The 71,219-nt window shown below is 38.6% G+C and overlaps 3 protein-coding genes and 1 long non-coding RNA gene across 8 annotated transcripts; all 4 read left to right on the top strand.

Annotated features, from left to right (window-relative positions):
• Positions 1-14,551: 14,551 nt before the first annotated feature.
• On the top strand, positions 14,552-15,547 carry LOC119617674. The gene is made up of 3 exons (XR_005234030.1): positions 14,552-14,761; positions 14,958-15,064; positions 15,452-15,547. It is a non-coding gene; the product is annotated as an uncharacterized LOC119617674 (long non-coding RNA).
• Positions 15,548-23,770: 8,223 nt separating this feature from the next.
• Positions 23,771-29,097, top strand: LOC119617851 (multiple epidermal growth factor-like domains protein 11). Its single transcript, XM_037980647.1, has 10 exons — positions 23,771-23,920; positions 24,177-24,311; positions 26,043-26,258; positions 26,961-27,139; positions 27,419-27,521; positions 27,648-27,806; positions 27,959-28,121; positions 28,379-28,482; positions 28,592-28,771; positions 28,865-29,097. Exons 1-10 carry the CDS (start codon positions 23,866-23,868, stop codon positions 29,095-29,097), a joined length of 1,527 nt encoding a protein of 508 aa, XP_037836575.1. The 5' UTR covers positions 23,771-23,865.
• A 427-nt stretch (positions 29,098-29,524) lies between these two features.
• Positions 29,525-51,746, top strand: LOC108243502. Its single transcript, XM_025008768.2, has 39 exons — positions 29,525-29,815; positions 30,263-30,454; positions 30,907-31,056; positions 31,165-31,268; positions 31,684-31,886; positions 33,096-33,316; positions 33,471-33,617; positions 33,744-33,908; positions 34,077-34,228; positions 34,393-34,561; positions 34,733-34,841; positions 35,187-35,323; positions 35,491-35,616; positions 36,095-36,274; positions 36,975-37,199; positions 37,310-37,436; positions 37,593-37,792; positions 37,907-38,119; positions 39,210-39,355; positions 39,764-39,891; positions 40,076-40,220; positions 41,281-41,413; positions 41,550-41,702; positions 41,810-41,936; positions 42,032-42,243; positions 42,361-42,523; positions 43,484-43,557; positions 44,378-44,538; positions 45,023-45,137; positions 45,233-45,429; positions 45,514-45,562; positions 45,661-45,822; positions 45,932-46,267; positions 46,430-46,527; positions 46,611-46,717; positions 46,823-46,902; positions 48,347-48,375; positions 48,461-48,589; positions 49,000-51,746. The coding sequence occupies exons 1-39, from the start codon at positions 29,566-29,568 to the stop codon at positions 49,516-49,518; spliced, it is 6,333 nt and encodes a 2,110-aa protein (XP_024864536.2). The 5' UTR covers positions 29,525-29,565; the 3' UTR covers positions 49,519-51,746.
• A 3,406-nt stretch (positions 51,747-55,152) lies between these two features.
• On the top strand, positions 55,153-68,205 carry scn3b (sodium channel, voltage-gated, type III, beta). 5 transcript variants are annotated; one of them, XM_017429020.3, is made up of 7 exons: positions 55,153-55,386; positions 55,742-55,972; positions 58,016-58,185; positions 58,279-58,507; positions 63,220-63,358; positions 65,957-66,040; positions 66,559-68,205. In XM_017429020.3, exons 2-6 carry the CDS (start codon positions 55,918-55,920, stop codon positions 66,018-66,020), a joined length of 657 nt encoding a protein of 218 aa, XP_017284509.1. In that variant the 5' UTR covers positions 55,153-55,386; positions 55,742-55,917; the 3' UTR covers positions 66,021-66,040; positions 66,559-68,205. The 5 variants fall into 5 exon arrangements, with proteins under 5 accessions (XP_017284509.1, XP_017284511.1, XP_017284508.1 ...); XM_017429022.3 differs by lacking the exon at positions 66,559-68,205 and having other exon boundaries at positions 55,154-55,382; positions 55,745-55,972; positions 65,957-66,551; XM_017429019.3 differs by lacking the exon at positions 66,559-68,205 and having other exon boundaries at positions 55,154-55,382; positions 65,957-66,551.
• The last annotated feature ends 3,014 nt before the right edge of the window (positions 68,206-71,219 follow it).

The raw sequence follows: 71,219 nt of genomic DNA, 5'->3' as shown, positions 1-71,219 counted from the left end.
AATCTTCTTCGTCCTGTCTTTTTCAGCTCCACATTTAACCACCTGAAAGGCGGTCAAAAGCTGGATGACTGCTTTCCCTGCCCTGCTGGCTATTTTTGTCCCCATTCAGCCACTATCAACCCCAGAGTCTGTGGAGCTGGCAGCTACTCTGTAAGGCCCCATTAAACACAATCCAACAGTGTAACTGGACAACTGACAGAACCAGTGGAAACCAAATGCTGGTGTATTCTTATCATTCCATAAACCATTCTGATTGTCCTATTTTTAGATCAAATTTCCCACCCACATGCAGTCATCTTATATTACTCACCTGGAGTAGATGTCTGTAAATGTCAGCAAGAGAAAAAAGCATAGAGCCTTTTTATCAGAGATAATCTTTTTTATATTATCTCAGATTGAGACAATATTAGAGTTCCAGCATTTTCCAGGTTTCTTTCTCTTGAGTTGTCAGTATGGATTTTGCTGTATCCCTCCCCCATACCAGTTGATATCTTTAACTTCAAATCCCTAGAGCTTTCTTCACATTCTCTTGTGTGTAGGACGAGGGCTCCGTGGAGTGCTCTCCGTGCCTCCAGGGCCATTATTGCAGTGATGAGACCACCACTGAGGAAGCCATGTTAAGTGTCATGGTGTGCCCCCCTGGTTTCCTCTGCTCCCAGGGCTTGGCCAGAGAGCCCCAGCGCTCAGCCACGCTCTGCCCTCGAGGTTTCTACTGCCCCGGAGGAGGCATTGTGAGTCAAGGGATGATGCACATGAATGAAATGAATTTATAAATATGAACGTATAAATGTGCATGAGAGGGTGCCTCACAGCAAGAAGGTCGCAGGTTCACCTTCCAGCCTTTCTGTGTGGATTTGCACGTTCTGTGGTTAGGTGTGAGTGAGAGCGTGAACGGTTTGGCACAATTGTCTCTATGTAACCCTGTGATGGAGCTGATACCTGTCCAGGGTGAACCCCACCCTCTTGCACAATGATTGCTGGAGATAGGTACCAGCTGCCCAAAAACCTCGAAAGGAAAAAAGCTAGTTAACTGGTTTACCCACTTTTTTGTTTTTTTATTTTACTAATAACCTAACTTGGAAATCTCGTTCCATTTAAAGAACCCCAACCCTATTCCTTGCCCCAATGGCACATATGGGAAATCTCCTGGTCTACGTGACGAATCAGAGTGTATCCGGTGTCCTGAGGGGAAGTATTGTTTTTCACAGCAGCCTCAAGAGCAGCCAATTACTAGACCTGTAAGAATAAGCAGTAATAGTAATAAAAAAAAACAATCACATAAATTCTAAATTATTTTATTAAATATATAATTATTTACATGAAAAATGAATACACTTTTTTTATGTTTTGATACTGATTGTGTCTTTAAAATGTTGGATATATTCATTTTGTTTGTCCTCATTTTTAAGACAGGCGAGTGTCCCGATGGGCACTATTGCCCCCCAGGTACTGGCCACCCTTACTCCTATCCCTGTCAGGTTGGCAGATACAGGAACAGTACACTTGGTCACAGTGGAGAGGTGTGTACTTTATGTCCATCCAGGCATTACTGCAACAAACTGGGAACTCACATGCCATTACTCTGCCCTCAGGTATAAAAACAAACTTCTTTTTTTTACAGATAACACAATGTATGTAACATGTGCTTGCTCCAATACACATATATATGTGAAAGAATCTGTGCCATTGTCCCACTCTGTTATGCTATTCAGGGCTTTTTCTGTCCAGAGGGCACTTCTACTCCCAAACCTTGTCCTGAGGGAACCTTCAGCTCACGCTCTGCTCTCGGTGACGTCTCAGAGTGCACCTCCTGTGGCGGAGGCCAGTACTGCAGTGGTTTTGGACTTGCAGAGCCTTCTGGAAGCTGCCAAGAGCGTTTCTATTGTCGAATGGGAGCCAAGTCTGCAGTATGATAAAACTATTTCTGTTTAAAAAAATCTATAGATGTTAAAATTATGTAACTTGGAATTTGCTTTTTGAACCCCAGTAGCTTCTGTTTGCTTGTTTAAGGCCAATAAATACCTGCAGTAAGAAATCGTGAGAAGCATATTTTTGACACAAGTTATTTGTGCAAAACCACACACATCAAGCAAGACGGCATTTTCTAATTTTTTAGTGTAGATAGAATACATCTACTTAGAAAAATGAAGCTTTTAAAAATTTGCTTCTCTTTACATCTGTGTCTTTTTAATTTGCTTAGACTCCAGCTGACGGACCTACTGGAGGTCTGTGCCCACCTGGGGGTTACTGTCCTGAGGCTTCAACCTCCCCCCTCCCTTGCCCCCCTGGCACTTTCAGCAACAGCTCTGGCCTCGCCATCCCGGATGAGTGTATTAGCTGTCCACCGGGGTAATCTCACTCCTTCCTGCTTTGCAAAGTGATTACTCAGATATCAACTGACTGGACAATGTTAAAGTTACGCCTTCAGTCTGTGAGTCATTATGCATCTCTCTCTCCCTCTAGTTTTTATTGCTTAGGTTCAAACAACACCTCACCTTCAGGACCTTGTTTTCCTGGTTTCTACTGTACTGGAGGCTCAGCTTCACCTGTTCAGAATGAAGCAGGAGAAGGGTTTTACTCTTTGGAGGGAGCAGCTCGGGCAGAGCCGTGTCCTCTTGGCACTTTTCAGCCGGTAGGAAGGAATCCACACAGACAATTAATCTCCTGCTTCGAAACTAAAAGTGTGTTGATGTAAAATGTAAAAGTTATGCGCTTACCTTGAAACTTCTACAGCGTCGAGGTGCAAGGTCGTGTGTGGAGTGTGAGGCAGGCAGATTATGCAATCGGACGGGTTTGTACCAACCATCGTTGTGCCCCGAAGGACACTACTGTCCTCCTGGCTCCTCTACTCCTCGCCCCTGTCCTCCAGTCAGTATCTCTGTGTTAGTATGTGCAAGCATGTGGTTGTTTATTGACCTGGCAGAGCTTCTTTAATAATATGTGCCTAGTTCTCTTTGTGTATCATGTTTGATGTTTTATTTTTTATTTTTCTTATTTAGCTTCAGTAGGTTATTTTGATAACAAGTTATTGTTTATAATAATTAATAATCTATATGCATATTTCTGGAAGTGAGAACCCTTAAAGAAATCATTTTGATCATTTAAAGTGGGTTTCTGTGCAAAGGTTATAAACAATAAATGTCTTATTTCCTATAGATTTTTCTTTAAATGATCTCAGTTTGGAGAAATAGAGTTTAATTCTGACTGGACTGACAAGATAATGGCTAGTCCAGGTGGGTCCAAGACCAAAGTGAATTGCTGCTGTCTTAAAGCAATCTTAAAGGTTTGATAGCAGTTCATATACACCTTTCCAACCTAGAAATCTTTTGTATTACTCTTTTATTCCAGTAGAAATAAGTGATAAGTGATATTCTTGCTGGAAATGCCCCAGGTTGCACCAGAAGTGTTAACAGTGGCTGCTGCTGGTTTGTGCTTGTAATAAAACATGTAATGTGATGGAGATGTAAAGGTTCAAAAATAATGTTTGAATCACTACAAAATAAATAAAATTGAGTTGTTTTAAGACACCAGCAATCCACTGTCATCCTAGACCTGCTCAGTCTAACCATTAGTTCATCAGTCTGTTCAGAATTAAACTCTGTGAACTGACAGAGCTATCTACAACAAGTAAGATTTTTATTGTTCATAACCTTTTCACAGAACCCCATTTTCAAAACTTGGAAGTATCCCTTTAAAACCTGCGTCTCCAGGCTGGAAAATAGTTTAATTTATAAATAAAATGTACTTCAGTGAACATTCCTAACTTCCTCTGCACCATCATAAGCTGCAACAACTGTCATTAATTTCACTCTCTGTGCCAAAAGATGAAGACATTTGTCCAAAATGTTTATGTTAAATTTGATATTTTAAATAGTATGCATTTATTGATGTTCTGAGTCTAACTGCATTACACATACATAATGCTAAAAGAAAATGTCTGATTTCTCAGGGCTCTTACTCTGACCAGCCGAGTGGCGAGGCTGTGCAACACTGTCGACCGTGTGAGGCAGGATGGTTCTGTAACAGAGCAGGCCTCACTAAACCTGAAGGTCTCTGTGACCCAGGTCACTACTGCTCCTCTGGAGCCTCCACTGGCTCTCCTGTAAGTCATACTCAAATAACTTAAGAGTAGCAGATGTTCGTTTAAAACAAAACTGTGAAGTTTAGGGAGAACTTTTTTTTTTTTTTTACATCTTTTCAATCACTTGGTTTGGAAAGGAAAGCTAAATCGTATTAGATATTGTGAGAAGAGTATAGAAGAATATATAGAAGAATATAATCTGTGCAATTTCTCATTTTTCAGCCACTGATTTGAATTTTAAAAGCTTTAGGTTTATGTTTTCAAACCATATCAACAAATAAATATATTTATTGGTCTCATGAATATATTCTCAGTTCTCTGATGTGCAAAGTTGTGTGATGCCTTTTTCTAAATGAAGGTGAAGCGTCTGATAATTTCTTTGCTATGTGCTTCTTAGCGGTTTATGCCTCTAATTTAGTTTTGCTCATGTGAGGCCGTTTATCAGCATGATGCTGTGTATGAGCGGGGGAGGGAACGCAAACAAGGAGTAACAGGGTAATTAACGAGGTAGAAATGTCCCGGTTTTTGAAGCAGAATGGTGTTGATTTGATGGCGGCTGTTGGTTTTTCCCTGTGTGTTGCCATTTATTTTCTGTCATTTGACATAAATATAAATTTAGAGCCATGTTTCGTTCCCGTTTGTATTAGTTTAAATAAATCACTGACGTTTTCTTTTTTTGGTGAGGCTTTTTTGATGGTGCGTGGGACTTGAATGACAGCTCAAACTGCCCACAGCTTCAACTTTTAAGTGTCTAGAACAATCAAAATGAAGCCAAAATGATCTAACTCCATCATATTTTGAAGTACAAGATGTTTTATTCAAGTTTGGGGGAAGTCTAAAGACTGAAAACTCCAAAGTCTATTCAGTTTCACTCAGTTTTGTTTTAGCAAATGACACGGCAGTCCTTATGGAAATACTTACTGAATGATTATCTGACCCCCTGCAGGTTGCTGTAGCCTCTGGTGATGTGTGCCCTGCAGGCTACATCTGTCCACGAGGGACCAGGTTCCCACAGCAGCACCCCTGTCCTGTAGGAACCTGGAGCAGCTCTATAGGAGCCCAAAATCTGTCCTCCTGTTGGCCCTGCCCACCTGGACTTTACTGCAACAGCACTGGACTCAGCCAGCCTTCAGGAAGATGTGACATGGGTATCATAAAAAATGAAATTTTGACACAAGGATGACAATTTTGTGCTTGTCCACTGACATTCCTAATGTATTTTATAAGAAGACAAATATATACATCGCCACAGTTCCTACTGATTGTATTGTTAATGAAAGGAAATTATATTCAAATAGATTTATTTATATAACATAATAATTTCCTATTTATAGGGTATTACTGTTTGGGAGGGGCAGAGTTTTCAAATCCCTCAGATGGTTTGACAGGAGACATATGTCCAATAGGATACTATTGTCCTTTGGGGTCAACTTTTCCTATACCCTGCCTTGATGGGACTTACTCAAACTCATCAGGTACGTAAACATACTTATTTAAATGAGATTGAATGTCAGAAAAAAAATAGGTTTAAAGTTAACATAATGCTTGAAGTTTGCTTCATTTTTTAATCTTTTTTAAAAAAATTTTTAAACAAACAAAGGAGCAGAAGTGTGCGATGACTGTCCATCAGGAACGTACTGTCTGTCAGGAGAAGGCGTCCAGCCCTGTCCAGCAGGCCATTACTGTCTCGGTGGCGGCGTTGAGGGCATTCTGCCCTGCCCGCCTGGCACCTACAGCCCTCAGCTCAGTCTCAGTCAGGTGGAGCAGTGCCTCATTTGTCCAGCAGGTGAGAGCATTGTTACATAGTTTTCCCTTCTCTGTCTCTCTCAAGGACATTAGTATTCTGCTCACGAAGTGTGTAGCTTAAATGAGTTTTCATTTATTAAACTGTAATTTATTTACAGTGTGGGTTGAAACTAATTGATATAAATTAGAGGCAATAATTTAAAGTTTCATTATATTTAATTAAGTAAATGAGGGCTATATTATGATGTGATGAGCATTTGTTATGAACACTAGAGCCACTCCAGCGATGTTTTCTGCAGGTGTCTACTGTGAGGACTGGGGGCTGTTTGAACCTAGTGGACCTTGTCAGGCTGGTTATTACTGCATAGCAGGTACGCTACGTAAAATATGCCCACACAGTTTGAAATAATATTTTGAAAAAAAAACATTATTTACTTTTTTGACCAAAAAAATGGATGAGGATGAGTAAACTTTAGTCAAATTTTCAACGTTTCAAGGTGTAAACTTCGAGAATCCCGATGGCAACTTCAGCACAGGAATAGGAGGCGTGTGCCCACAGGGGAGGTACTGTCCTGAGGGCACCGGACTCCCCCTGACTTGTCCGCCTGGGACTTACTCTGACAGGTTGCTCGGCCAAAACTGTAAACACTTTATTATAACAGGTAGCCTCAGATGTTTTTTCCGTGCATGTGCTCAACATTTTTATGCTTGCAGTCTATACCTGCTGGACGCCTCTGGCTGTACTCCATGCCCGGCGGGTCAGTTTTGTGACACGGCAGGTCTTACTCGTCCATCTGGTCAGTGTCAGGCAGGATCCTATTGTCCAGGTGGAGACACAACAAGCACAGGTAGAAAAATCAGACTGCTGATCATGCGTGCACTTCACCATTTCTACATGTAAAAACTATGATTTTATAAATTTTAATTCTAAATATGTCAATGATCATTAAATTTAATGAATTAAATTTATTGTATTAAATGAAATCAAAGGTGGCAGAATTTCTGTGTGAATAGAAGTCTTATGAAGCCTCATATGCAAGAGAACCAGAGGCTGATAAATGCAGGACACCCTGAATGTGGGGGTGTGTTTGATTGAATGAATGATTACTAAATTAATCATGCGCTTCTAACTAGATTCATCACATTAGGAGCCAGGCAGTGATAATTTCAGTGTTCTAACACATTTAATTGAATTTTCTTTCCAGGCTCAAAAGGAGGGCTTTGCCCACCGAGTCATTACTGCCCCGAGGCAAGTGCCAGGCCAGTGCCCTGCCCTGCTGGAACCTACACCAACCTGACAGGTCAGCCAGTGTGTTCCCGCTGCCCTGCAGGATATTACTGTCCAGAAAAGACTGGCAATTTTACCAAGTTCCCCTGTCCCCCTGGATTCTACTGTCTTGATGGTATTGTCATGCAAAACACAATCAGATATGTGGCTTTTTTTTCTTGTGCTTTAAAAATATTGACCAATTTATTTGTATCCAGTTAAATTTCTTGAACAAAGGAAGCTACTCATAGCTTGTTTTTGCTCTGATAAACAGTGTCTGCTTTAGTAAACTACTTTCCTCAGTTTGTACAACATATAGATGAAATGTCTTGTAAATCTTCACGTAGCAGTGGGCTCTTGTCTAAAACGCAATTGTATTATATGCACAGGAACCAAGCACGCTACCCAGTTTCCTTGTCCTCGAGGATACTACAACCCAGAGCCCATGACTCAGAGTCTGGACAGCTGCCTGCCTTGTCCTCCAGGACACTACTGTGAGAAAGAACGGCTGACCAACGTGTCTGGAAGATGCAAAGCTGGTGCGTAACGGTGTCTTTGTTCATTTCTTCCGACCGCACAGTCACAGTCACACAGCCTAGCTTCCCAATGTCAAGACTTTGTCCTCCGTGCCAGCCTGTTTGGCTTCAGGGAGGTGGAAAACCGGTCCAAAGCAGCCTGTAAGACTCTGTAGAGGAGAACAAAGAATGCACACAAAGCACGAAACATCACAACTCCACACCAACAGCATTTCAGCAACAACAACAGCTCTTAAATAATTCTCTGTATATATGTATTATTTATCTCTGTTGAAAGTTGCAAAAGAGCTTGGTCCTAAAAGGAAGTCATGTATTGTTCAGAAGTCTGGGGTAGAAACTTGAAGCACGTCTGTCTGGCTTAAGAAGCTATTTTATTCCTCTGCAGTGTCTCATCTTTCTCACCTTTCTCTGTTTTATTTTGTTGAGCTTTTATTTATTTTTTCTCCTGAATTTCCCATTTTACCCTGCACTGAGAGAATTATCATGCACTTTCTGTTTTGCAGGATGGTTCTGTGTGTCTGCAGCATGGAACTCTCAGCCTTTTGACCTTGACAATTACACAAATGCCAACTGTCTGTGTCCAGCTACCTCCACAGGGGGGCGCTGCCAAGTAGGCTTTTACTGTCCTTTGGGTAGCTCAGAGCCCATACCATGTCCACCCGGAGCCTTCTGTAACATATCAGGTATTTAGACAGATAATTGCATATCTACTGATATATAAAGTTTTTCAGCACAAAGTAAAAACATAATCAGATTAAGAAATCACTAAATTAAATAAAGAGAGGCATTAACAATATGGTCATGGAAAAAGACAAAATTGACTGTCTTTGTGATTTATCGACTTTTTCTGCTATGTGCAGAGTTATGCTGAAAAATATTTTATTTCACATCAGACATGTAGTTTAATGAACTGGAAAAACCTTTTCTTCTTCTGGCCTCTGCGGAATTTGATGTTGTGACAAATTTAGGCCAAACAGAGATTAGTGATACAACTGTCGTTAAAAAAGATGGGACCTGTGCAAAATATAAACTAACACGTTAACTTTAAAAATATGTTTATTTTAATGTCAGCAACATATTAAAAAGGTGAAGGTAATGTTTACTGTTGTATTTCATCACTTTTTCTTTTAACGGCACTCTGGAAACTGAGGAAACCAACTTCATTAGTTTTGTATAAAAGTTGTTTTCCTATTTGTAATGTAGGTTCCCAGTAGTGCAAGGTGTCCTGTGTTGTAATTTGTTAATATTTTAAAATGGTTTATCAAGTTTTTCTGTACTACAAGTAGACTCCATAAACTACCAAAATATGGTACTATAAACCTTTAAAGAATAGTCCATTTATTTTGAAGTGGGATTTTGTGGACAGGTTATGAACAGTTATTTTCTTACCTGTTGCAGATCGCTTTTTGAACAGCCTGAGTTTGGAGAAACACAGTGTAATTATAACCAGATCGAAGAGCTAATAACCATTCTGATCGGAGCCAAGACCAAAGCGATATATACAACAGATAAGTTAATAATTGTTCCTAATGTTTCCACAGAACCCTTTCCTTAAACAGTCTGAACTGTCATTTCATTGCTCAGACTCATAAGCCAGGTGTAACCTGTACGACAGAATGACGTCAGATTAGTGAGGCCAGAAGGGTCACAGTAACCTCACCTCAAACAGGGTTTAAATTCCTCCAGGCTAAGTTGGCCTGAACTGTTTGACTAACTTTCTATGCGATGTGATGCTTAGTTTCTCCTTTTGTCCCTTTATCTTTAGTTTCCAGTACAAATGTTCACACTTGTTTGCCCACGCAAGTCTGAATTATGCATTATTCTATTATTCCTTGGTTAAACACATTTCTTCAAAGAAATTTTACCTTAAAGAGGTCACGCTTTTACTTCTTAGTTTTGGTTCAGTTTGTTTAGGTCTGCTGCGTGGCATCCAGTGACGTCATGTTACTCTTTTAACTCAAGATAAAATGTTGTATAATACATACACAATGTGGAAATGTCTTCCTGACAACTCATTTTGACCTTTCATGACTCAGACATCGTCTAGATCAGAGGATCTGTTCCTCTAGAACCCACATAAATCATTCAGTATAAATAGTGCGGTCACAGTGTCCATGCCCCGTGCACAAATACACCGTCATACATCACAGATACAGGCTTTTGAACAGCGTGCTGATAAGAAATCGGATGAACCGCTTTTGTCTTTAGCCTGGAGAGTACAACTTCTGTGATTTTCAAGAAAGATTTTTAGGTTTTGCTTTGTCAAACTGCAGGTCAATTGATAACTCATCCTTATCTGTCTTTATTAAGCTCAGATAAATAAAAAATGACAGTAATTACGGATCTTCTTTACATTTGATTATTTCTTTACAGAGTGTTTATAGATTGTTGAAGTTTTGACACAGTAAACCCATTTCAAATTCTACTAAATACATCTTCTATGTTCAGCATGTTACAGACTTTTTATCCATTAACTTAATTATTTGTTAGGATATTTTATTATCTATCACAGCCTTTTTTCGGTTATTTTGTTGCCTCTTTTAAATGTGCTGCTGCCATCAAATTTTAAAAGAGGATATGATTTTAAATAGAAACATAAATCCTACACTTGCATCATTTTATGTACTATCGCTGCATTAGTGACAATAATTTAAAGGATTAAAATTAACTTAGTCTCTTTTTTTTTTACATTTTATTCACGATCCCAACATTTTTACACCTGGGTTTTTGTGCATAGTCTAAGAGTCTGGATAAAGTTAAAGTAACATTATGTTTGTGTTGCATAAAAAAAGGTTTAGCTCTGCCAATGGGTCCCTGCTCCCCTGGGTATTACTGTATTGGAGGAGCCACAAGGGCCAAACCGACAGATGGAAGAACAGGCAACATCTGCCCTCCTGGGATGTTTTGTGGTGAGTCGAGCTTTAAAGGTTGAATCACCATTTAGCCTTTTTAAGTCTTTTAAAGGCCTTTTTGAAGTAGAGTTTGATGAAATAAACAGTACACTGAATCAAAAATGTCTAGCATACATGGAGTGTAGTATATGCAATCATTGATTTGTACTACCATTGCTACATAACATATTAATGAACCACCCAGAATGAAAAGAAATGAGCCTTATTTCTTCTCTGTTTTGATCAAAATCTGTAAGATAATGCATTAATCATCAGCATACTAAAAAAATAACTTTTCCTAACACATGGCTGTTTCCTTCTCATTATGCTTAGCTTATCTTGTTATAAGTTATGTTGCCTTTTTTTCTGCCTTTTTTCTCCTGTTTCTCTGTGCAGCTGAGGGCTCAGGAGAGCCAGAGTTGTGCCCAGCTGGTACCTTCTCCCCAGTGTCTGGTCTGACTGATGAAGCAGGCTGTCAGCCCTGTACAGCAGGCTTCTACTGCAGAGAAGCAGGCCTCAGGACTCCAACCGGACCCTGCAGTCAAGGTCAGTCCGATTGCCATTTCATAACTCCTTCCGGGAGTAAATTTTCGATAACAGGATGTATGTTTGACACATTCGTTGATAAAGGTCTTATCTTTCTCCCCAAACCCTACTCTGTTTCCATTTATAGGCTACTGGTGTCCTCCCGGTCAGAGCGCGGCGACAGCTCTGCCATGTCCTTCTGGTCACTTCTGCTTAGCAGGTAGTTCAGCTCCAGAACCCTGTCCATCAGGAACATATCAAGACAGAGACAAACAGGCATCCTGCACTGTCTGTGAGCCAGGTAAGAGGGCTATAGATCTCTTTTTAACCTACACCTAAGAAGCAAATCATTCTCTAGTGTTTATTTGTGAAAGCTGGTGGCTTTTTATGCATTTGTTCTATTTATACTGATAAAATAAGTAACTTGCAGTAAAAAAATAACTTGAGTTCCGTATTTTCCTATTCTGGCAACATCAGTTTTAAAATATACAATTCTCCTTTCTCAAGGGTACTATTGTGATTTGCGATTGGGTCCAGCCAACAACTCCTTGCCGAGACCCTGCCCTAAAGGACATTACTGTCCTGCAGGTACAACCTTACCCAACCAACACCCCTGCCCCATAGGCACCTTCAACCCTGGAGAGCGCACAGACAGCCCAGCTGACTGCCTTCCATGTGCTGCTGGACATTACTGTCCTTCTGTTGGACTTTCAAAGCCAGCAGGTGAGAAGGACAGAGCTCCCTTCCAGTGGTTTGTTGCATTTCCAGCAAACAAGTGTCCACAGTCTTCTTACATATCCAACAGGCATAAACATGACAAATTTATGTTAAAGTTCAAAACAAACATTTCTTGTTTCTGTTTTCATTATTTAATTGGACTTTTCAAATGGTTACATTTTTGGTAAATTACTTTGACAACAAAAAGGCTTGGATTTACCGTAATTTCATAAAATTATGAGGTATTTCTATCAGAGAACAAAGTTACAGTATTTTGGACAATTCATTGACAAATATAATTTGGCTTATCTTGGAGGAATGCATACTCATACCTTGCATGCTAAAGTTTTGAACAACATTCACCTGCAATTTGTTAGCAAATTGAGTATGTATTCAATGTACATGTTGTAGATTACTTTCAACTACTACCACACTAAACTTTAGCTCAGTATGCATAAAATTGATTGAGTTATAGTCATTTTTGTATTTTCCAAGGTCAGTTGGCTGCAGGCATCTTGAATTTTGCTGGATTTCATAAAAAATAAAATAATATATATACAAGTATATAGTTACAAAAATAACAAACTGTCGTCTCTAGCATGGATAGCTTGGCTGCAGATGTGTCTAAAATAGACTGCTGTATGATGGAAATATGACATGATGTTATTTCACCCATAGGTCCATGCCATGCTGGTTATTTCTGCAAACTGGGTGCATCCTCTCCTAGCCCCCTAGAAGGACTTTCAGGCTCCCTGTGCCCTCCTGGTCATTACTGCCCCTCAGGTTATTTGCTTGTCTTTTCTCATTTAGTTGCCCTCTGTAGCTTTGATGGGTGCCACCATTCGGTTGATGCCTAAAATTGATAATCTTCCAAGAGTTTCACAATGTTAAATTTGTCTTATTTGCTACATAATACTGTTGGCACTATTACTTTATAGGTTAATGTAAGCTGAGTTATACCATGCCAGTCTATTAACATTTTAGGCCATTTTATTGCACGAATGCAATGTTTTATTCATGCTAATTACCATATAAAGGCCTACAGCAACTTCTGACAGCATATATCGTGTAACTTTTTTAACCCTTGTCTTTTAAATAATTTGCACACTTGCCCTTTTTTCCGTGGCTAGCTCATCTTTTAAAAATGTTGCTGTAGGGCAAACTGTGCCTCGTTGCAGGTCGCTTAGGGCTCCGACCCAACAATCACTGATTTATAGGAATGCCTCACTTGTTCATTTGCACTTATGTTCTGGTCGGTTTGTGTGAAACGTTGTCATGATGGTTAACTGTTGTACTGTAATTGTAATGCTTTTTATTCATGTGTTTATTTGAGTCTGGCTGAGTTTTGAATTGTGTCGACTGTGCAGGCACCACAGCTCCTGAAGTCTGCCCTAAAGGAAGCTGGTCAAGCAGTTCAGGCTTACGTAGCCAAACGGATTGCAAACCCTGTTCGGGGGGGTTTTACTGTGACTCTGCTGGCCTCACTAAACCCACTGGATACTGTAGTGAAGGGTACACCAAACTTATGAATCTGAGGATTAAAGGAATAGTTCAGATCTATTAAAGTGTTGTTTAATGGAAACATTATCAACAATTAAAGTCATACCTGTTGTAGATAGCAGCTATCTTTTTGGAGAAATATAGCTGAGTTCTGACCAGACCGATGAGACAACGGTTAGTTCAAGCAGGCCAAAGTGAAATGCTGATGCTCTTACTTAAATCTCAAAAATCTCATTGATTTCACATCACATGGTTATTTTGGCAGGTTTGAAATGATACTTCTGCAGGAAGTGTTACAGCTTGTGCTCTTGCTGTTGTTATTTATGGTTGCAAATAACCATAAAATTCTGTGTAAATGAACATGTCATATAAATTTAGTAGCAATGTGAATTGCATGTACTGAAATGACGATTTTGAGGCTGGAGTTTTTTTAAGAAGACAGCAGTCCACTTTTGTCTTGGCCTTTTTTAGGTCAGCCTTTAGCTCATAAATCCAGTTAAAATTTAACCCTATTTCTGCAAACTGAGGTAAATTCAAAAAGCTATCTAAAACAGGTAAGATAATAACTGCTCATAATCTTTCCACAAAAAACAAATCAGTAGATTTGAAGGTCGCTTTAAATATCACTGGTTTGCTTGTTATTTTTAGCCACCTTATTTCACGTTGTTGTGTTTCTCATGCAGATATTTCTGCACTGAGGGAGCTGTCACATCCACCCCCACTGATGGAATTACAGGGGGACCCTGCCCTGAGGGTCACTACTGCCCAGAGGGAACTGTTCAACCTGTGCCCTGTGATCCAGGGACTTATGTCGCTGTTACTCAAGCTTCGCAGTGTGAGCTGTGTGTGCCAGGCTGGCACTGTGTGTCTGGCTCTTTGTTCCTCTGTCCTGCAGGTTGGTGCATCTAGTGAAGTTTAGGACTATTTTTATGAAATTATCAAACTAAAGCATTGCATAAGAAACAGTTTTCCAAATCAATCCAACTTTTTTGTAGAGCACTTTCAAACACCACAGTGGACCAAAGTGATGTACAGAGTCTACAATAAAACCCAGCTCACGCAAGACAAAAATACAATTAACATCAAGGAATGGAAACATAAAAAGACACATAAAATCAGATCAATGATAAAATCAGATACAATTATAAAGCTTATAAAATTATATATAAGATTATAATTATTTTTCACTGTTTTCCCCAAGCAGAAGTACTTATTCTAGTATTTTTTTTATTTGTGTTTCAAATTTGTGTGTTTCCATGTGTTTATTTTTGGCCTGCAGGCTTTTACTGCCCCGAAGGAACTGGATTTGATTTGAAAAGTTGTCCAGCAGGAACTTATGGTCCCGATTCCGGCTATTGGTCTGTGTCCCAGTGCAGGCAATGCGACGGAGGCTATTACTGCTCTTCCAGAAATGGCACAGCTGTCACCGGACCATGCCAGGAGGGACATTACTGTTTACATGGAAACATATTCCCACAACCTCTCTCACAGGATACAGGTAAACAAATGTTTTCACAGGGCATATGCTCCAAAGCGACAGAGGATAAACTGTGAATAACTATTTTGGAAATGTCAACATTTTTAATTTGCTAATGCATATTTTTTTTGTTAATTGTGTTAATAAGGATGTGGGTTTTTACTTATTGTGATAACTGATAAAATGTCTGCCTGAGCTCCTTGTCCTGTTTTACCAGGAGAAGGAGGGCCTTGTCCCACTGGTCATTACTGTCCCCGTGCCACTGTCCTTCCTCTGCCCTGTCCACGAGGAACTTTCTCTAACATCAGCAAATTAGCCTCCAAGGTGACTTCCACTCAGCATTACACTCACCTGTCTTCTTTGACAGTGACAGACAGTGAAGTTTGTCCACTTGAAATCCCATCTGGATAGTGGTTTTGAGTCCAAATCTTTTACATCCCCCAGCATGTTCTAAACTGATAAATATAGGCTTAAAATGAAAAATGATAAATTTATCTTTATTGATTTAAAAGGAACAATGCTTATGAATCAACACAAGCTCTTCAGCCCATATTGTAATAATGTGAAATTGAGCTATATAGGCAAATTTTCATTTGTTTTTCCAGGCAGTTGATTGCACATTATTTAGTATCAGATCAATGCTTCAGCGTTTTCTACTTTTAAAAAAAGTTGTTGTTTTTTTCTTCATATTTCTCTTTGTCTTCCTCGTAGGAGGATTGTCAGCCGTGTCTCCCGGGCTACTACTGCAGCCCTGAGGGGCTTTCAGCACCTTCAGGACAATGCTGGGAAGGTTTCTTCTGTCTGGGGAGTGCAGATCGTCCTGACCCTCCTTTCACAGACAGACGTGGAGGACCATGCCCAAAAGGTGACCAGTGGCTTTTGAAAATGAGCTTTCTGTGTTTGATCAAGATAAAAAAGAAGTGAGAGTAAACCGCAGAGAGAAAAAAATTATGTAAAACCGCATTGAATATTAGAAAAACGTGGGAATAATTAGATCAAGCTGCTGTTGTTCGGGTAGCATGTCGTAGTATTAACTATACATTACAAAACAATACTAATGGGACATTTTAAAACACATAATTACATTTTTAATTTACATAAGCTCAAAGCAAGCTGAGCTTAGAGGCAAACAAAAGACTCTTTCAAGCTAATAGGGCTGAACATAAGCAGCTGCTCTGTAGAGAGTAGAAATCGAACCCTGTTTCTTGTGGATTGTGTGTTTTTGTGTGTTTGTGCCTCTCTTTCATGACTCTTGTCTTCACACAAGCAGGTTATTACTGTTCAGGAGGCTCTGCGGCTCCTCAGCACTGCCCCTTGGGAACCATCAGCACAGAAGAGGGCCGAGCCAGCTGCAGTACCTGTCCCCAGGGGTAACCTCTCTTTATCAGCCACACACACTGTCTCTATTCATTGTAAACAGCTACAGATTTTCACATATAAACATGAAAATACTTTCAAGAACTGTATTAGTAACAGCATATGTAGGGTTCATGACTATGATGTTTACATGCATAAGTGATTTCACTCTTGTTTTGTACATCTGCACACTGAAGCTTCAGTGCTAAACATGTTTTAAAACCAAGTTATTGCATTTTTATTTCGCCTGGACAGATTTTATTGCCCTAGCAGGAGTAACGGCTCTCTATCAGAGAGTTTTCAGTGTCCGGTGGGTCATTACTGCCCAGCCGGGACGTGGTCCAAACACCAGTTCCCGTGTCCAGCTGGATCCTTCAATCCTCACACTCAGATGACAAAACCCCAGGACTGCTTGCCATGCCTTCCAGGTCGCACACCATTTACTGTTAATGATTTCTAGTGTGCTCAAAGGTTTAGCATTTGACCCAGAGTTGACAAAAAAGACCATGATGGTAATTAGTCTGTTAAAATAGTCGACATTTCAATGAGTGGGTTGTTAAAATGTCATTAAAAGCAGCAAAGTTATCTAAATATATTGTCAAATGTATGCCAGTTTGGATACACACAGCATGCAGGGCTTGTTTTCACCAATTTACCTCTGGGTGAAGAATTTCTGTGTGATTTTTAATTCCTCTTGATTTCACATCTTAATTCCTGGCAAACCAGGCACATTCTGCATGTTTCCTGGCAAAGATGAGGCATCAGGCTTGTGTGGCGCAGGATACTACTGCCTCTCCGGGGCTCGGTCACCCACACCGGAGGATGGAGGGATGACAGGTGACAGATGTCCTGAAGGGCATTACTGCTCTCAGGGTTCCTCAGCACCAATTCCTTGTCCTGTAGGATATTACAGCAATACAACCAGAAACAGACATGTTTCTGACTGCCTGCCTTGTCCTCCAGGTTGGAACTAATTTATGTGTCTTTCATGACATAATGCAAGACATTCGCCAGAGATCCCATAGTCTCTCTGTTTGCTTAAAAATGTTCTTTGAATTTTAGGCTTCTTGTGCGTCAGCAGAGGGCTCTCTTTTCCTTCCCAACTCTGTCCAACTGGATTTTACTGCCCAGGCAAAGAAAATAACAGCCTGCAGGACTCAATAACTTGCTCACCTGGAAACAGGTGCCCGTCTGGCTCTGAGAGACAGGTACCCTGCTTACCTGGGACCTATCAAAATTTACCTGGACAGGTGAGAAAGATAAGGATACACAGCTGCTGACAGTATATTCTGATATGGTAAAACCCAAAGTGCTTGCCCCTCATAACAGTGCTACCGTCTTGAACAGAAGAAGGGTTGATAAATGCATGCAATTGTCTAAAGTAAGTAGTAATGTTATTTGGAGATTTTGAAAGTGATTATTTAGATCCTTTGAAGTGCGGTTCTGTGGAAAGGTTATAAGCAATGAATATCTTACCTGTTTTAGATAGCTCTTTCATCCAAGGACTCAGTAACTGGCCGTAGCACTAGCCTGGGGCACTTCCTGCTGGAATATCAATAGTTTTGCCCAAAAATTCATGCAATGTGAAACTAACGTTGATTTAAAGGTTTATGAAATACCGTTAGACTTTTTTTGAGACGGGAACTGATTGGCAAATGGCAGCAATCGTTTTCTGGTTTTCCTCCGCTCTGGTTAGCCATTACCTTGTTAGTCCAGTCAGAAATAAACTCTGTTTCTTCAAACTGAGGTCATTCAAAGAGCTCTCTACAACAAGTCTGATATTATTCAGAACATTTCCAGTGAACCCCACTTCCAAAGATCCGAACTGTGGCTCCAAGGTGACTCTTTGTAGAACAAAAAAGAAATGCTCAGTCTTTTTCATCATCTGCTTTTAGCTGTATTCTTTACTTTTATTGTCAATTTACACTTCCCGTATTAATGTCCACAGACTGTATTTGTTCTGGCTAAAAATGTATGTCTATAACTTTCCCTTCCGCAGGCAGATTGTATTGAATGTCTCGCAGGATTTTTCTGTGCTGGCTCTGTGGATGCTGACACCGGACAGGTGTCTGGAACTCACACTCCCATGCTGTGTCCTAAAGGACATTATTGCCCACCTGGTAGGCAACAGAAGACCAGCTATTATAACATATCCATGACAAATACGCAGTGTTATCACATCATGTTATCACATCATGTTATCACAAATAAACAAAAAATGTGACACCTGTGATTGTGCAGCCAAGCACAGAGAGAAAGTGTGACGAAATGCGTTGTTTTGAAAAAGTGCACTTGTTTTGTTTGTACTCTTAAATGAGCGACTGTGACACTTAATAGCTTTCTAATTATGCAGATGACCATTAGTGAGCATAATTAAGATAGCCATGGCTTCATAAATTGTTCTTTGATGCTTAGCCCTGGACCATCTGCAGACATAACATGTATTTATCTACAGGAACGCAAACTGGTGTAGCATTTCCATGCCCAGCTGGCACTTTCAGCAGCCAGATGGGATTGTCCAATAAATCGGACTGTGAGCTCTGCCCACCTGGGAGATTCTGCAGTTCATCTGGACTGGCTGCTCCCACTGGGGTCTGCTCTCCTGGGTACACACATGCAGACTGAATCCATTCTTTATCATGTTCACAGACAGATTATAGAAGAATTCTGTTTGTCTTGTTTGTAATTCGTCTCTTATAGTTATCTTTGTCACCGTATCCCCTCTTTCAATAGTTACCTCTGTATCCATGGTTCTGTTTCTGCCCAGCCAGAGGAGGGCCCAACTGGAGAACAGTGTTCTGCAGGGTCCTATTGCCCACAGGGTACAAGCTACATGGTCCCATGCCCAGCAGGCAGCTTCAGCTCCACAGATGGTGATGTAATACTTTCAGTAATTATACCAATGCACAATTATCCATGGGGTAGAGACAAGAATGTATACCAAGTAAACTGAAGTTATTTTTAAACAATTACCAAACTAATTTGGTAATGATTTTTATCACCCTCTGCCATGAAAGGTGGGCGGTCGTGTGTCTTGTGTCTGTACGTGTGCGCATATTTGTTTGTCTGTCTAAATGTTGGCAAAATATTTCATGAACCACTGTATGTATTTTAATGAAACTCTCAGAAAACAATCACTGGATGTGCACCTACAACTGATTAACTTTTGGAGTCAACCTCATTTAAGATGGCCGCCATAGCTAATTGACCATAGTAAACAATGAAATGACTATAACTCAGCCAGTTTTACAGATACTGAGCGAAAATTTGTAGCAGTACAAACTGACATTTGTCAAGGTAATGGCCAATATGCATTACTTCAAGGAATGCTAATTTTTTAAAATTTCATTTATCCTTTGCACATCAGTTGTTACAATTATTTGTCTTTGTATTTTTTTTTCCATCAGGGGCCGTGTCCATAGAGGCATGTCAGCCTTGCTTGCCTGGACACTACTGCGCTCAGGCTGGTGCCTTCACTCCGTCGGGGCCCTGTGATCCTGGCTTCTACTGCAGAGAGGGGTCCAGAACTGCCACACCTTTGAGAAATGTCACTGGTACCTCCTTCTTGCCCTTTACATAATGTTAAACAGATTCATGGCAGCATGTACAACTGGTTATTTTAGTTGTACATTTTTTAATATGAAAGAGCAAGATCATCTGACGCAGCCTTTAAAAGTACTTTGCAATGCTAATTTTTTCTCAGCACACTTGGTTTGATTTAACCTTCTCATGGCTTTTGACTCAGCAGTGCTCTGAATGCTTTAAATGAACTCTTGCCTTTCCTAAGTATTTTCTTTTAGTGTTTTTCTTTCCGACATTCTTCTTTTTATAATGAGTAATGACACACAGTAAAGGTTTGACTAACACAGTTATAGAAGATATGCCACTTCCAGTCTTATTTGTCGACGATCCACTTCTAGGTCAGTTTCATGGTGACGTGTGTCCTGCAGGCCACTACTGCCCTAAGGGCAGTGCAAAGCCAAGTCCCTGTCATCCAGGTAAAAACATAAACTTCAGACAAAGCTGTATAGGAAAAAGCAAAAGCTTAAGTATTCTCACTTGTTTAATAGAAAATGTTGGACAAACTTTTAAATCCTTTGCCATGTCCTTAAAAAAAGAGCTGTTTGTTTGACCTCTCACTTTTTAATAAACTGCTTCGAAAGGTAGAGTAAATTGCCATAAATTCCCCAGAGGGACAGTATGATGGCCTAATGTATCCAGAACTTTAGAAACGGTTGTAAAACCTAATAGGAGTCCAATAAAACTGTCAAAATGGTCAGATGGGTACTTAATTAAGTGAATAAATGGAGCTGTGGTGCACATGTGACAGTTATCTGCTATCTTTGCTGAGAGTGTATAGGTGTGTATGTGTGAAAGAGACCAAGAAACAGTAGAAGTTATGCAGCTTGCAGGATAATTTATCTCTTTTTATATAGGTACTTTCCTAGGGAGGTCTGGAGCAGATTCCAAGGACGACTGTGCAGCTTGTTACTCTGGTTTCTACTGCCCCCTTTGGGCTCAGACATCTGTGGACCTCCTCTGTCCCCCTGGGTGGTTTTGCCCAACAGGGTCCGTGTCTGGATTTCAGCCAGGTACAAAATACACCTCAGTGGTTCTTAAAAATGTATCGATTCTTTGTGTTAATATTGTTTGTGATTCTATCCTGTTTCTGAGCAAGTAGCCAAAAAATATTCCTCTGATGCAGTTTGTAGAGTGAGCTTACATGCTGTTCAAATCTGCATGAATGGTGGACAATGATGATGGATAATGGACAAAATATTAAGAAAATAGTTTTACTTTGAACTAAAGCAAAATAAAATATCAGCTTTCATGGCAAAAAATCTAAACATTTAAATGTGAGCTGATAATATTACAGTATGATAATCTCAAAGAGTTAAGACCATTTGAAGTGGGGTGCTGTGTGACAATTAGAAATAAACAATATCTTACCTGTTGTAGATAGCTTTTTGGATGGTCTTAGTTTGGAAAAATACTAATTCGTTTTGACTGAATTGACAAGCTAATGGCTAGTTTGATTCATGATAAGACCAAAGTAGGTTGTCACCATCCCAAAACAATCCAAACCTTAAAGATTTCATAGTGGTTTATGCAAACGCTTATTTATAAACTTTTAGATTAACATCAGTTTCAAATTACATGGTGATTTACTGAGAATTAACTGTATTTTTTTGCAAGTGCAAATAGTGGCAGCAGCAGCAAGCTATAGCGTTTCCAGCAGTGATATTGCAATATGTCTGCCAGAATAGATGCGTTACATGAATATACCACCATTTGAGCGGTGATGCTGGTCATTTGCAGGAGGCATTGCTGCATCCAACCTGAAGGATTCCTGCACTTTTGCATTTTTTAGAAGTCATAAAAACCATATTTTACCAGAGGAACAAAATGAATTAAAATTTAATGCTTTTGAAACAATGATATTTTAAAACATTCAGAAGAAGCACTAAGATTGCAAACATGAAGAAAGGAGCAGCCAAAACAACAACAACAACAACAACATGGTTGCATAGTTAGAACACAAGGTCATTTGTGACTTTGACATTTGACCCAGTCACCTTAAAATCAAAAGTGATCACCCTTGTCTTATGAAGTGTTCAGCTGTGGAGTTTAACATTGCTGTTATACAATTGCAGAGGTAGAGCACTGGCTGATCTGTAAACCTGACCTTTGACCTTAAATTTTGACTGGATCACCTCCAAAATCTAATCACTTCTTCCTATACCAAGTTTGACATTTCCTGAAAATTTCATGAAAATTCGTTCATAAAGTTTTTTAATAATCTTGTACACAGACAGACAAACAGACCCTACCGAAAACACAACCTCCTCGGCAGAGGTAACCAGTAACCACATGGTGCATACTGTTTAAAAACAAAATATATATATTTTCAATGGGTTTTATTTAAATTTTATTTCAATTGTTATAAATAAACATCATAGCAACATACTGTATTTAATCAGTTTATCTTTGCCAGTAGTACATTTATCTTCAGTATAGCTGATCTGAGATGTATAACTTTTACAGAAAAAAAAAACAAAAAAAAACATTTGACTCCATAAATTTAACTCTGCTGTAACTGATGCTGTAAATGTGGCCTGCAATCCTTACCTTACAAATCCTATTCCACGTGTGCTGTAAAGGTGATTTAATGAGCATTTCCTTCACCATTTAATTCACAAGCTTGAAAGATGACAAACCTTCTTTTCATCCTTGATTGAAAAGTGCTTTGCTAATTTGCCCATAAATTGGCCCAAAACCTATAAATAGTCTTGTGCTTCTGTCTGTCAGACTTAGAGGCACCTGCAGTGGAGCCTGCTTTCTCTTCTCCTTTTCTTCCTCTGGCTCTGAGCGATAATGCTGCTCAGACCCAGTGTTTTCTTCATTGCATTGTTCCATGGTGCTACATTTGGCATGATTAATTATACCAAATAACTGGGACATCAGTGCATTTAAAAGAACATATCTTATGGTTGCTTGTTATATATTCATTATGCTTGTTTTTTTATTCTTGTTTTAGTTGTAAATATTGCAGCAGAAACTTACCCTTCTGGAATTTTCATTATCTGATTATTTCATAGGATACCAGTGCTCACCTGGCCATGCGTGCCCTGCCGGTAGTGCAAAGCCGGTCATTTGCAGTCCAGGCACTTTTCAGTCTTTATCTGGACAGTCAGATTGTGAGAGCTGCCCTCCAGGTGGATTACCTTTGCTCACATATTTGCAAACTCTAACATGCATATCATTAAAATAAAATTAAATATGCTTCCTTTCCTCAGGTTTTTACTGTAAGGAGGGTTCAACTCTGCCCTCTCCTTGTCCAGAGGGTCATGTCAACCCATTAGCTGACAGGATGTCCCTGAATGACTGCTTCCCCTGCCCGTCTGGCTTCTTTTGTAACAGCAGTGCTTTGACAGAACCATCTGGACCCTGCAGCCCAGGTCTGTCTGCTCACAACCAGCTTGTCAGAAAACTAAGCAACTGAAACTTCTTCATTTACAAAAGCCACTGTTTTCTGGGCTCAAGTTAGAGTCATGATGATTCTGTCCAACCAGTTTGAAATATAACAACAAGGACACAACTTTTATTTGTAATTTGAGATTCAAGTACAAAGTAATTTGTAGATATTAATTTAAACATTTTAAATCTTAACCTCTTTAACTTAAACCCATATTGTCTCCTCTGTATACCACTTATCATAAATTGTAAATATTTCAACATTCCTGGTGGGATGTCTAACCACACTGTCCCCTACAGGGCATTTTTGTTCCTTAGGGTCCACTGAGCCTTCACCTGTCTCTCAGCCTTATGGGGATGTTTGTCCCATGGGACACTTCTGTCCCCTGGGTAGTGAGACACCCAAACCCTGTCCTGTTGGTAGTTTCCTTCCAGAGCCTGGAGCGTTCTCCCCGTTTCACTGTCGTCCTTGTCCCCCTGGGAAATACTGCGTGAGTCCTGGAGCCTCACAACCCTCAGGTGGGTGGACTACTACCTGTCTGATTACTGTTCACTGTAAATAGAGTGGAATAGTGATATTTTTCACTGGATACAGATAAAATAGGCAGAAAATCAAATAAAAGAAAGAACATCTATATGTCAGTGCATGAGTTTGATGCAAGTGTTTCTTGGTTTTCTGCACATTAGGTTTGTGTTATAAAGGTTTCTTCTGTTCTGGAGGTGCTGATAGCCCCACACCTCGGTCCACCTCATCGTCATTCAGCTGTCTTCTGAAAATATTGGAGATTTCTTCCATGAAGATAGACACCACCCTGTGGATGTACAATTTGTCCTGCTCCAATTATTCTGGTAAAATAGGAATTTATATAATTTAACCACACAACCAGAAATTTTTGGTACAGAAATTTAGTAACCTGAAAAAACTAATAAGTCTGGGAATAATTATTGCCATACAGTGCTGCCTTGTAAAATAGATTGTTTCCTTAAAACATTAATGAAATTAGTGTGTAAGAGAGAATGCACAGTTCTCTTTAGCGTCCTTTGTGTTAGACAAAGAGGTCAACTTTGCAACTTTTTGTGCTTTGACTGCCATCATCTCTTACAGGAAGAAACACTAGCTGGATCAAAGTGGCTGCAGTGCCACAGGCAGATTCATATCACAATGTGAATCACTCAGCAAAACGTCTCAAGAGTCCACATTATCCATGTTCCACCTACAGAGGAGATATATGTCCTAAGGGTGGGTAAATCCTGACAGTGAACTTGTGCAGTAATGTGATACTTTGTTCATTCCCCTCCCACACGTTATCATCTTTACTCATGAGTTGGGTAATACAATTGCTGTAACATATGACTAATTTCTCCTAATTGGCTAACTCTGAGTGATTTTATTTGAAGTGTCTTTAAAAAACACACATCAAATCAGGACAAGGTACTTTGGAAGGAGAACCACCTAGTTTTTATAATGGAGTTTTTCTTAAATAATTATATTTTTAATTACCTTAAAATTATACTCACTGACAAAAACAGCACCCAGTGGAACAAAATGAGTTAAAATGGGTCAGAGTTCATGTGTGAGCTGATCCCACATTTGTTTGACTCAAAGAGAATTGTGGACCTGGCTGATCACAAGAGGACCTCAACACAATGCAGGCAGTCCTTAGACGTACTGTATGTGTGGACGGGTCTTTACTTGTTGAAGGACTGTGCAAGGGTGCTGTCTTAGGAGGGGGAAAGACATGCAGACACTGGATGTCACTGACAAAGCTCTGTGGTGTTAGGATCCCTCGAATCACAACCAGAGCTGACCTGAAGTCATGCCTTATGGCTTCCCATACCATGATGCCAGAAGTATTGCATGCGTGTCTCTCCATAACAATGGTGGTCAGGCCAACTTGGTGGTTTACACATGGGATGGTGAACCTGTAGTCTTGATGCCGCCTTTTGTAAAGACATGGTGCAGGATCACACAGAGAGTCAGTACCTGTGTCTGGATGGTAGGTACAGATGTCATGGGGTTCTGTAATGCTTGGCATACAGTACATGACCCTTCCTTTTTGGGGTCTGTCTTAGGCAACTAGAACCTTTATGACCTATGCCCTCACACATGCTTCAGTTCCAACATCAGACCACTGGGACATTTGAATGTCCTACATTTCAGGCAACTGCATAATATGGCCACCCAGTCTCATGCAAACCCACAGTGTGACCCCTGTTAAACTCCATGAAGTGCTGATAATGCTATCTACATGGTAACATCTGTGTCTGTTGACTTTCACTAACTCTTTGGACTGGCGTCTGGATGTTCTGGCAACTACCTGAAAACAGTCTTTCTACTCATGATAACATCACTTATGCTTTCTGGTTCAAATTGTAGGCATACCAGGTCCTCACAAATAAGATCATTTACATAACAATCGTTGGTCTGCATGTGTACCAAATTAGACGTCCAAATCAGACCATTCATTCTGAGTGCTTAACTGTTTTTGTCAGTGAGTATAAATGCAAGAAAAAAGGTGCTGACAGACAAACTTCATGATAGAATTATCTTCATTGTACAGCAACTCAGTCAAGCCAGCAGAAGATGCTGATTTTTATGCAAATCAACTTTCTCCATTAGATGTACCTCACTCTTGAAGTCCCCTGTTTGAATACTTAAAAGGCCTGAATGCTAAAGCACTACCTCCCTTTTGAAAAGGAACAGTAGATGGTTGGGCAGTGATGCGCTTGAAAGCAGCATGAAGTAACTGCTGATATCAGAGCATAAAAGAGCAGATTTGAACTCATGCAGCATAATAATTAGCTCTTCTGAAATGTTAAAGGAACTCTGTTGGATTGAAAATAAAAGAGTAAATAGTTATTGCTGTGGGGGGTTGAATGTTTTAGAAAACCTATTATCTTGATTGACCTTTTTTATGGCTGCACTTGAAGAAGTTTTTGAATTTTCAAGAATTTTTCTTTTTTTCCTCAGGTTTCTTTTGCCCTTTGGGCTCTGCTTACCCTCATCCCTGTGAGGCGGGTTTCTACTGTAACCACACTGGTCTAGATGTCCCTGCAGGGCCCTGTGTAGCTGGTTATCACTGTCCTTGGGGATCCTCAGACCCTTATGTCAACCCTTGTCCCACCGGACACTACTGTCCTGTTGGGACTCCACTTCCTATGCCTTGTCCTCTTGGAACCATAAAACGTGAGATGTTATATTTCATTTCTTTCTATAATGTAGCTGTAATCACTAAATTAATTCAATAAAAGACATGTTAATTGTTTTTGTGAACAATATAATTCTAAAAAAAAAAACCTGCTTGTAAAACCAGTTCAGGACAAGTGAGTAATCCCTTGCTCTTTCTGAGTCTAAAAAATGAAAAATTAGTAATCAGACAAAATACAAAGCTGAGCCAAACAAGACCTATCCTTTTTTCTGCCCACGTTGTCAGTTTTCCCCCTTGATGTCCTCATGTGAACTGGTGTCTTTCTTTGCAGCTCAGTGATGTGGGAAAGTATGAAAACTTCTATTGAAGCATTTTTCCCTCCTTTGGGCACTTATGAATATTTGTCACAAAACGGTTTAATCGTGTAATTGTGTTTTTGTCTCGCGACGGACAACTAGAATCTCATTAAAATGCGCAGCAGCTCCTTCGTATGGCTGTGAATTAGAAACCGATGAGGGAGCAGGTATGTTGTAGTTTGAATTCAAATTACATTGTTATCTACTTTAACGCTTTAATTATTTGAACTTGCAAAGTGATCTGGGATTTGTTTTTTGTTTTTTTTCAAAAGCAAGTGAGCAATGTGTATCCAGGGGTGTGACAAACCTCCTTCAATTATTTCTTTTAATCAATGTTTGAAATGTTTTTTCTGTTCAATGTGTCTGCTGTGTGCTATCCTCCAGGCTCCCTTGGCGGATCCACAGTTGAAACTTGTCAGCCGTGTCCTCCAGGTCACTACTGCCAACAGAGAGGGATGGCAGAGCCAAGTGGCCAATGTGCAGAAGGCTACTACTGTCCTAAAGGACAGAGCTCCAAGAGGCCACAACAACATGTCTGCTCAGTGGGACATTATTGTGAGAAGGTCAGACATTCGGCATTAGTCCTCAAGCTACTGTCAGTCATCACTGCTGAATATTGTATGAGATGTCCTCCCAGAAGTGCTCTTACTCAGTTTTGACAAGTGCAATACTGTATGCTGGGGTCAATTAATGTTGTCTTCTGGATCGGGTAACAGTTGTCTCAGTCTTCATCTTGTGCTATCTCTGTCTCCACTATTATTGTTGGACTGAAGTTATACCTTGAGAGAGATATTACTCCCCATATACAGAGTCTCATAAAATCAGTTTAATTGTCATTTCAGGGCAGTGTCAGACAGACACCCTGCCTTCCTGGCAGGTACCAGCCCAGACAAGGCCGAGGGAGCTGTGAGACGTGCCCTGCTGGCTTCTACTGTCAAGATCTTGGTAAAGCAGGCTTGTGCAGAAATTGCTGGGTTCATTTTAGCTTCTAGCATTACAATAATCAGCCTCTAGCCATTCAGTTATTCTGCAAATAAAGTAAATGTTTTAAATTCTGCATATATACATCAGGAATGATGCTTCCACGCCCCTGTGAGAGAGGATTTTACTGCCCTTCAGGATCAGCAGATCCACATCCCTGTCCATCAGGAACCTATGGAAACTTGTCAGGACTAGTTGAGGAATCTCAGTGCACACTGTGTGACCCTGGCATGTACTGTAAAGGAACAGGTATTTTGGATCATTTCCTCTGACATATAATATTAGAATGTTATGTCCAGGACAGCTAGAGCTTAAATTAAAAGACAAATCAAAAAGATAAGTCTGCATTTCTCTTCTTTAAGCACCATAATAAAAAAAATTTGAATTAAATCTGCTTCAAGGAAGGACGTTTCCCAGTGGGCTTTGCGCTGAGGGCTTTTTTTGTGTTGGAGGAGCCTTTGAACAATCACCATCAGACAATCTGACAGGATCCTTGTGCCCTCCAGGGTATTTTTGCCCTGTGGGGACTTCTGTACCAAAACTGTGCCCAAAAGGAACATTCAGGTTCATATCCAGCTTTATACTTTATACTCTTTAGAGTTGCATTTATTTTATGTATGTGTTTTTATATATATATATCAGCTAATATTTTTTTTCACCTGCCAGGATACTGAGGCAAATTTATCACATCTTATTTTTCTTTTAACTAATTGTTAGTTTTTATTATGTTCTTGAGCACTCTCAAGTAGTATAAATTTCTTAATGAACATTTTTATGTACATACTACTTCTGTGATTTGTTGTTGAAATATGTTATTTCAGTGAGCAGGGTGGACTTGTTGACAGTTCTCAGTGCCAAAGCTGCAGTCCAGGCTTTTACTGTTCAGAATCTGGTCTCTCTACAGTCTCTGGACCCTGTCTGCCAGGTATCAAAATAATATAACTTAAAATGTAGCTCTGTTACATGGTACATGATCCTAGTTGGAATTAAATAAGTTATCTGAAAACATTTTAATGAAATGTGTCTACTACTAGGTTTCTACTGTCTGGATGGTTCTCAGTCTGCTGCTCCTGTGTCAGATGTATCTGGGGGTGTTTGTCCAGTAGGCCACTACTGTCCAGAGGGCACCAGCACACCATTCCCCTGCCCACTTGGTTTTTACCTGAACGATACTGGAAGAAAAAGCAAAGATGACTGCAAACCATGCCCTCTTGGTGAACTACAAGCAAGACTACATAACAAGATTTTATTTGAGCTATAAACTGATCTCAGTCAGGGATTTATTGCTGCTTTAATGTATTTGTCAGGATGGTTCCAGGATTTGCCTGGCCAAAGAGAGTGTATTCCCTGTCCTCCTGGGTTCCACTGCCAGCCTCTAAGTCCCAGTCCCGCCAGAGGGAGTTCGACTGGTGTCTCAAGTCCTCTGCCATGCCCAGCAGGGTTCATCTGTCCCAGGGGAAACCCAGACAGTCAGCTTGTCCCGTGCCCTAAAGGCACTTTCAGCCCCAACCATGGTCTCATCACGACAGGTAAAAACTAGAAAAAATAATAATAATGACAGAACATTTTCAATGACTTTGAAATACAAAAATTGTCTCTGCAAGGCTAGTCATCAAAAAGACAAATCATATTCACAGACATTAACCAAGAAGGCTGTTATTTTGTTTCTTAAAAATTTAAAACTCAGATATTATTTTGTTCATTAAGAATGAGTAATGATGAAAATAATAAATGAAAGCATTAACAAATTTTCTTTGCCATTGCAAGAAAAACAAAATACACACATCTGAGTTGTAATAGTGTTCAATAAAAGAATACTAAAATTCTACATTACAATTTGAAAACCAGTAAAAATTATAAACTGGAAAACTACAGAAGTAAATTTGTTACTTAAATGTGTACAACCTTACTGATTTTATTTTTTTTTTCTACAGAGACAATAATTTATTTTTTTCTTAAGCCTGGACACGTTTAAGAGTGTACAAGCATCTCAAACACTTGCTGATTGATGGCGTGTGGCAGGGAGCTTGTTTTGCTGTTAGGTTTGATGTCAAAGCTGCCAATCTTTGTGTTTGCAGGTCAGTGCCTCATGTGTCCAGCAGGTCAGTTCTGTGGGTCTGAAGGTTTGGTTGAGCCCTCGGGATCATGCGCTGCTGGTTTTCTTTGTCTGATGGGTGCAAAGGTGCCAAATCCAACTGACAACAGCACTGGATCTCTGTGTCCGCCTGGAATTTTCTGCCAGCGAGGGCTCAGAGCAGGTAATTGGAATGAAAGACACCTGAAGTCCTTGAATAAAGAAAGCTAATGAAACAGATTTACTTTGGTTGCTCTATCAGCACAATTTCCATAAATCAACAGTAAGATAATTATACTAAGCCATGTTGTCTGTACAACTAAAGCTAACACTTGATCCTTTATAGTAAATACAGTAATGGAATACACTGTTGTGGATGTATTTTACCATATGGGTTTTGGACTTTATTTTTAGTCTATAGCTCTTACTCAACTACTTGAAATAAGTGTTTCAAGGAGATGAAAATATAATTCTGAGAAGGAATAATTGCAGTTTTATGGGACTTGTTGCCACATATTGAATAAGTTGATTGCTTTCAGCAGTCAATTAGTAGTATATGTTATTGTAGGAAAACTGATTATTTTATGATTCCCTCTAATAACATATTTGCATGTGCTTTACATATTTTTAGGTGACTGCCAGGCAGGGTTTCATTGTGATTGGGGCTCCAGCAAAGCAGATCAAGCTCTGTGCCCAGCTGGTTTCTTTTGCCCAAGTGGAGCACCAGTCCCTGTCCCCTGTCCTGCAGGGACGTTTAGCTCTGAAATGGGCAACTTTCATCAAGACAACTGCACCACCTGCATACCTGGATACTACTGTCCAGGTAAGATTCATAGATTTTCCTGGTTTTATTTACAGCAACATGAGCAGAGACTAAACAAGAGACCTACCAATGATAAGAATTGTAATGTATTGTTAATTTTATTTAGTAGAATGATGTACAGTGTTTATCATTTTACTAGTAATGAAGCAAAATTGTTTACAGGATGATTACAGGATAATTGTTATAATAAAAGTGACAAACATGAACACTCATTTCTTTAAATATTTGTAATCAAACTTGATTTAATAATCAAATTATAGTTAATCAATTTAAAGTAAAATATGGAAAGTAACTTAATGTTCAACCTGTCTTTAACTCAGCTCAGAAAAAGTGTAAATGATCTTACAAATCAGTGTTAATTTCTTTATTCCGCTTTAATATCTAAGGTCTTTTCAGACTATCTAAATTGCATCAGAGATGTCATCTGTGTAATTGGATTTTGGTGTTGTTAGATCAAGTTACTCTCCTGCCAGTGCCGTGTCCTGTTGGACACTACTGTCCTAAAGGTCAAATTTTAGGGAAGGAGTTCCCTTGTCCGGCCGGCACGATACAGGACCAGCTCGGCGTCTCCAGTCCTAATGCCTGCCAGCCATGCCCTGCAGGTTTGTAAAGACATAAGTAGTAAAAAGTGCTTTAAAATCACACAAAGGCAGCCCAGAATCTTTATGATGCCAGTAATTTCTTTTTTCTGTTTTTTACTTTTGCTTCAGGAATGTTTTGCTCTCAGTCTGGTTCGGCACAGCCAATGGGTCTCTGTCAGGAAGGATTCTTTTGTAGTGCAGGATCAATCAGCCCAAACTCCACTGAGAATCAGGTGCTGTGCTGTTTCTTTATTGCCTTTGTAATGCCAGTCAACTCTTGTTGTTGATGATTAAAAAAATATATATGGATGTTGACCACTAAGCCTCTAATCTACAGCCTTAGCACAAACATTTCCATATGTCTACAAGAGATATCACAGTTTGATTGATATTTGAAAAGAAAAAACCTTCTGGGCATATCTGGGCTCTCTGGAATAATTCCTTTAATGTTTGACGTCTCACAGATCATCCTCCAGTGGCACCAGCAGGTGTGAAGCATTTTACTGGACCATCTATCATTTTCCCTCCTAATCCATAATCCGATTTAATAAAGTCATAGATATATTTCCCTCTATTTTTATCAAGGTACAAAAAAAGGTAACATTGCCGTTATTTTATTTTATTTTTTTTGTTTGTTATTTTTCTCAGAAAAATTCAACCACAAGTCGCCTTTGTCCATCAGGCCACTACTGCCCCTCTGGCACAGGTTCCCCACTTCCATGTCCCGTTGGCTCTCTTGCTGCATCTCAGGGACTAAGAAGAATTGAAGAATGTCCACCTTGTCCACCTGGATTATTTTGTGACAGTCCTGCAATGTCCAATCTCTCCAGTGCTCTGCCATGTCAGGCTGGGTAAATGCTTCTGCTCATGTTCATCAGTTTTTATAAATTAATTTAAATCCATTCTGTGTCTGTCAGGAGTTCAGTTTACTTTGATTCTATTTATAGACTGTTTATAAAAGTCTGAAACAAGCTGTAGAACTATGTTATTCAATTTGAACCCTTTTTAACTATAAAATAATCAGTACTCTGTCAATTAATTAACTTCATAATTCTTAAACACATTTCTGCCATTTAAAAAATACTTTTAAAGGAGTCAATGAAGTGTATTAGATTAATGAAGCCATTTCAGCAAAGTAAAGGGAGCCTGAATTTAATGAATAGGTTAGATTTTTTTGAAGTGGGATTCTGTGAAGTTATGAACATTTAAACTCTTACCTCTTCTAGATAGCTTTTTAAATAAACCTGGTTTGGAGAAATAAAGTATAATACTGTCCAGATGAGATGATGGCTCATTTAAATTGGGCCAAAGACCAAAGTGGATTGCTTTTATCTTAAAACAACTCTTTTCTCAAAAACTTCATAGCAGTTCAAACAAACACTTCTTTTAAACCGGTCCTCCACCATCATTTTTACATCACAAGGAAATACAGAAATAATATGATAAACTTGATGAATGAACCCCATGCTGCACCAAAATAGTTACAGCTAGCTGCTGCTGCCTCTATTTGTGCTTATAAATAACTATAGTATTATAAATAAACAACTGTGTAATGCAAAATTTTAAAATGAAATGTTGGAGATTGGAGTTGTTTTAAGATGGTTGCAACTGATTTTGATCCTGGCCATGTTCAGATTAGCCATTAGCTCACCAATCAGAGTTAAACTCTATTTCTCAGAGTTGTTAATTGTTTATATTCCTCCCACTGAATCCCACTGAATCTCATTTCTAAATATTTAAGCTTTTTTTAAAATATAAGAATAATCAAATAAGTTGTTGAAATGCAGCTAGTTTTAGTTGTGAAAGTAGAACGTTTTCTGTTTTATTAAAGACACATTTTGAGGATCCACATCTCTTGAGGTTAACCAGAGAAAATTGTCTATCATTACAAAACCAGTAACTGGAATGATCATCATTTGAAATTTATTGGCTGACACCTACCCCAAAGTGTTACACTGGACTGACATATCCTCCCTGACAGATTGCTCAGCTTCACTAATGGATGCTTCCGGTGATATTTTATTTGATATGAAGTTTGTTTTCTTTGTTTACGCCTACAGGTATGTGTGCTTGGGTGGAAGCTCCAGTCCTGCTCCGTCCGATGGTTCCCATGGCTACCCCTGCCCTGCTGGCTATAGCTGTCCTGTTGGCTCAGTGAGTGAGGTACCCTGTGAACCTGGCACTTACAGTCCTGCCCCTGGAGCAGCCCACTGTATGGTGTGCCTGAAAGGAACCATGTGTCCCTCTTCAACTACTCAGGAGCCTGCTACCTGCCCAGCTGGTGAGGATGGTGAAAATAAATTTGAGTCAACAATAGAAGTGCAGTGGTTTAATCCTTTGAGTATAGGGGCAATATTTTTCAGCCTTCATTTTTTTTATTAATATTTTTTTATTACTATTTCTCCTTGCACAATAAATAATGGTGTTCTTCTTAGGTCATTTTTGTCCTGCTGGGACAGTCCTGCCTCAGGCCTGCCCTTTAGGAACCTTCAGTAACCAGACAGGTGCTCATTCTGACTCTGCCTGCATGCCGTGTCCCTCTGGAGTCTACTGTAGCTCGTATGGAGCCTCAGCACCACAAGGTACACACAAACTAAGAGGTTATTGATGTTATTTTAGCCTTTCTGCAAAACATACCCACATTCATAACTTGTTGGTTGAACTAGTATGATCTGATCAAAGTCCTAGTCTCTTTGCTTTTTGTCTAGGTTCGTGTTTGCAGGGTTACTTCTGCCAAGGAGGAGCTACAGAACCAACACCTACGAGCTCTGAAGACTTCCCCAGGAATGGTCCTTGTCCTGTTGGCTACTTTTGCCCAATGGGTTGTCTCTCCCCAATCCCATGCCCTGCTGGGAGTATTCGAAACACTACTGGTACGGCTTGATTGTTCAGTCCTCTCATGAGGCATCCTTTTCTGTTGATGCCACATCACTGCATGACAAATGCAACTACTCAACACTCACGTCATATGTTTAGTTTGGGGGTATATTTAAATGTATCTACTCATATGCATCATTTTTTACCATGAGTACTGTCTGTAGGGGGTGTGTCCATGGAGAGCTGCTTCGCCTGTCCCACTGGTCACTACTGCTCCACTGAAGGCCTCGCCAGCCCCAGTGGTCCATGTGCTGTAGGCTTCTACTGCCCCTTTGACTTCTCTTCAACCACTCCATATGCGTTCCTTTGTCCCAAGGTATGTTTATTTATGTACACTTCCAATCTTATTGTGTCTTTTTCTTTGTTGTTGAATTCCCTACCCATGTCAAAAAAGCGTATGCCCCATTGTTCGTTATTAATGCCCTGCCAAATTGGATATCACCCCCAAGATGTGTCTTTGTCATTTTCATCCGAGCATAGGGCCATTTTTGTCCAGAGGGTTCTGCCCTGCCCTTGCCTTGTCCTACAGGAGAGTACCAGCCAAATTTGGGTTCAGAGAGTTGCATCCCATGTCGACCTGGATTCTTCTGTGAAGAGGCCGTAGTGGGAGACCCATTGCCATGTCCACCGCATTCATTCTGCCCCGCAGGTATGGTATTTGAAATAAATTGCCTATTAAACACAAAATCTTTAATTTACAACTCACTAATTATCTCATCTCAGACACATGGGAAGATACATTTATGCAAGCAAAGAAAAAAAAAGTATGTCTTTGTAGGAATGCTTTGATAGTGGTTACTTTTTCCCCCCACCACTATAGGCACAATGGTGCCTCAGCCCTGCCCTAATGGGACGTACACCCCTTCAAACCAGTGGGGGTTACAGGATGAGAGAGAGTGTTTGCCCTGCCCTCCAGGGAAGTTCTGCAGGTACTTATCTTGGACGTGCTGAATGCATGTCTTCCTATCCACATATCCTACACTTTATTGTTACACAGTTAGAAACTTGCACCTTTTATCTACACATACTCAAAGGCAAGCACTTATCACTGCTTCGAGTTTACTTACAACTAACAGAAGGCACAACTATGTTCAGTCATTGGGGTTCACTGACCAGAAAAAATTATACATGTGAGTATAATTAATGAGGACTGTGGGAGGGAAAAATTATGTAATTAAGATCATGTTCTTTTAAGCCTATATTTAAGTGTTTAATGATGTTATTTTGTGTGTATACAATACAAATTAATCACCTTTTGGGTGTGTTTTCCATAGGGCTGGTAAGATCCAGGGAGTTTGTGCTGCAGGGTATCTTTGTGTGTCAGGGAGTGCAGATTTTACCCCTCTAGAACCAGCATCTAACTTGACTTTATGCCAGTGGGGTGAGCAGTGTGCTGGACCGTGCCCACCAGGTACAAAACATCACCTTTACTAAACAATGACAATAAAAAATAAAATTCTACCAAATATGAAGATTCACAGCATGTACATAGATTTTTTGGATGGCATTTCCTCACCTTGTAAGTAGTTAAGCTGTTTAATGCAAGATTAAAGACTAAATTAATTCTTTTTTTTCTAGGTTTTTATTGTCCTGAAGGCACAGAACAGGCTCAGATGTGTCCCGCAAATACAGTCAGAAGCTCTCCAGGTGGTGTAAGCCTACAGGACTGCTTAACCTGTCCACCTCAGTATTGGTGCAAACCTGGTATGTCCTGGCTCCAATTAGATCCACAATAAACTGCTTATCATTTGACCGAATTTGGGTATAGTAAGTGATTAAAAGTGCTGTTTTTTAAATCAAAACCTAAACCAATTTTCAAATAATTAATTTTGCTCTAGATTATCAATGCTCGAAACAGGTTTTCAATCCAAATGATTCTTTTTTAATTCCAATAATGGTGAATAACTGCAGTCATAGTCAGTGTGTGCTGACTGGATGGGTTTGGGTAATACAGCTACTAGATCATGGCAGCAGAGCTCTATTTTACAACTACCAGTCGAATTTAGAGTCAGTAAATGGTGAAACTTTTTGAAATTATTCCAGAGGCAAGTTCATGACCAGCCTTACAATAAATCAGCAAGGTTATCAAACGTAACTCCCCAAATGTTGAGTGTAACAAATGGAACAAAAACAATCATAAAACTCCGTTTTTTCTTGCAATTTAGTTTTTGTTTGTTTGCAGGAGACCCAGTCGTTCATCTGTGTCCTGCTGGTCATTACTGTGATGGTCTTCCTGGCAGTGACTTTAATGGAGGGACTGGACCCAGGCCGTGTCCTCTGTACACCTATCGAGCTTCCCCAGGAGGAGGCAGCAAGGGCGACTGCCTGTCCTGCCCGCCTGGTTCACACTGTAACAGCACAGGTCTGATCAATGTACAGCCTTTCACACAAAACCTTTTATTATAACTTTCAATATGTAAACTTTTCAAAAAGCCTCTTTTTAATTCAAAGCTCTTTTACACTATTTCCACTCACTTATATCATTTTCCTTTTATGTATATTCAGTAATAAAATGTAAAATACATCCTAATGTGTTTTTTCTGGTGGGTTAATTCCTTTTTATTTTTTGTATTAATTTAGAGTAGCTTCTCTGTCAAGGTTATATTAATTTTCATATAAATATACACTATTATTACGTGTCCCTGAGCCACTGCCTAAGATAGGAGAAAATGAAATACAAAAGTGAAAGCACTGAATTTAAAACTCAGTACCTGAGGCCACACAAATAATGGAGTTGTGGCTTTTCAAAAAAAAAAACAACATTTTCTAATCTCTCACAAATGCTCAAGGGTTAAGATTAAGCTTTATTGTCATTCCATTAAAGAATAATGCTCAGCAGATTTTTTTCCCCCCTGTGTCTTTCTTCTCTGGTTCCTAAAATTTGTTTAAAACCTTCTTTAGAGTAGGAGGAAGTCTGGATTGTTAAAGTTGTTTTGATAAGCTTGGAGGTTCACTTATTTAATTTTAAGTAAAACATGAAGTTGATGATTCTGCAAATATACTTTATTTGTTCACGTTTGTAAAAGTTATGAATAAATGGCTTTTGGAAAATGATTTTCCAGGGATTATTGACCATTCAAGCAGTCCCTGCCCTCCTGGCTTCTGGTGCAGTGGGTCTGGACCTCCAGTCTTCTGCCCAGCAGGCAGCAAGAGGCAGCTTCCTGGAGCCACTGCACCCAGCCAGTGTGAACCCTGTGCAGGGGGAACCTTCTGCCCAGACCCTCGTATAACAGGAACGCCAAATGTCGAAGGGATACCCTGCAGGGCTTCCTATTATTGTCCGGATGGTAGGTTCATTATTGCAGTTTATATAGTGATAGCTTAAATTGGCTTATATAAGAGGATTTGTTCATTTAAAAATGGTTTCTTTCCTAACATATTTTTATCTGTTTTCTAGGTGCAGTTTCAGAGAAGTTGTGCAGAGCTGGCTCATACTGTGGACTTCAGACAGCTGAGCCTCAAGTCTGTCCAGAAGGTTATATTTGCCCTGAGGGATCTTATTCCTATGGCAACCCTAAACAGCTGTGAGTATAAAACTATGAATCTGGTATGGAAACAAATGTATGCTGTCAGAAAAATAGAAAAAAGAAAATATTTCTCATGTTGAAATGTTGAAAGTTGAATGGGTTTTGACTGATTCTTTATAGTTCTGTAAATAAACCGTCTGCCATTCTCCGCAGATGCCTGTTTCCATATTACTGCCCAGCCAACAGCTCTGCCATGATGTCCTGTGAAGGGGGGTCCACGCCTGTCAACACGAGTGGTCTCAGAGGAACAAAAAACAGCTGCTGTAGTTTGTGTGAGGGGGGCATGTATCGTCTCTATCTGTCACCCACTCTGCAATGCCTTCCATGTCCACCAGCATACTACTGCCCCCCAGGTACTGTGAGTTTAGAGAAAGCAATTATTTAACACTTTGCAATGTAACAATTGTGCAATATTTTATTGCTCATTGCCAAAAACTAATCAGCTTGAAACGTTTCTAATGCAACAGGCACAGACAACTACAGGAGCAACCCTTGCCCTCTCGGTTATTTTTGTGGTTTGGGATCCACTCAGCCAATCCCTTGCCCGCCTGGCACCTTCGGTAACTTTACCAGTGCTGAGAAAATAAACGACTGTCACCCTTGTCCGGCTAACACCTTTAACCATCTGCCTGGACAGAAGGCCTGCTTTCCCTGTGGCAGTTCCTCCACTTCACCAGCTGGTTAGATTGTCAGATAATTGTGTTCTTCAAGCTCATTCTGCATTTCTGTGTAAATAGAAAATAATAAAAAAGTATATGCACTATTTGTGACCATATTCCAAAAAAAAATTCAATTTTCAGGCAAAATTTACTGATGCCTGTACCACTAAGTACATTGTCAGTGTTTAAAATGCCCATTCAGTAATTATAAACTATACAGTGAACGAATATTACAGATAAACATTTTTACAGCTATTTTACACAAACAATAAAAACGTGGCTACATTTAAGCTACTACATATTACTGCATCAGTTGAAATTAGCTGCCGCCGCCATTATTTGCACACCATTCTATATAAATAACTGTAAAACTACTGTCAATATAAAGGTTCATAAAAATAGACTGACATACTAATTAGGTTACAAGGTGGAGTAATTGGATACTGAAGGCCTAGTTTGAGGAGAGAATAGAAAGTAAGATTTTTATCCTGCTGCTGGTAAATGAGGGCTATGTGAAGGCTTGTAGGTTGGCAGAAAAGTGGTGACGACTATAAAAAGTTTAATTAAACAAAGTGCTGCAAATGCAGAAAGTCCACGAGTGAAAATCTGAAGAACTGCTGAGAAAGCCTAAACCTAAACACAAGAGGACGCAGGACAAATGGTGACAAGGATCTGACAAGAAGCAGCTGAAATTTGGGGAGGTGATTTCCTGGGAGTTACAGACTACCAAGGGACAGGTATTAAAATTACAAAGTGACCCCAGGTGTGAGGAGAGTAAAACCAAAATAAGCAGATAGATACAAAACATGGAACAGACAAAAAAACATGCATGTTGGTGGATACAAACTGTTAAAAATGGCATTTATTCTGAATCACCAAATAACTACCTTAATAACCTTTTACACATAATGAACTACTTTTTTCTTTTTTAAAGATACTATGTTTGGTCAACATTGTTTTATTTTGTTGTTTTACCATAAACCTGACTTTTTGTGTGTTTCAAAATAACAGGAACAATTTCTTAAGATTAATGAATATATATTGTTTTCTATATTGTGTGATGCAATTTAAAAGTAATTATTTTCTGTCATATTGACTTTTCCTCCCACAGGTTCTTCCTCCTGTAGCTGCATTGGTAAGAACCGAGCTTTCCAGCATTCTGATGGATCGTGTTTGTGCAGAATTGGCTTTGTCTACTACAACGAGTTGGATTTTAAAAGCTCGGCATTTGATAGCGAACTGGACTGCCAGCCTGAGGTCAGAATAATTTTACACTTATTCAAGAACAGTTTCAGGATATTTCTGCACTGGATAGTTATATCAAGTGAATGACAAGGTTATACACCCCAGTCTGTTCAGCTGTTTCAAAAAAGTTTTTTTTTGATGATTTAAATTTCCAATCTCTAACCCTTCTAAGTTAAACAAAAATGCATTTAAAAGTGTGAAAGGAGTAATATGTTGTACAACCTTCAACCCATTTCAGGTGTTTAGTGCAGAAGAAAAGCTGCATAAATGTCACACCATAATTCTACTTAATATTTTCCCACTGTGTTTTAGTGGGATGTGAACTTGTGAGTGCTTAATCGCTCAGTCATGAGTGACGCAACAAACGGCAACATCCTTGTGTTTAAAGCTCTTTCTGATGACTGCGTCTGTGTGTTTTAGGTGAACAGACGGTGTGCCGCAGGAGAAGTGCGTTTAGCAGCATCCAGAGAGTGTGTGTCTCCATCCCTCCACTCTTGTAATGTCACCTGCGGACCACTTGGGGGAATTCTGAATGTGGAGATGGGCATGTGAGTCTCATTTATGTGTTTTGGCTGCAGATGATTCCTCTTACAGAATCTGCTACATCACTGAGATGCCATGTAAAACTTAGTACTGCTTATCATACATAGGTTGTATTTTTTATTTATTTGCCTGATATGCTGTCTTTCCATCTTTCGCTTTATCTGCTGGACCCTGATTCCGGTGCCCCAGCTGCCAGTGTGAGCAATATGTGTCGGCAGAGGAGATTTGTAACACTTCCTGCCTGTCCAGACTGCCCCAGCTTTTTGCCCAGCTCACACCAGATGGAGACCTAAAGCTCAGCCTCAGAGAAAGAAACAACCCAGTTTGGGCAAGGGTGAGAGCAATCTGACAGTGCCACTGACAAAATGATCATCAGCTGCACCTTTCATACGCAGCAAATTATCCATTCTGATCCAGTTATTTATCATAAACTAATCCCCGAATGTGTGTATGACTGACAAATCCATTTGGAGGCTGCTACTACCAGATAAAAATAAACACAATGCTGTATCAGTGTTGTAATCGTGCAGTCAAGTAACTTTGCAGACTTTAGGGTTTGCTTACATCGATTAGTTGAAAACTTGGCCCAGCATTTATTAGTTCTGCCCATTCAGAGTTGCAGCAAAATTGTTGCAGCAGCAGATTTTTTTTTTTTTTCACTGTATGTAATGTGGGGAGAATTATAATTAAGGAGCATCTCCATGTGACGGAAAAAGTGTTTACTGGTTCAGCAAAATGGTTTCTTGCTCATATTATTTTCCACAAGTTTTATTGTTTATGATTCTGCACGTTTTAGTGTGTATGAGTGAAACTAGGCTTCATGTTTCTTTGAACATGTTGAAATGTAAGCCAACAAGTTATTAGCATCTGCAGATGTTATTAAAGCATGCTCACCAGACCTGACAGTTAAATGCAGGTGTCATACGTTATGTTGGCCTAAGTCATTTTGACAGTATTTTATTTGGATTACTTAAACACCACAACTAAACCAAGTAGTTATGTACATGATACAATTATCAGCATGCTACATCAAACTAAAGAGAAGCCATTAAATGTCATCCTAACAATCCAATGTCACAACTAACACTGAACCAACATTTAAGAAAGACACAATGTTCAGCCTAATCGAAGTATGAAAAAAGCTAATTTAAACTAAATGTATTATCTAATAAATAAAACAATACACACTTTGTTCAACAAAACACAGGACCAGTTAATGCTGGACTCTGTATCCTAGATTTGGAAATAAAATATATAATTAAAAACTGATTTATTTTTAGCCTGGAGTAGGAAAAAACTGCCTGGTAATTAGTTTAGGCATATTGGAACATAGTCCTGCTGTGTCAGTTCTTTTCTCATCTCTTCTCTTCTCGTCTCATCTCATGTACTTTCAGACAATAGCAAATGTTTTAGGAACAGATATACATGAAAAGATCTTTGGAAAAATACATTTGGTCCAGTTTGACTCTGAAGGGGTGTTTGGCTGGATTCCTTTGCAAAAGGACCTTGTTGACCTTTTCCTTTCAGGTGAATTGATGTATCATAATAATTATTGTTTTCATTTTTTTTCTAATGTATTCACTAAACTTACATGTTTTTTTGTATATTTAACATAATTCTCAATAACTTACAGCATTCAAATCTTTTTTGTTTTTTTTTTCAGAATCAATAAAAATTCTAAACACAAGATCTAGAAATAACAGGGAGACAAAAGGTGATGTTGATGCACCGAGTGTCCTCCCTAGAATGCCAAATCCCATTGCCTGTCTTTCCTCTGGTGACATGCTCATTTTTTATCTCACCATCAACCACACTGGTACCCAGAATTTTATTTACTTGCATACTTTTTTTTGATAATGGTGTAAATACTGTTGTTTAGTTGTAAACATTTTCAACTTATTCCAAGTACATTTGATTTCCTAGACCGCCATCTCAGCCACTTTCCAGTGTACCAGAAAGACCACCTGTTCAATAGCAACCCCAGCTGGGACTATGGCGCCTTCAGACATCTGCAGATACTCATGAAGCAGACAAATTTCAACTCTTCGATGTAGCATGGACTCTACCCAGTATTCATCATTTTACAATCACATTTTGCAGCAGTAACTTTGCAATTAGTCTCTTTGTCTTCTCCTCTCTTCTTAGGTTTGCCCATGTCTTTTCAGAAACAGGAAAGTATGTATTTGTGGACAGTGTTGTCCCTCAGTGGAGTATGGTGGTGGTGGTCAGTGAGGAAGGGACAGACTGTGATCCAAAGTCTGCGGTATTTCAACCCATGACCCCAGCAAACCTGGTCAAATATGGGATTGTCAAACATCACAAACTCAACCTTCTACCTGACTGGGGAATGATTGCTGGTCAGTATTTTTTATTTTATTTTTTGGCTTCTTGCCATTAAATAATTGATGCAGGATTATTATTGTAACCGACTAATCCTCTGCATTTTACCATGATACAATGTTGCCTGTTTGCAGGGATTCTGTGTCTGCTGTTGGTTGTGGTTATAGTTGTGACGACAACCGTATTGGTTTTGCGGCCCAGCAAAGCAAAGCTTGTTCCCCAGTGGAGGATAAAACCAAAGTGGCGCAGCCTTGGTGAACCCTTTTGTCCAACAGAGTGTGTTTGCAGCAGAGAAAGGTGTGTTTATGTGCTTGAATACCTGAGATTGCATCCAATATACACCAACACATAGTCAGTGTTCATTAAAAAATGATTTACGTTATAACATGGTATTTCATACTGATATAACAAAAATCACTTCCCATTCAAATGTCAAAATGACCATTATTCCTACCATGTGAAACAGGTCATTGTGAATTTTATTTCTATAGCACATTTTCAAACAAAAGCTGCATCAAAGTGTATAAATGGGGTAGCAAAAATGTTGACCAGTTAAAGAAGTATGTTCATAATCCTGTTGTACCCTTTTATTTACCAAAGGATGCTTATATTCATGAGATTATCTTCACCCCTCTAGCTAACCAATAAGAACATATACAGTCCCGTAAAGTTTACGGTCCCTCTTATTGTCCCCGTCATGATTATCTGTAATACTCAGTGATATTGTTGGGCCCAAACTGTTATAGAAGTCTGATAACACTTCAATTACTTGCTGAATGCAAAGTAAATGCCAGTCAGGTGAACAGTGTTACTGCTAGACTCTGCAGATACTGAGCTCAGTGAAAAGAAGGAGTGTGATAATATACAAACCTGAAAATGATCTGAAGGTAGTCATTTCTGACTGATGAACTGCAGTGGAACAAAAGGCTCTATGAATGAAAGCATGCCTTGCTAAGTAGTACTGGCACAGTATGATTGCTTCTTCCCTTGAGCTATTATTTCTTTTGCATAATGTGATGCTTGACTGTGTTTTGGATTCAGATGCAAAAGTTATACCCAGTTATTCAAAATAAATTGAGCCTTCCTTTTAATGCGATTGTGAAAAGGAAGCAAATAACAGATTACCAACACACTTTGTTATGAGCTATTGAAAATGGGAGGGGAAAAAAAGGTTAAGTTTGCCAAAAGATACTCAGAAACACATTTTCAAAAAGTTTGCCTGGGTTCGTCTTTGTGTTGTGGCGCGGTTGTCCAAAGCCAAAGTGGGTCCCTTGGGTGTCGAGGTGTGGGAGAAGGAGCAGAAGCTGAAGAGCCTGCAGTTTCAAAAGGAGGTAAACTCTCTGTTTATACCACTTTGCTGTGTTTTTTTCCCCCACCCTAGAAACATTATGAAACTCCAAGTGTTTTTTTCTAAAGATCAACATTTAATGGGGGTCTGTTTGTTCTGGGTAACACTGTCCCCAAACAACAGGATCTCTATGTGGATGGTCTTTACTGGTGGCTCCATTTTTTTTTTCCAACAGTATAAAAATATTCATGTTAGATTAATCTAAATTAACATTAGGAATGAGTGACTCTAGCATTGCTGTAGCTACATTGTAATTTGCATTATTTGCATACAGTTAATTTATTATCACTAATCTAAAGAATTAAATAATATGCTTTTTATGTCTAAGGCCAGCCTAAGATGTCATTATTTTTTGTCACGTTACATGTTTTAGGTCCTTTTTGTAATTTGCTATTTCAGTAACAAAACTACAAAAAAGTTTTAACAAACAACTTTTTTTCCCATCTGACTGGTTGTCAGTGCATGTGTGACTGTTTCTCATTTCTGATAGCATAAAAGTGAGATTGACTTTAATGTTTCTCAGTCAGAGCATGTTGCATCACTCACACAGCTTGATAGGCCATTTAAATAGACTACTCATTATGCAGTCATCATGCATGGCAGCTTGCATAGCAGCCTATTTCCCATTTGATCGATGATAAAAAAAATAATGGCTAATATTTGACTCCAAATGACTTATCATTTATTGAGAGAGACTCTCCAGAATTGATATGTAGTCAGATTAAATAAACTTTTTATATCGAGATGCAGCCATACAAAATTACATTATCTCTCACTAACTGACATGTATTGGCCCCATTTAGGAAGTGTCTCAGGATGCTGTGATCTGGAGGAGTTCAATGTAAAAACTTTGTACGACAAACTGGAGGACCAGAATCTCCATATTGCATCCCAGCTGGCCCGACATCGCAAAGACATGCAAGAATTTTACCGAAACATCTGCCAACAGACTGAATCACTGAAGGTGAGTTTTACTGGCTGCATTTTTTAACAACTTATATTTGTGTGATTTTATACATGTATATGTATATATATATATATATATATATAAATCATAGTATCAACTTTTGAGTTACCCAGTTGTTAAAAATCCTCATAAGATATTAAACTTTGCTTCCCTCTGTCTAAAAGTGTAAAAAAAAGTGTTTATAGTCAGTCTTGGTCTTAATGTCCAGTAAATCTTCCCCATGGGCCGAGTCATGCCATGCTATACTCGTATGTGATTTTTAAACAAACTGGTAACTTTATGTTGCTCTCATTGATGGCCTAAAACTTATCAGTAATGCACAAATAAAACATATTCACATTAGGTAAATAAATTCTCAAAAACTTGGGAGAACTGCTTTGCAAATGTTACCTCATTAAAAAGTTCTTCTTGTTCTCAACTAAATACAATTTTAACAGGTGGATGTGAAGAAAACACTTTAAAAATGTATGTTTTGCTTCAGAATCTCTTCAAGAATATGGATTACAACAAACTGAGTCTTCTTAAAGAGATTTTACGCTATAATCTTGTGAAGACTAAGTCATCTCACAGCAGTGCAGGCGAGGGAGATCCACCAGGTAAAGATAAATATTGATGGAATGTATTTAATTTGATTAATTGCTTTGTATGTAATCTGTCTCTTACATGGGCCTGAATATTCTCACCATCCAAGCTGAGGCGTCTGTGTCACTACTGGGAGCTGTTCTTAGATCAGTGGATTCTCTCTTATGCAAGCTGATGGGAGAATCTTGGCCTAACCAGGATTTGCACGGTGTCCCGTACAGTCATACTGGTCCTCATGATACCAGAGAGTGTGAGGCCCAGGCTGGATACATGCAACCCAGTATCACTAACATGTGCTATACACAGGTACTACAGCGAGATCAGCTTTGTTTGTAGCATACTCTGAAAAAGGAGGATTTTTATTGATTCATTTATCTTTTATATCCACAGTTTTCAACACTGACTATGAACAAAGCTGAAGCTCTTTGCCATGAGACCGGTTAGCAGCAAGTCTTTACATTTGCAATTGTTGATTCTATTTAGAAGATGAATGGGGTACAGGCTGTATCCTGAACATGCCATTTCTTTGTTTCCCAGACAATGCACAGAGCACAGCAGCTTGTCTCAGTGATTATGACCTGTCCAAGCTGGTTTCCATGTCTCCTCTTTTCAAGACCCTGCAGGACATTCAGCAGGCTTTACAAAACCTCACCCAGGTTGAGCCACATCAGCCTCTCCATACTAGTACAGAAACTAAATGTAAGATTTTAGTGTAAGACTGCAGAAGGAGAAAAATGAACTCATGATAAACGTAAGTAATACTAAATCCTGTACAACAAAAGCTTAAAATCAACATTTTCTGTTTTAGCAGCTATAGAACATTTAACGCAGGAGAACCTCGACGGACAACTTGTTCCAACTGCTCTGGACAAACTTTCACCGCAACACTCGGCCATTTTCCTGTTTGGTTGTCAGGTGATGGAGCTGCTAGCAGACTGCCCCATGTTCCCCCCCGTGCTCCTTTTATTGGCCAAGTCAGTCCCATTTTCCCCATCTGTCTCTAACGAGAGTCTGCTGGCCCATTGCTCTGAGGACTTTTATTTTGACGCAAGCAATCAAATCCTTTATCTGTCAGAGGCGAAGCTTCAGCATGTCGGTCATTTCATTGCTGTCATCCTGCAGTCCATGGCCCACATAGCAGCAGGTAATCATAAAAATAGCAGACAGTCCTGAAAGCCAATCTTGTGTCCTGGTTTTGCAGCAGTCATGTGTAGCGCAGGGTAAAATTCCAGGCACTCGTCTTTGATCAAAAACTATGTAATCTTCTTTGGAAATAATATAATTCATTTATATTGTCTTTATTCAGGACCCAAACCTCGGAGATTTATGCAAGCTCTTCATGAGGCCATTTCAACTCTAAGCCTTCAGCTGTTCAATCTTTCTTTTAAATGGAGCACAGCAGAGGTGTATACATGCCATTTAAATCTCACTCATCCTGCTCCTACTGTTCGAACGTGGGTTGATAACTTTTTATGCCTTTTTTCCAGTCAGATTTTGATGCATTAGATGGGTGGCACGGTGCATTAGTCGAGCAATTTCTCAACATTAGAGTTCCCTCTGAAATGCGCTTTGCTGAGCACCTATTAGCCAGAAGGTTGGTGAGAAAAATGAAACTTGCAGGAGAGGATTTTATACCCTTTCATTTATGCACTTACAGCAAAAAAGGCAACTTTTCTTTTTACCCCATCTTTTTTTTTAGACTTGAAAAATATAAGTATTTCAAGTTGGAAGATCTAATCTCCGGTTTCAAGCAGAGTTCATCTCCAAACATCAGTACAGGTAAGATGGTTGTTACTTTCTAGTATGATGGATTTAGGTTATTTCTAACTCAGTGATAAGTTTCTTTTTCCTAACAACTCACAGTTTAGCTAAAATACAGTTAAACAGTGCATTTTATAAATAAACAAGCAAACATAAAAATGTTGAATAACCATAGCAGGCAGGACGACAAATATCCTTAACACCAGTCAGAATTTTACATCTTTGCACAATTTACTATTTAATAACACTTTTTCAAGATAATTACACCACCAAACAAACATTCCTCGAGGGAATGCATATTTCTGGGTGCCTTGCATGCCAAAGTTTTTAACAAAAACCTTGTGTGATCTGTTGGTGCTAAGAGTATGTGATGGGGATGACTCTCAGCTACTACCACACCAAATTTTAGCTCAATATCTGTAGAATTCACTAAGTTATAGCCATGTATGTGTTTGTTAAGGTTGATTAGCTATAGTGGCCATCTAGACTTTCCAAAAGTTAATCAACTGTAGATTAATTAACGAATAAATTAATTCTAAAAGCTTGATTTATTCCCATCCAGTGGTTCATGAGAGATTTTGCTAAGAGACACACATGGTTGACTCCAACAATTAATTTACGTTTTAAATAAAGCTCTTGTAGTACTCAGAGTGTGTGTTGAGGAACATTCTCCTTAGCCAAATTGTAGCCCAATATTTGTAAAACTGACTGAGTTATATCCACTTTTGTTTTTGACAAGGTTGATCATCTGTGGCGGCCATTTTGAATCAAATTAAGTCCAAAGGTTAATGAATTGCAGATCTACAGTCAATGATTACTTTCTGAGAGGTTCATTAAAATTCAACCAATGAGATTTTTTGCTAACAGACAGACAAGTAAACACAGAACGGACAGTCACACACACACATGCAGGCGGTTACATGATCGCCTGCCTTTCATGGCAGCAGGTGATAATGACCCACAAATGAAGACAGTATAGTTTCAGAAAGTTATTAAAATATTTGATGCGATCAGCTTTAATGGATTAAAGACACTATTTGGTAAATGCAATTAGATTTTGTTCATTTACAATAATAATGCACAAACTAATGGACAAAACCATTTGTGTTTTTTGAACTGTCAGCTGTTTCTTCATTTCCTCCTGTCACAAGCTATGAGAACTTCATTAAAATATCATTGTTTCTGGAGAAAAAGTCAATTATTACATCTTCAATGCCCCATAAGAGCTGTTGTTCCAGAGAAATGCTCCAATATCCTTCGTACACAGTGCTAATACGCTGTAATGGCAGCATGCCAATAAGTACACAAGCTGCTCAAGTGCTTGTCCCTCTGCTGAAAATCCAATAACAATGTATTATTAATTGCTTGAATAGTTGTCTTCTCTTCAGCCTTGATAAATATATTTCTACCAAGATTTTCATCGTAAATTGTAAAAAAAAAGTAAATGGTTTCATTATTGCAGGTTTACCACCAACTGGGACACCAGTGCAGGTGATGCAATACAATAAACAGTTTTAATTTAAAAAAAGAAAACGGTCGTCCATCTTACATTAGTTTCTGACTTCCCGTATTCCAGATGTCATGTATAGAGGAGGAAATTGACCGCATGAGTGAGTCTTTCTTGCAGCTGTGCATGCAGCTGCAGAGGAGAGCTCAATTAGGCTCAACACTAAAGGAGAGAGGGAACAGTGCTGGAAACCATGAGGTAATTAGCTGAAATATTATACGCTGTGTTTCCTGTTCATTATATAATCCAAACAAATCGATGTTTAATTTAATTATGTTTTTGAGGGCTCAGAAAGGATCTCTTTGCATTTTTGTTTGATTTTGTCATCACTCATTGTTGGATTTTATGTATATAAAGGACATATTGCATTGATGTGTTTATATGAATGCTGGTGAATCATTTAGACAGATTTCCTTCATGATGACGCTCATTTACTCCTGAAAGACATTGCCTAAAAAGAATAAAGGCATAAATCAGAATGCATGATCATAATGTGTGCCTGCATTTGCATATTTGTATCATTGCTTGAGACTCTGGGGATAAATTCCTCAATATCTTTTACCACACGTCATCTACGGTGTATAGTCTATGATTCTCTTTTTGTGCAGAGGGCAACATCACCAAACATGCCAAGCCTGACTCGGAATGGAACAATTCTGTTGGAACTGAAAAGACGCTATGTATCACAGCGCCTCAGTGAGCTGCAAGTTGCGTTGGGCCAAATGAGACAGAGCCAGCAGCACGACAGCAAGTTGAAAGACGAAATGAGAGGCCATGCACAAAATGACAGCAGCACAAATCAGCAGGGGGAAACAGAGCGTTATCGTGGTCTACATGGCTGCAGTCCCACTGACATCCAGCAGCAGTACGATTTTTCAGCTGGCCAGAGTCACGGCCCACACGATGCAGAGAGCAGGGATCTTGGAAACGCTAAACTGGAGGGTCATATTTCTGACCAGCAGAGAGGGGCTACTGTCCACAGCAACAATCCTGATGCATTACAGGACAGCATGATGTTAGAGAGCCAGCTGCATGGCAACGCTCCAGGGAATTTACAGCTTAGTGGTCCAATCACAATAGAAAACACAACTGGACAAACAAATAGTGATGATAAAGGTGCGGCTTGATAAAAAAAAAGTAGATATGAATATAGATACATGCTGAAAAAAGATATTTATGTGTTATTACATCATCTTTTTCTTCTGCTTCTTTGTGCTTTGTCATGTCTGACCTATAATTGTTGTGAGGCTGTTTTTTACTTTAATGCTCTGTTTTGTTTTGTTTTTTTCTAGAGAGTGATCCAAGTGACTTTAAAATAATTAAGCTGTGTTTTTTTTTAATTATTAGTGTTAACAGACAGGAGTAATTCCTGGCAGCAAGCGGCAGTGTGACACAATCTGTCATCGTGTCCAAATAGCCTTTTAGTCAGAACTCAACTCGAGGGCTCCAAGACAGACTCTGCTCATTAGCATATTCTAATTAAGAAAATAAACCTCAGCTGGATGCAGACAAGGTGACACATTTCTGTGTTGCTTTCTCATCACAACAAGCCCATCCTAGCGTAGGGGTGATAACCTGCCTGTTTTTATATGAAGCCAGAAAAAATGTCACCCCCTTTTCTTGCTCCAGCCTTGTCTAACATTTGCTTCTCTGAGCCTTTTTCATTTCATTAGGATTTTTTTTTTTTTCTGTAACCATCAGACGGGAAGCTGTAAGATGCAGCTTGAAAGTCAGTCAGAAGAAAAGTCTGTGTTTCCTGACTGCTGCCTTCTTCTGGTTCAGTAGTTTATTTGACGCATGGGGTTCTTATAATAGAAAGCCAGTATTCCTGCAGGGGACTGTGAGCCAAATCAGAAGGTCAGATGGAACAAGTCTTCTCTTGCTATCAGTGTTAGCTTAACACTCCATGCCAAGTCCCTCTTGGTTGAATTTGGAGTTGCCCTGCAGCTAAATTTGGGTGCCTGTTTGTGAGTAGGCTTGGAGTTTATCTGTGACTCCCTGAGATTAAATGCTTTATCAACTAGATTAGCTTCTTTGCTCCTGATCTGGCTTGTATGTCCACTTCACAGGGGGACAGAATCACATACTGTAAATTCATGCTGAGCTGTTCTGTGTGAGTAAATCTGTACGTGATAAGTTGCAGCTGTACAATGTTATGTTCGCTCCAGTTGTTTAGACCACTACATGGGTTATTTCTGTGTGGGTTTATGTTTCTGTTTATATCTAAGCTCTAATTGTACAGTTTAGTTTAGATTCAGTTTATATATTGAAAGGCAACAGTGTACATGAGACATTAATCTCGAAGGAAAACATGTTTGTTTCAAATTTAGCAGCTGGCTAATTTCCATCAGATTCAGGTAAGAATGGATATGAATTGAAACCATAAATTTCTGATACAAAATAAAAGTGTATGTAAAATGCATATGCGCGCCATTCTTTAGTGACCCTAGACAACAATGTGGATGTTGGTTGCATTTGCCTCAAGCAGTCGATCTGAAGGATCCCATCATACATATATATGTGAATTTCTAATGTGTCTGAAAGTAGACATACTTCAGTGTGTTAGTCATGTTTTTGATGGGCTTTTTTAATATAAAATCACAACACAATATTTGACTTCCTCTACACTGTTGATGTTATTATTAACACAATCGTTTAGGGAAATTATTTGTTTCCTGTTGAATATATCAGGACAGTCTTTTTGATAGTCAGTCTGAGGCATAAAGATCTGAGCTTATTTAATGTTTTATATGTAACAACTTAGTGGCGACTCGTTTAGCATCATCTGCATATGTTAAAATTTCAACTTCAGCACAAGATCATTAATGTACAAGCAGAATAACAGTGGCCCAAAATTGACTGCCATCGTCACAGCCATAAAAACATGTTTTTGATGACAGTTCTATGAGCATGTGTAAATATGCTCACGTGGGTTTACTCCCATAGACCAAAAACATGCATATTAGGTTAGCTGGTTACTGTAAAATTGTCTCTAGGTGGGAGTGAGAATATGAATGGTTGTTTATGTGATTTGTCTCTGTGTCCCTGTGATGTTTGCGACCTGTCCAAGGTTTCCCCCGCCTCTCACACAGTGACTGATGGAGATAGGCACCAGCTCCCCGCCACCCAGAGAGGAGAAGTGGGTAAAGAAAATGGATGGATGGATATCCTCTGGCCCATAGTGCAGAAACCCAATGAAGGCATCCTACACAATGAGTACAAGATGACAAATAAGATTGTATAGTAGCCACTGTAATACACTGTTTAACAGAGGTTTTCAAAGCAGTCTTGAATAAATGAATCGAAATAAAATGAGACTTAATAAAATATCATGAAGAATTACAGTGAAGGGAATCAGTCTGAGTTCAACCTGCATGGGATGCAGTAAAATATTTTTCTTCAGATGAGGCATCAACTGCATTTTCCATATTCATTTTTTGGCTGTATCAGTGTCTCTCTTCATTGTCTTTAAAACAAAGTTGAAGTTAAATGCTTTCAAACATTGCCTTTTTTGATTTTTTTTAATCTTTTGAGTTTTTTTGCACAAAATTGTTATATTTTAGATTTTCATCATTCAGAACGATCTCATATCAAATCAAGACTACAAAGTACAGGATATGCAGATACTGTTGACACAGAAATTGGTCAAGAGTGAGTAAAGAAAAATGGGTAAAGTCCTGGCTTTCCTCTCCAAACTGCAGCTTTAAGAGGTTTTTCTAGCAAGCTGCACATAAGATTTACATCTCAGTTTCCATCATGTTTGATCCATGGCTGTCTGCTGTAATCATGTCATAATCTTGAAATCCTTCCAAATCCCTGGAAATCTGCTCTTTGTAGGAGCCCTGCACGCACCACACATATACTCTTTTATACAATAATTTTCACACAGTCACCTAAATTACTCCCCTCTTTGTACACACTCCGGGTTTATGATCATTTCAGTCCATGAAACAATCATGTTTGTTTTCTTAAGTATTTGTAACAGACATTAAACCTTATAAAAACACATCTTTTACTCACCTTTTCCTGGATGGGTTCACAAAAAGCTGGTAAGGAACAGAAATAGGTTTGAAGCGTCCTGTTTTTGTGACGAGTGTGCAGACTGTCACTAAGCAGGCCTCCTCCTGTCGCCATGGCACTGCATTACTGTTGCTATGGTTTCCTTCCCCAGGATGTAGTTTGACCTGCCATATTTAGTCTGCTCCTCAGCAACACAGTCATGTACTTAGACCACTAATTTGAAAGCATTTGTGCAAAAATCTATCGATTTCTCACATAAACAACATCAGTGTTTTACAGTTTGAACACAGCATGACAGGTGTAATTGCTTCAATGTATACAGCAATATATGTACTTTTAAATAATATCTAAAATAAAATTGGGCTTTTTATGCTTTTGTTTAAATGTGCAAACAAAAAAAAGATAAGGCAAAAAGTGGTGAAACTCACAACCTCCCAGTTCTTGTTTTTTTCTAAATAATCCTCTCATTGTTCCAGACAAAATGGTTGCAAGATTAAACTCTGTGATATCGCAAAGGGATTATTGTTTCTCTCTCAGACCCAAGGCTTTATCACAAGTTCATCTTAACTTGTTTTTCCTTCTATTTGCACAAAGTTAACAGATAAGAACAGCTAATTCCAAAAACCTGCTCTCTTGGTCGGACCCTAATCTTAAATTGTATTAGAAAGGGGGAAACATGTTTTGCAAATAATTTGCACCAAATAATGGGATTTTTCTTTTCACTTAAGTAAAAAAATGTCCTTCCACACAGGAGCTAATAAACAAAGGTTAAATGTGGGAGTAGATTTTTTACAAAATAAAACCTCCTAAGTACCCAACAGCCTGCTTATATACATTAGTTTATTTTCATAAATTTATGTAATCCAAGTTTATAAATCAGGAAATTAAAAAATCACACACAAAAGAAATGTGTTCTGGCATTGTCATTTAGGGTTTTAGACACAAATCACAGTAGTTTTCTAAAAGAAAGGGAAGATATTATTTTTTATAAACTATTTAGAATGCAAATCAGTCCTTTCTGGTTTTTGTTATAAAGATTACCTTACTGAACAAATTTACTTAATTTAATCAAAACTTCATTTAGAATTTGTACTAAAAACTAAACTAAGACAATAACAATGTATCAAATAAATGAGACATTGTCAACAAAACATACAACATCATCTAGGGACAGAATAAACACCAAAGGATCATGAAAGTAATAGTTTCTTTTCCAAAGGAGAAAACCCTTTTTTTTTAACTAATACATATAAAATCATGACTAGCATGTCTTAATTTTTGAGTTTTGAATCCAAAACATGTTGAATTGTGCTATTGATTGAATGCAACAACTTTATAACAACACACTAATGGTATGTTATTTGTCTTGATTTCCTGTAATTTGACAGGTCATACTGTGTATTGAAATGTAGAATTATTCTGACATGCAGCGAATCACTGGTGGCTTCAGGAATTTATTGGTGACATTTTTGAATATCAAAGAAAATGTTTGGGCTTAGGCCGGCATACAGTATAAAACATTTTTAATTCCAAAACAAGAGTTGCAAATAAAAAATAATGAAAAACCTGTAATTTGTTGAAGGATTAAATATTCCCTGTCGTCCTACATGCTAAAGTTGTAAACTGAGATCAGCTGTAGACGTATTAGTTAAACCTTGAAAAAAACATGTGCAATCTCATGAGATATTGCAAAATATTGCCCTCATAGTATGTGTCCTGTATGACTTTGAGCTACTATCACATCACATTATAACTCAATATGCGTAAAACTGATTGAGTTATAGCTATTTTTGTGTTGGCTTATTATTGATTAGTTGTGGTAGCCATCTTAAATTGGATTGACTCCAATAGGTAATCAGTTGTTGAGGTACATTCAGTGATTACTTTCTGAAAGTTTTATTAAAATCTGTCAAGTGGTTAATGAGATATTTCGCTGACTGACAAACAGGGTAGACTCCAAATATCTCACAGGTAGGTAGCACTTGGAGTCCATGTTGTGAATGTCTCTCAGGTACAACCACAACAGATTTTAGCACAGTATCTTTAAAACTGACTGAATTCCAACCATTTTTGTTTTTTGAGATCATTTGGCTGTGGTGACCATCTTGATTTGGATTGTTTCCTCAAGCTAATCAGTTGTAGAAGTGCATCTAATGATGGCTTTCTGCAAGTTTCATAAACAACAAGAACACAAAACCATTATTGTCCCCCATTTTGAATTTTTGTTACCATATCTGTGGTATCTGTGAGGAAATTCTATGTATAATTTAATATAATTTACATTATGAACCTTGTATTCAGCAAGCTCCCATTTCCAGAAGCAGAATGTCAAAAACATGAGCACAGTAATTATTTTTAGCACTAAAAGATCTTTGACCTTCTATTACTTTTCTTCTTTAGTGTCACAGTTGAAATAATGTAGGAGCTTATGTGTAACAAAAAATAAAAGCAAGAAAATGTCAGGAGAAGGATTCCTGCCAGCAAGCTGCTGAACAGGATTATGTAACACATGACAAAGAAAATTTCACCTCATTCTTCTCCAGAACGCCACTTTCCCCTCAAACCGATTTGCATTACCTGCGCAAACAATTCCTGTTTGCTTTTAGCTCGTGCAGTCAAATGAAACGCAAATTCGGGGGGTGGGGTGGGGTGGGGGAGCATGCATGACGAGGCGCTCAGGCCGGACTCAAATGGCAATAACATGCTCCACGCACGTTGTGTTGTGGGGAGGGAGTGACAGACTCACGCATGCGCACCAAAGCCTCTCTGCTCTGCCAGCGCTAAGTGACCGCTGAAAAACAAAGAGGGAATAAGCCGCCGTCGGAAAATGGCATCAATCATCAGGTTTTAATGGAGGGAACAGACTTTCAACAAGCTGCAGTGCTAATCTGTGAGGGGGGTGAAAAATAGAAGCGCCCTGCTTCTTTCTTCTTGTTTTTAAAGTGAGAGCAGGACTTCAAATCCCCAAACAGTAAGTGAGTAAATCGGCTTTTATTTATTTATTTGTTTGTTTGTTTGTTTAAAGAATTCACAGGTTTCCTCCTCTGGGCTTTTCTTCTTCCTCTTCTTCTTCTTTAAAAAACCCCTGTGTGTGTGGATGGATCCGGACTGACTGTTAGGACTTGTGGGCGAGGAAACTGTTGCATCACTCTGTCTGTCTGTCGCTCATTCCTCCTACAGAAGGGGATGATGAAATGTTTTCTTCCTGTTTAGATGATCAGTTGTGAAATAGTTGGGGATTTGAACGAGAAAAATGGGCTTGTGAGAAAAAAAAAACAAAACATATATATTCCAATTTCTGTGTTGAGTGCTTCGAATTGTGTCTTTTAGCAGGAGTTTTTAGTTTGGACTTGAGTCGTGGAAAAAAGGGGAAGTTACCTGTCTGCTGAGGAGGGGAGCTGGCCGTGGTGCTGAAAGTCAACTCAAACGCTCCTTTAAGTCCTGGCGTGAGGACAGCCTGAGGAAAGTTACAGACTGTCCACCTGCAGCTCCTCAAAGAGCTGAATATGGTCACTCTGTACAGAGTCCAGCTGCAGACTTTGATACTTCTCTTTTTTCTTGGTAAGTAGAGATTAAAGGTGCTACAAGCCCTGGTTTTAATCTATGTGCTGCATGTCTGAATTTCTCAGTATCCATGAGCTTTGGGACTGATTTGTGAACTCAGAACTTAGATTTAGTGCACTTTTATTCAGTCTCTATAATTTTGTTTTTCTTTTTGCTGTGTCTGAGTGTTCGTTAGCAAAATATCTCATGAGTCAATGGATAGATATTTATGAAACTCTCAGGAATTAATCATTGGATGTTCATCTATAACTGATTAACTTTTGGAGTCAGCCCCATTCAAGCTAAGCAAACTTAGCAAACATTAAAACAGCTATAACTCAATCAGTTTTCATATACTGAGTTAAATTTTGGTGAGATAGTAGCTGAGAATCAGCCACACCTACACTCTGAGCACTGATTTTGCAGTTGATAAACCTTTACCACTAACTATAAGAGTCAACTGTGTCTGTTAGCAAAATATGTCATAAAACACTGGACAGATTTTGATGAAACTCATGGAAAGTAATTGGCAGATGTACACTTACAACTGATTACCGTTTAAAGTCAGTTCGATTCAAGATGGCCACTACAGCCAGTTGATATAAGGAAACACAAAAATTGCTGTTTTTCAGTCAGTTTTACAGATATTGAGCTAATATTGGGTGTGGTTGTAGCTGAGAGTCATTCACAACACACATTCCGAGCACTATACATTGTATAACATTTTAGCTTGAAACTTTGGCCTTAAATGTTGTGTCAACCCTGTCTGTCTATTAGCAAAATATATCATAAACCACTAAACAGATTATAATGAAACATTTAGAAAATAATCACTGGATGTTCATCTGCAACTGATAAACCTTTAAAGTTACCCCAATTCAAGATGACCATCACAGCTAATGAACATTATCCAACACAAAAATGGTTAAACCTCAGTCAGTTTTACAGATACTGAGCTAAAATTTGATGTGATAGTAGCTGAGTGCCATCCTTCACATGTACTTTGAGTGCTAACACATCTTACATGAGATTGTGCATAACATCATTTACTAGGATTATGGCATGAAAGGTGGAAGCAAAATGCATTCCTTAAAGGAAAGCTAGGCCTTTAACTGTTATTTACTGAGTGCTTCCCTCTTTGTAGCAGCCCTCTTTTCTTTGCTCTCCTCCCACGTGTTTGTGTATAAAAACAAGATAAAATCAATGTTGTCACTGTTTGCCCAGCGGGGGGCTCTGGTTATGTAACATCACTGGACCAAACACTTCACTGTCACACATATGCAAAAAACAGGCTTTGTGCTGAATATTGACATTCTTATTTATTCACTTCGCACCTTCCTTTTTTTATTTAGTTACATTTAGTGTATGAATTATATTCCAATCACTTGCTTCAATATTACCCATAGTTTTAGTTCTCATTCTTATCTATGCCTCCAACTATTTACAGATATTAGCTGATAAAGGCCATCTTTGTGCTCTCTGGTCTGGTTGAGCTTAAATTTACCACCAGTATTGTGACTTAGTGTCTCCAGTGCTCAGCGAGCTGGATAATTGAATTTATGTCTGTGTTAATGCAAACTGAGTTCTGTGACTGGCTCAGCGTTGGATTTAATGTAAACTCAGAGGACAAATGCTGACGGCCTCACTGAGAGGCAGGCTCAGGCATTTTGTAAGCTTGTAAGTATTTCTACTGAAATGTTTGATGTTAATGATAAGCTCCAAAATCAGCTTGTTTTATTGTCCAGTCAATTTTCATACAAGTTGCAGCTCTCTATGAGAACTTCTTTACAATCTGTCCAGTGGTTTCTTAGACATTTTGCTAACAGACATTTTATTGTATTGTCATATTTGTTTCTTTTATTTTCATTGAGTTTTTTAAAATTATTTTACACATACATACAACTAACATGTTTAAGTCATTTAACAAATGTCAACTGAATATTTTTGGCATGCAAACAAATTTATATGTGAGTCAATTAAATATTTTGCCTTGGTTGTTTATTTGGAACTTAGGGAAACACTGCAGAGCTAAATCTTTATGATATTTTCATGTTCCTTTAGTCCATCTGAGCAAGCCGGTGTGTGTCGATGTGGGGTCAGATACAGAAGCAGTTATTGGGAAAGCCAAGAAGCTGACATGCATCTCCTGCATGCAAAGGGAGGAGGTCAAAGCAAAAACATTTGTGAAATGGTTCTATAAGCCAAAAGGAAACCAATCTGAAAAAACTCTTGTAAGTTGCCCCAAAAGTGACAAAATTCTGTTTTTACTTGTGTATTTTCTACATTTTATATATGACTGTGTGCGTTTTTATTCCTTCTCCAAGATATACCATTATGACAATGCAAATCCAACGGATGTGGATGGAGCCTTTAAGGGGCGTCTGGCCTGGAACGGCAGCCAAGACCTGCAAGACGTCTCAATTTGGATTCTGAATGTCACCGAAACTGACAGTGGCATCTATGAGTGCCACATTAGTCGGGAGTTTGACTTTGGCTACTTCACGCCTTCAGTGACGGTCACAAAGAACATCACACTGGAAGTGAAAGAGAAAGGTACAGTATGTAATTTCATCTCATATTATTTCAGGGATATTTTACTTTCTTGTAAGTAATGTAAAGAATAATGCAGGGTCACCGTGTCCAAACAAAACAAATATACTGTAGTGGTCTGGAAGCAACTCTGGTGTTGTTTGTTTTGTAAAAGAAAAGAAAAGATAAACCCATAATTAATAACTCTTCATCACATTGTGTGCCTTATCTTTTACTGTCTGTGTCTTTTTTACAGTTCAGGCTGAACTGAGCTTTGTAAACCAGTTTTCTTAGTCAATCAAAATACATTACTGACAAAAAAAGTTAATTAACAAGAAGCAATAGGGAAATTTGAATGTAATTTCTATAATATGCATACTGGTGACAGGTATATATGTACATGATTTGATTTTCAAGAAGCTGGCATGTCTAGAACGAACACCAGAGAATACAAGTGGAGTGATTATGTTATCAGGTAGTTGCTGGAGTGTCTGATAATGAGTCATAACAGTGAACAAAAATCACCAGACAAAGGATAACTTGTAGACAGCAATACCAAGAGTTGATCGAGTTTGACAAGGGTCATATTGTGTGTTTGCATGAGGGTGGGTAGTTGTATCCTGCAGTTGATCAATATTTGGGGCGTACAAATTTCAATGGTCCAGTGTTAGAACCGATATATGTAGGGAACCCACACACAGTGTAAAGGTTCTGGTCACCTGAGACAAATCACACCAAGGGAGGATCACTGCATGTGCTGCAAGCATTACAGAGCTCTGACATCTGCACATGCCATCTAGAAACAGGTGTTGAACCCTTTCCAACACCCAGTGTGATCCTGAATTATGTCTTGATAAATAGCATCAGTCAGACTACAGGTTCATCATCCCATGTATAGACTGCCTTTACCACCAAAACAAAAGATGGGTGCGTTTGAAGTCCTGCCACTAACTGGGAGGAATGGAAGGATGATGAGTAGTATTGTATCATGTTCAGCTATGAATCTCACTTACCATGATGATCGTGTGCACATATGGTGGTGCCAAAGGGAGAGGACCAGTCCTGCCAATGTTGCAGAGATACACACCAGCGTTACTCATGGGATCATGATGTGGGGAGCCTTAGGGTATGACTTTAGGTCACCTCTGGTACTGATTCAGGGGACGATGATGGCACAGCGCTACATCAGTCACATCCTGCATATTACCCTTCCGGAAGCAGCACTCCACAGCCTTTTAACAAGACAGCACCAGTTTACATACAGCTTTGTGTGACTATGGTCAGCAGGTGTCATGTTTAGGTACTTCCATACCCAGCCCCTTCCCCAGTCTTTACTCGATCAAATATGTGGGAGTAGTTCGGACATCAGCTCTGATTCAGTGCCGATCTATTGGATCTTTGAGAGCCAGGTACAACGGCTGCTGGCTGACGTGCTGCAGGAGAAGACAGAATGTACAACTTTGTTCTGCACTGAATCACTGCTTGTGTCCAGGCTTGAGGAGGTCCACACCCTACTAATACAGGACCAGCAGTGTTCACATACTGATAACTGCATTATCCATTTAATCTGATTTTGTAATCGCTGCAATAAAATCACATGACCTTTTAACCTGAGCAGTTTCATTTATTTTTCCACCAGTCTATTTGGTTGCAAGGCTTTTATTTTGTCAGTGAGTGAACGTTGTTGTTCAGATGCAGAAGAGCATAAGAAATCTTTTCTTCCTGCACATTTTAGCAGTCAAAGGAACCCAGTGTGGTGTGCTGGCCTCTGTGTTCTGATTCTTCTTTCTGTGCTCTGCTTCCCCTATATCAGATGGTAAAGTCTTTATTAGACTCTGACAAGTTATCAGTCATAATTCCAACCTGTTGTGCTTGCTGAGTGATGCATCGTTGTGAAAGCCGTCTGCCACTAATAACACCTCTTTCCTCACTCTCCTCTTTGTTGTGACCGTGTGCTGATTTGAAACTAATTGTCTGTTTTGTTTTGTCTGCCTTTATTTTCCATGAAAGCTTTCTTCTTTTGTGAGTGAACGGGGTTAATTCAAACCAGCCACTTTGCTATCTGTTAAAAATGGGTAATGTATTTTGCTTCCTGATTGCTTGGCTTGCTGAGTGTGTCATATTCCACCTTAATCGAATATACAAATCTACATGTATATTTGGGACAACTTAATCTCTCCCATTTCTTTAACGTTTACATTTTCTATGCTTGCAAAGAAGCATAAGCAGATACAGTAGGTTTGTTGTAGCAAATGGTTTTAGTTTTGTTTATGCAAATTTAATGTGATTCTCCTCCTAAGTGCACCTTTAAAAAATATGCTAGAATTTGATGTTTCTTTTTTTTTTCTTTAGTGCACAAATATTAAAAGCCTACTCCATATTTCATAAAACAGTGGCATCAAATTTCAGAAAGCCTTTTTGGCATAGTGGTCATTACACATCGATATTGTGTTCTGGTAATGATGTTCATAGGGGCAGGATGCAATTGCTTCTGGCCAATGCATGTGTGCTTTCCCTTCTAAAGGATCATATTACCTTAACTGATTCTATTTGCAGGGATGGCACAATCAAATCTGAAAAAAAAACAAAGCTTCCAGCTTTCTGATCAGCAGGTTTTCTGGAATTTGGTACACACTTACTGACAAACACTTTCACAGTGGCTTGAAAATTGGGTATAAAAAAAGTTTACATATTTCCATATGTGTCTGGTTTACAATATTCCATCATCCTGTTCATATTAACCATTAAAAAAACTTTTTCCTAATGAGTTTCAGATGTAAATGATGGGTGACAAAGTCTACAGTCCTTTATGTTGCTAATCCTTCACCACATCTAAACTAAGAAACACCAAACATGTTACCAAAAAAAAAAAAGAAAGAAATTCTGTACTAATAGATTGAATATATTTTTGTTTGGAACAAGGATTGAAGATTTTGCCTTTAATCATTTATGTTATGGGCATGGTTCAAAATGTTTGTCTTAGCAGAAAAGGGAAAGAATGACCAGTAAACAAAACTGTTGTTGTGTTCAAAAGGGCACCCAATGGCTGTTTTTTATACAGACCTACTGGAAAAGAAATCTAAGATTTAAATCATTTTAGGATTTAGAAACCCTTTTGTGTTTCAATGAGCAGGTTCTAATAAAATTTGACGCTACTTAAACACATCATTAAAGAGGTAAGTTACATTTTTTTTTCAAGTGGAGTTTTGTAAAAATGTTCTGAACAATTAACAACTTTCCTTTAGTAGATAGCTCGTGGAACTCAGTCCTTACTGTAAATAAGCAGAGACATCTATAACTTTCTAATTCAAAAGTCAAGTGGTGTCAAGATTTATAAACCAGTGTTTGCATGAACCACTGAGAAACTTTTGAGACTAGAGTTCTTTTAGGATGACAGAAATCCACCTCGGCCATGCATGGGGTAGCCATTAGCTTGCCAATCTTGTCAAACTGAGGTTGTTCAAAGATCTATCTACAACTGGTAAGATATTCATTGTTCGTAGCCTTTCCACAAAACTCCACTTTCAAGAACTCTGTCTCTTTAAAAAAAATTCTCCAGGGCACCTTTTACCTTCTTAGGCTCTAATATTATTACACCCCAAATATGATCATTGTACTACATAGAAAATAATATTTCCATGTAGTAAATAAAGATTATGTTTAAATAGAAACCATGATGTTTTTCTGGTCTTAAATGATCATAGCCTAGTCTTGCTTCTTAATGTCTAACCAAACCATGCACATTGTAAGCTTAGGCATTAAATGTGTAAATCCAAAAAGTGCAGCGAAGCAACAAGTAAATCCTCAAAATGATATTTCATATTCAAAGTTAAAATATCGCTGGCTGAGATGGAATTTGAGCTAGACAGTCGTGTGTGTGCAGCTTAGCCATCCAACCACTTTGACTTCCAAACGCAGCCTTGTTTGGGATTTAAAATGTGATATAACTTTAATTTTAGTAAATATTTAGTCAGAAAATGGGCTGATGGCAGTGGTCCTCAGTGCAGAAATTAGTTACTGGGGTTTACATTTTGCTAAGAAACTGGGTCGAAAAGGGAGATTAGTTTTTTTTTTGTTTTGTTTTTGTTTGCTTTTTGCTTTTTTCCTTTTTGTATTAAGCTGATTTATTGAAAGTTATCTATAAATATAGACACTGAATTTCAGCAAACCAATTTGCAGCTAGACAGCTGAGAAAAGGGTTATAGGGTCATTTTATTTCTTAAATGTGACCATTAGGATGCATTTGCCACCTCTTTTACTGTTCTGGGAACAGACAAAAAAATAACACACACTTCCTGTTGCCAGCTTCCAAATGTTCTCGGCTCTTTCCCAGAAACTTGAAAAGTGGTGAACACTTGATCTTACAATTAGTCAGCCAAATGTTATCTAGGATAAGTACAGTATGTGAAATTCAATATATCAATTTTACATTTGGAATATGAAAACAAACAAAATTGTTATAAAATGCTGACACATGCTTACATCTTGAACATGCTCAGCGATGATAAATTGGACCAATTGGTCAAAATTCAGTAAACTGCTGATCTAGACTCTCTCACCCTCTCTATAATAAATGACAGTAGAGTGTGGGTCAGTGGTGTTGAACAACGTCAGCATACTTTCTTAAACCTGTGATAAGGTCTCTCCTTTTTTTTTTTTTTTGCTGCACAAAAAGATTCAGTGAATAAATGCATGCTGAATAAAACATGTCCCTATCCACTGTCTGTGCTCCGCAGCTTCTGAGGACACCACAGCAATCTACTCTCAGATCATGATGTATGTGCTGCTGGTGTTCTTGACCTTCTGGCTGCTGGTGGAAATGGTCTATTGCTACAGAAAGATCTCCAAGTCTGATGAACAGACGCAGGACACAGCGTGAGTCCCACACAGATGCACAAACAGACTCATATGACCAGACAACAGATTAAACACAAGATGTGTCATATTCAGATTTTGGTTGCCAAGTAAGTTTCTCCTACAAAAAAAAAGGAGAGAAAAAAAACCCCTACACAAATAGCAGCAGCTTCATATTCAGTAAAAGATACATTTTGTCTACAAAGTTTTATCTGTGGTACTTTGAAATTTTTTTGCTGTTACATAACTCTCATTTAAAATCTCAGACATATCAGCCACGAGAGACTCTGGAGGTCGTACACAGTTAGTAGGACGGACAGAAAAGGGCAGGTGAACAGACAGACATGGGAGTAATTGAGTCTGCGCCGCACTGGTTTTAACCCTCCTGCAACTTTAATCTGTCCTTTTACCGAGGCAGCCAGACAGACCTGAATAATTCCAAGCTCTGCTGACTGCTTGTGGTTTTTTTTCTAAACCCAGCTTTTTACATCCGAGCCGGATTTTCAGCTCCGTTAGAAAGGACTTTTTGTGTCACCTTGTCGTAAAAGACTCAAACTCACCTGTGCAGTCTGCTCCTGTTGGATTTTCCCAATCTTGACTTAACCAGCTGATGAGTGTTGACAGCTTTTATACAGGGAATTGGAAACTCTAAAGAGAACAGCACCAGATAATACACAGAAGATGTGCTGAATTTCTATAGATATTTGTAAAGAATAAATGCAAATTCCAAATCTGTCTCAGTCAGTGGCGCATAAAAGCCAGCTATCACAGAATGTGCTTCTCATACTCTTCATGTTAGAACAGTAAAGACACACAAGTAGGACACAGTTCAAGGTTTTTTTGTTGTAGTTTATTGTGGTTCCTTTCAAATCAAAGGGTAAATATTTATGAGACAAGTCTTGAATTTACAGCTCGTTAATGTCACTTCTTTCTTTAGTAGTTTGATGCGGTTTTAAATTCTACCTACACAACTACTGCAAAACAATAAATTATTTATCTGATGAAACAGTTAGTAGATTAGCTGTTTGTAAAAAATACATCACATACTTTTAAAGAGTACGTTTAGTGGGATCAGCTGGAACAATAAGAAGTTTTAGATTGATTCTTTTGCACTCTTGTATAAAAAGCTAAGTGAGTATTGAATTTGTCTGGGCTTTGTGATCAGTATTTTTTGTTCAAACCAAAAGTAGAATAAATTTTAAAAATCACAAAGCCCTTTGAGGGAAACTTTCAGAACGATTCAACACTCAACGGACCGTTGAAGCCTTGTTGGAGCTCTGCAGCTGACAGCGTTAATGGGATGTTGCTTTGTTGGTTTTTTTTACTGCATGACAACACATCTACAGTAATAAGCCAAACTTTCTCAAAGAGACTACTTTTCAGTTGGTTTCTTAGCCAGTCAGGTTTAAAAGAATAGTTAGATAGTTTTTTGAAGCGGTGTTTTGTGGAATTGTTATCAGTAATTATATGACTTGCAATAGAAAGTGCTCAGAGTGTTATCAGTTTGGAATATGAGGTCAAAGCTTTTTCAAGGGAAATCAGCTAATGGCTTGTCCAAACAGAGAGCAGATATTTACCATTTTAGAACAGTTCAAACCTGAAGAATGTTAAAGCGTTTTATACAGATGCTATTTTATAAACCTTTACACTGCCACCAAATGTGCATCAGATTATTATTAAGTCTGTGGTTATTTACATTAAAGTCTGAGCTTTTTGTGTTCCCATACCACCAAACTTTTGTTGCAAATCAGATTGTCTTTTTTACAAGATCTGGCAGAGAAAATATTTGATGCAGAAGCAAAAAACAAAAAAATGATATAGCAGTTTTAACAAAAAAAAGTTTTGTTTTACACTGCCTTATTTTCCTTCAGATATTGTTTCTGCCATGTCCAAACAAACAAACAAACAAAAAAAAGAAAACAAAATCTGATTAGTAGTATAAACCACTTATGTCTACATATAAGTATAACCATCTAATGCAAAAGTGATGGTGGTCTAAAGGTTTTTTAAAAAGGGTTTTTTTGTAAATGTTTAAAGACGACAGAAATCTACTTAGGAACTGGTCCTGCTCAGGCTACCTGTTAGCTCATTTCCAATGAGAGAACTTCTGCTTGATATTCTAAACTGATAAGGCTCTGATCAATTTCTACTGCAGGTAAGATATTGATAAATGACATCAATTCCACAGAACACCACTTTTAAACTATCCCTTTGAGGACAACAAGAAGTGATACTTGGTCAAAAAGTCAATTTATTTATTAATTAATTTATTTTTAGGTTTGCTGACTGAGTTCTTAAACTTATCTCATTAATATAAATCTTGCTTAGTCTACAGATATACCGTGCAGGTGTATAAGGTGATGTGGCTTTAAAAGGCTGAAAATTTGCTGGTAAATACTGTCGAGTCATTTCAGTGCTGGCTCTCAAAACTGCTGACGTCAGATCCATATTTTTAGGTAGAAGATCTCCACATCAAAAGTACATGTATGAATTAAAGACAGACGCACTGTTCCAAGCTGAAGAAAACTCTGTTCTCTGTGGTGTGTCTTGGAAGACAAGGGAGGGTTATATCATCAGTTTGTAGACACTCCTCTTGTTTTTCTACCAATCTGCCCGCAGGACAAACTACCTAGCCATTCCCTCTGAGCAAAAAGACAATCCAGCTGCTCCTGTTACCGAATAAAAGTGGTTTACAGTGACACGGTATTTTACATGTGACATTCTCCGCCTGACCCCGATCAGTAAAACCATCCCCCCTTTTTTCAATCCATCGTTTGTAACCTTATTACCCATAGCTGTGCAGCTCTGTAGTAAGTCTTGTTGCTTCAGCCTCCACTGTGTCTCATTTTGCTCACTTCTCTTGAAAAAAGTCTTTTATTTCTGTCATTTTAGAACCACAAATTCATAATTTGTTCTCACTGTTCGTCTCACTTGCAATATTTGTTTTTGTTACAAAACATCCAGTGCACTCTATTAGTGCTGTAAAAAACCTTCAAATTTAAAAAAGGGGTAATTTCTATTTTTAATGATATTGCATTTAATTATAGATTACTTTGGCATGGATCTGTATAGTAATAGCGTATTTTGAAGTATAATGCAAATATGGCAAACTAAAATCAGACATTTGCATGTAACATTGTAGTGCTCCAAAAAGTGAGACTTTATTGAGAGTATATTTTGTTTCTGATAAATAAAGGAACAATTTTCTCTTCTTTTTTTAGGTATTGACCAAGTACGATGGCACATGGGGTTCTAAAACCACAGTCTAGTCTCTGACACTATGAAGTCATAATTTCTCTCAGAGAGCCATGCGAATCCTGCCAACCGAACCTCTCCTTTATATCAACCGTGTCTTGTGAAAAGCCAGTGAAAAATACCCAAGTGCTACATTTCTTGTCTTTTTTTTCCCTGTCTTTTTAAACATTGTGCTGGAGCATCTGAAGTTAAGTGCTTTTATTAATATGAAAGGTCAAACTGATAGGTCAGTTTTTTTTAAGTAGGACTCTGTGAAATAGTTTTACACAATTAATATCTTAACTGTAGTGGATGGCTCTTTGAATAGCTGCAGTTTGGAGAAATAGAGTTAAATTCTGACAGACCGATGAATTAGTTTAAATTATTAGTTTGAGGGAGGCAAGACCAAAGTGGATTGTTGCCATCTATCCTATCTATCTAATCCTTTTTTTTGGTATCTGTAAGTGCCTGTGCCATTTTATAAACCTTTGCATCGTTGATATTTTCATACGACACAGTTATTCCAGTAGAAATATTGTGATGCTACAGCTAACTGCTGTTGTTACTATTTGCACTTGTAAATAATATAATGGAAAGCTGATGGCAATGTAAAGGTTTATAAAGTATCATTCACACGCGCTGCTATGAAACATTTATTACTGGAGTTGTTTTAAAATGGCAGCATTTCACTTTATTCTTGGTTTCTTTCTGACCAGCTGTTAGTTCATCAGTCTGGTCAGAATTAAATTCTATTATTTTCAAGTTTTTCATAGAGCCACCTTCAGCAGGTAACATATTAATTGCTCATAACTATTCCACATATTCCTACTTCAAAAGATCTGAATTATCCCTTTAAAGAACAAAAACACAGGTATTCTGCACTTTTAAATAACAGCCATAGTTGGACCTGATCTTGTGTAGACGTATTTCCTAATAATTAGCTGTGCATTCGTGAGTCCCTATATAAACTTATATAAACATAAACTATCTGAACTGAGGAGACAATCTGACCTACTTTTGTCAAAGTCCTTATATTGTATACTGATTCTTTAGTACTTGCGTCATTTATTTTCTAACTTTTTTATAAAATGTGGTGTGTTTTGGGGGTCACAGTTTTATTTGAATTGACCAATACTCTTTTTAAAGTGAATGGAAAGCTTTTCTACTGTATGTATGTATGTATGTATGTATGTATGTATGTATGTATGTATGTATGTATTTGCATTTATTTCTGCTTTTCTGTATGAATCAATAATTCACGTTGACATGAAGTTACACATATAATATTCTATGAATTAACACCATTTCTTTCCATCTGACTTCATCTGGAGGTCTTTCCTTTACTCGCCTCTGTATAAATCTTTAGTCCATGTCCAGCTCTGATGTCAAAGTGCATTCAGTAGGTCAAGTGTTGCTTCACTTCGCTACGCTACAATCTATTCCTGAAGCTTTGACGTTGCCGATATTCTGCAGCACCGAGATTCAGCATGTGCCTCTTTCTATTGTGCAACACTGTAGAAATATTTTAAATTTGATTCAATCATGTCACGCCTTTTCTTAGTCTGTTACAGATATCTCATGTGTGAGTGAACAATCTTTGAGCTAATAAATACAATGCATTCCACAAATCTAAATTGGTGCTCCTCTGTTTTGTTTTTCTTTCTTACTCTTGTGTCATTGCTCAGATGCCAACAAATTGATGGCGCACAATAAGCAGAGTCCCACTTTTAAAGTTTTACCAACATATGAAAAAAAAAAAATACAGTATTGACTTTCAGCATCTTTTTCTTATATTCCCCCTATTATTTGCGACTGTGGTGTTGTTCAAAGGAATGGAGTCATTTCAACCACCATAAAGACCCCTGGTGTTTCCAGTTCTCATTAACGCTGCAGAAAAAGCAGCGAACAAAGCAACTTTCGATTTGTTTCTGCTTGAAGTAAACCCTCCGCATTTTAATTGTCAGTCTTCACGGAGCTTAACGTGGCACTGTATTGTAGGGAGTTATTTATTTATTTGCCAAGAACAGAGCTGCTTTCGACATGCAAAGCTGCAGAAGCTGTGGAAAACAAAGACAGCAAAAAGGTAAAGCACGGAGAGAAAAAAAAAGAGAAAGAACCTGGCAGAGAAAGAGGGATGTTGATCTTTTAGTTAGCCGTGACCAACAGCAGTGACAGATATAGCAGCAGCTGTTGTTATAGCAACCCAGACACGTCTGTACCAAGGCAGATAACATCAAATCAAAGTTAGGACAAATTAATTTAGGTTAGCATTTACTCTACACAAAAAGACAAGATGACATTGGGAAGTGAGTAAGTTTAGCTTCGAGAGCAAGTTTCAAGGATTGAACAGCACAAACCAAACATAAATACCAGATATACTGCACAAATACCTTAGTGGTGTTTCCTTTTACCATCAATCAAGTTCAACCAAATTGGTTATTGACTGCCCAACACATTCTATGAGCCATCCAACAATACAGCAATATGGCTTTTAGATACACTGAAAGTTATTACCTTCTCCCTCTCTTCCTGCTTCACTGTGTCGCTCCCCTTTTTCCTTCCATGCTTTCGTTACAATGTGCCTCCCTCAGGATACAACCCAGTAACGTGGCCCACATTTGGCTAAATTATGTCTCAGTTAAAGGCCCCGACTGCCAAGTGCTTAGGCAAGCATTTTAAGACTCATAAAGCCAAGGGGGCGACAAGAAAAGGCCCTAAATTATGAAGTTATGTTAGCTGCACATAAATAGAGTTTAATAGGTAAAAAAAAAAAAAAAAATCATCAATGATAGAAAGGGACCTGGTCACTCTTTATCTGACCGATAAGGCTGGTTGTACCTACAGCAATCCCTTCTTTTCTTTTGCATTGGCCCATAGTTGGATATGTGTCCAAAGAAACACCAAAATAGCTGGAGGTATTTTCTTTTTGATACGGTAAAATATTACCTGATCTCATTAATCATGCTATCTGTGGTCAACATTGCTCTGAAATTCATGAAGGGTCTTTGTCTCCCCCTAGTGTAAAGCTTACCCTGTCATCAAATGACATGTAATCAGTCAAGTTGTGAACATCAAGCTTTCTGATGAGCAGCACACATGCAAGATCAGACTGAATGAACATGCTGTTAGACCTGGCTGTTGAAAGGAAAAAAAAAATCTGTGATGTGCAAACTGGTAACGATTGCACTTTTCTTTTTTTCTTTATTTATTTTTAAAATCACACACTGATGTACTTTATGTCTCCATCTGTTTTAGAAGGGTGTGTTGATCAGTGATGCCTCGCTGCAGCCCAGAGATGATGCAACATGTTGCTCGATACCAGACATTGCAGACACACACAAACACAGCTTATCGATTGCTGATCAATAGTCGCTTTGCCGGATCTGTTAAGGTATAAATTGTTTTGCTAGATGGAAACATAATGCGCGAGCGAAGTGAATGATTCCTATGCTTTTGCTTTACTGCTGCATTAACCAGCACTCCTATTTCTCTCCTCTCCTGCCAAAAGTCCACTGTGTTGTACACTTTAAAAAGGATTTACAAAGCTTTGCACCACGCCAGGCTGGATGGAGCGAAAAAAAATTGTTTCCACAGTATTTCTGGTGCCCAGCATTTTTTTTCCTGTTCACGGCTGAATACACACAAATGCATGCATTTAAAATGGGAGCTCAAACGTTGAATAATTTCTTCCAAGAAAGCTTTTTCCTCAGACAACCACGGACACCCACTCATAATTATAAATCTTCACACATTTGATGCTGTGTGCTTCTAGATAGGCCAGGGTTGTTTCTCTACTAAAAAAACAAAAGACATTAAATCAAGTTTGGACTTGATTATTCACTTCAAACTAATGAAATATATTTTAGATTGTTAAATGTCTCATTTTAAGCCAACATAAACAAGAAAATTGAAACTCAAAACCACCAAGAATTAAATCCAGACTGTTTTCCTTCTGGTCATGCTGTGTTGGTAATAAATCAGCAATAATTAGACTCACCTTTAAAAAAAACAAACAAATGATGTGATAGAGGGGAAGAAATATGGCTAATTTAAAAGGTAAGCCAATTTAGAGCAGAAACAGATCATTGCACAGAGCTGTCTCATGTTGATTAGGGTCTCTGCAGAAGCAACACATTAAACAGCAATAAGTGATTCAGCATGCATTTACTGTGTAAAATGGAGCTTTTGTATCCAAAAAAACCCCATAAAACCCATTACTCTTCACATTTAAAATAATAGTTTGACAGTTCGGAAAATACAACATGATGAGTGAAATGAAAAACAAAGTTTTATGAGATGTGTTAGCCACATACAAAAGCTTTGTCTGCATGCTGTTTTGTTTTTATTTGTTCTGGACACATTTTTTCACAAAAACTGTTAGTAGTAAGAATGTTTCTGTCATGGTATATATGGTTTTGTAAATAAAACCAAAACTTAACAGTTTTGGTTTTATTCTTTTTTTTTCTCACCATAGTCTTGTTTTTTCCTCTCCCAATTCGCTTACACATTGTTAGCAATCATCACACCTGCTCTTGCTATTGTGACAATTCCATAAGCATGACTAACCCCGGATTTTTTTTGCTCACTGCAAATTTCTTGTGTGTGCTTTTCTGTGGTTTGAGAATTGTTAAAGGTCCAGATTTTTCTT

This window comes from Kryptolebias marmoratus, linkage group LG2 (assembly GCF_001649575.2).
Source record: "Kryptolebias marmoratus isolate JLee-2015 linkage group LG2, ASM164957v2, whole genome shotgun sequence".
Classification (NCBI taxonomy): Eukaryota; Metazoa; Chordata; class Actinopteri; order Cyprinodontiformes; family Rivulidae; genus Kryptolebias; species Kryptolebias marmoratus.
This window is presented reverse-complemented; position numbering and strand designations above follow the sequence as displayed.

What these genes read in the sequence shown, in the direction of transcription:
- LOC119617851 (XM_037980647.1), top strand. Translation starts at nt 23,866, where the DNA reads ATGAAGATAGACACCACCCTGTGGATGTACAATTTGTCCTGCTCCAAT. An exon ending in GTCCTGCTCCAATTATTCTG is followed by an intron (nt 23,921 to 24,176) that starts GTAAAATAGGAA and finishes CATCTCTTACAG; the next exon opens with GAAGAAACACTAGCTGGATC. An exon ending in TGGGACATTATTGTGAGAAG is followed by an intron (nt 27,140 to 27,418) that starts GTCAGACATTCG and finishes TTGTCATTTCAG; the next exon opens with GGCAGTGTCAGACAGACACC.
- LOC108243502 (XM_025008768.2), top strand. Translation starts at nt 29,566, where the DNA reads ATGGCGTGTGGCAGGGAGCTTGTTTTGCTGTTAGGTTTGATGTCAAAG. An exon ending in GCTCTGCCATGTCAGGCTGG is followed by an intron (nt 31,887 to 33,095) that starts GTAAATGCTTCT and finishes TTACGCCTACAG; the next exon opens with GTATGTGTGCTTGGGTGGAA. An exon ending in ACAGTGCTGGAAACCATGAG is followed by an intron (nt 48,590 to 48,999) that starts GTAATTAGCTGA and finishes CTTTTTGTGCAG; the next exon opens with AGGGCAACATCACCAAACAT.
- scn3b (XM_017429020.3), top strand. Translation starts at nt 55,918, where the DNA reads ATGGTCACTCTGTACAGAGTCCAGCTGCAGACTTTGATACTTCTCTTT. An exon ending in GATACTTCTCTTTTTTCTTG is followed by an intron (nt 55,973 to 58,015) that starts GTAAGTAGAGAT and finishes ATGTTCCTTTAG; the next exon opens with TCCATCTGAGCAAGCCGGTG. An exon ending in GAACAGACGCAGGACACAGC is followed by an intron (nt 63,359 to 65,956) that starts GTGAGTCCCACA and finishes ATCTGCCCGCAG; the next exon opens with GACAAACTACCTAGCCATTC.